Source organism: Monodelphis domestica, chromosome 6 (genome assembly GCF_027887165.1).
Source record: "Monodelphis domestica isolate mMonDom1 chromosome 6, mMonDom1.pri, whole genome shotgun sequence".
Taxonomy (NCBI): domain Eukaryota; kingdom Metazoa; phylum Chordata; class Mammalia; order Didelphimorphia; family Didelphidae; genus Monodelphis; species Monodelphis domestica.
In genome coordinates this window covers 256,361,485-256,433,573 of record NC_077232.1, presented here as the reverse complement: position 1 = coordinate 256,433,573, position 72,089 = coordinate 256,361,485, and the positions used below count along the sequence as shown (strand labels likewise).

The window sequence follows — 72,089 nt, the reverse complement described above, 5'->3', positions numbered from 1 at the left end:
ATTTCTACAATGACATAGAAATGGAAACTAAAGGCATACCCATCAATTGAAGAAAGACTGTACAAAATCTAGTAAATTAATATAATGGGATACTATTGTATAATTTAAAAAATGATAGAAATAGTTTCAGAGAAACTTTAAAAGACTTGTATAAATTGATGCAGTGTGAATTGAACAAAGCCAGGGAAAAAATTAAATTATAAAAACAACATTGTAATGAGAAACTATTTTGAGAAATTTAAGAACTCCAAAAGGACCCATGATGAAACATGCTACCCACATTCTGACACAATGGTAATGGGTCCAGGGTGCTGAATGAGATATTTTTTAGAGTATAGGCAATAAGGGAATGTTTTTAACATGCACAATTATTTCAAGGGTTTTTATTTCTTTTTTTTTTCAGTAAAGGCAAAAGGCATGAAGGAGAGAAATAAATTACAATTTAAAAATAAAATGTAATTAATCTATTAAAATAAATAAATCCTAAATGAAGGGCTTTACACTCACATCATGGTAATATTTCATTTGCTTAGGTTCAGTCTAGCTTTATGGTTTTTCACTATTTTTTAATCTTCACTGTCATCCTCCAAGAAACTCCTACTCCAATTGCCTCATCATGGTATAGAAATAACTCTGGTTTCTTTAAGGTTATATGTCCATGGAAAAAAGGTTATGGCAGATTCTACAAGGCTCCCAAAGCTTTAAGAATATATCCAGGAAAAAAAAACAATCAAACCACAGAATCAGAACCTATTCTTAAACCACAAACCAAACTACAACCGAGGTTATCATCAAAAATGTACCCTCTGAATGAGAAATCTTTTAACTTCAAGACCCACAACAGGTCAGAATGTCAAATAGCACTCAATGCAAGTGACTCTCTACTACTTCTGATATTATAGTGATTGAAAGGAAAAAAGAAGGTAAAGGATGCTATTTGACATTCTGATCAAGAAACTTTTTCAATACAAACGTCTATAAACTATTGTGAAATCTATATATTGTCAATAATTTGTGTTTACAAAAAGAGTGCCAGTGGTGACAACAGCATCAAAAGTTAAAAAAAAATTATCATCCCCTTAACAGACAGGAAACAACTAATTACTAATATAGGAGTCATTTCAATATTGTCTATATTGAATCATATCATTCAAGGTCAATATCCATGCAAAGGTTAAAAATGTCAAAGATAAAAATATCATATGTGAGAATGGCAGCTCCAACACAACCTGTTCAAAAAATTCTTTGATTCCAAATGATTTTTGAAATGGATAAACAGACATAAATTTTATTATTTCTTTGAGAACATTAACCAATACAAAACAGCTCCTACAATGAAGAGGCTACAAAAGCTGAGAAACTATCTCAGGCAGCATATATTCTAAGTGTATCAAAATTGAATGCTAGCTCTGCTATTTCATGCCTGTCTTACAGGGTAAATCCCCTTTTTTAGGCAGAAGGCTGGAGGAGGTTAGACTAGATAACTTCCGAGGCACTATCTCCTCAAAACCTATGAATCTGTGGATTTACGGTTCTAGACCAAGAAAGGTCAATTCCGATTAAGAGTATAAATTTATTAGCAAAACATCACTTAAAAGAAGAATGGGAGATTACAACCATTATTGCCTCACAAAATGATACAAAACCAGGAAAAAATGGGTAGGGTAAAGAGTCTGCAAAGAGTTTGATGACTTAAATAAGACAGATTATTATTAAAAATTATTAATACAATTGAAAAGAATATTTGTATTTCTATGATTCCTAGGAAAATAGACTTATCAGCAAAATCAGTAAGACCACTGTACTTGAGTTCTACTGCCTTAGTGCCCAATGTACCATGGAGGAAATGGAAATGGCACATGAGAAAATTGTGTCAGAAAGAAATCAGACCTAAGGAAATACATAAGGAGGAGACTTTTGCTAAAGGGAACATAATTTTAAAAACACTTAGGGATCAGTTTTCAAGATCGCTCAAATAGAAAAAAACCTAAGATAACAGAAACAAGCAATGACATTATTACCAAAAATGTCAAATCGAATAAAAGGTCATTGCTTCATCCTTATCATCCTTATTGGTAAATTGGGTCCAGTGATGATAGAATCTAAATGCAATGCTTCGTCTCTTAGGAAACCATTTAACATGAAATCTACCAGTACACTCAAACACACACACGCAGAAATATTCATATATGTGTGTAGGTGTGTTTGTGTATCTGTGAGCATACATATTATTAAAATGCAGAACCTCTATATGGATTTCAACATGCCAACTGCTTTCAAAACAATGAAAAGAATCCTGGAATACACTCTAAGAAAAAATTAAACTGGTAAGCAAAAAAAAAATAAATTTAACACCTCATAGTTTTGTTCTCTGTTTTACTTTGTTCTAATGGGATTCTATTCCTGGTGGATAAAATCCACAGTTTTATTTTAGGATGTTGATCATCTGGATTAGTATGAAGATAGGAGGACATTGATAAATGATATGGCACCAATGCACCTGAGAGGGTCAAAGAGTCATCCAATCATGGCTGACTCTTCATAACCCCATGGATGATATGCCCTTCTGTCCTTCACTATCTCTCAAAGTCTGTCCAAGCTCATGTTTGTTGTTTCCAGGACATGATCTATCCATCTCATTCTCTTTTCCTTTTTCTTTTGCCTTCAATATTTCCCAGCATCAAGATTTTTTCTTTTCTTTTTCAACTCTTACTTTCTGTCTCTGTAACAATTCTAAGACAGAAGGGCAAGGGCTAGGCAAATAGAGTGAAGTGACTTACCCAGGACCACAAAGCTAGGATGGGTCTGTAATAGATAGTGGAAATGAGGAACATTTATAATAAAGGGAAAGGGTAATGAAGAAATGATAATCTTCCCTTCTAAAACTGCCCTTACCTTTACTCTGCTGGGTTCTGAGAAGGATCTATTTGGAGAGATTATGATGATTATTTCTCTGTTTTGGGGAAGAGAAAGTCCCCTCTACCCCCCCCTACTTTCAAGTTTCCCCTCAAAATTACTTGAATCAGTTCTTGAATCCTTTCTTAACTACAATTTATTGAAGGGAAACAAAAAGGAACAGGTCATACAGATGATAAGGATTTTTGTATTCAGGAAAGGAAGGAGGGAGAAGGGGTCCCTATCTAGCTAATATCCTTTTCCCCAAAGTCAAATAAATCAAGTTTGGTTCCCCTGACGTACTGATGGTCAGCATGATGAGGAATATGATTCTTATCTGCACAATGTGTCCCAAATCAGATTTAAGGAGGTAGATAGAAACTCTTCTGGTTTGGACAGCTTATTTCCCCAAAGTCTTATCTAATAGATTTATCTTCTAATGGGTTCTGGGTCAGGAAATCCACAAGGAGAAGATCACTGGATCAAGAAACCCACCTGGAGCTACCTGTCTGGTCTATGGTACCAGACTGAAGTCCACTCCCAACTGTAACTGAGTCAGCTCAGCACCCTTCTCCAAAGTTCTGAATTCCTTTTTCTGCCCATTCCCTGCTGCTGTGGAATTCTGCAGCTCTCTCCTTTTTCATTTCTCTTCATGGTGTCAAACGTTCTCTCACAGGTCTCAAGCCAGATTTGAACCAAGCTCCTCCTGATTCCAGACCCATCACTTTATTGAAACACCTAGCTGCCTCATATCATAATCTTTTCCAACATGCTGGTCTAGTAATTTTTTAAACTATTTACAAAAATACTTTATGTATTTTTCCTTATACTAGCCACAGGAGAAAAATTAAGTAATGTTGTCATTTGGCAAAGGATTAAGAGCAATCAGATCCATGAGGCTCAAGTTCAAGCCCAGCACAGGCTCACAGTTCCCTGGTACAGAATACTAAATTCATAGTAGAGGTTTTCTTAACAGGAATCACAAAATAATGAGGCACATAAGAAAAATGAAACACAATTTTAATAGACTCTTGGCTATTGAGCTAACCCATAAGGCATTCTAGAAGTAATGGAAGTATTAAATCAGTGCATGGCCACAAGCATTTGCAAGATTTGATATGTCAAGCCTATTCTAAAGATGTTGCCATTTTAGATAACAAAAGCATATTCAAATCAATGGGTGCTGGAGATTTGCATCCCAGAGCATTAAAAAAAAAAATGGGTCACTCATTTAAGATCAACAACTGGCTACTCTTCTAAAGTAGTAAATGTAAATTTACTATACACATATTACCAAATGTAAAATGAAGTTTGAAAGAGGACTGAAAGACTGGGAAAGAATCAAGACAGCTCTTATATTTTACCAAAAAAAAAAAAAAACTAAGAAATTATCTTGGAAACGAAATTTCTGTTGATTTAATAATGGGAAATATGCTGGAAAGGTGATGAGGAAGAGAATCAGCTTGCGAGCTCTTTGCCAGTGGAATTGTGTGTTGGCTTTGGGAGAGGAGTGGGGGTAGGAGAGGAAAAGAACATGATTTTTTTGTAATTCTGGAAAAATACTCTAAATTAATCAATTAAATAAAATTTTAAAAGAACCAAAAATAGTTTTATAAAAAGTCCTACCTGGCTAACACCATAAATTATCAAATGAGAGATATGATAGGTCAAGGGACAAGGATGGAGAGAGGATAGTGTCTTTAAAAAATATTCACTCTCAAACAGTAAATAACCAAGAATGTTAGATTTAGAAATGGTCTTGGAAATCATCTAATATAGTCCCATCCTTTTATAGATGAATATAAAATGAGGCTCAGGCCATTTGTCTAAGGTCATACAAGTAGAAATAGTGAATAGCAACAACAAGATTACAAATTAGATTCTCCTGAGTCCATACACTTTCCCCTACATCTCCTGGTACCCAACCATGTCATTTCATCAGGGAGTAAAACTACAATTGTCTATCTCACGTTTAGTGTTAGTCTAAATTTAATTTCTGTTAGGTCACTTTACAGCTTTTCCAGAAGGTCTTGTCAAACTGGAAGTTATTACCTGAGTAGTTGGTGCCTTTGAGATCATCAGCTAATCAAATAGTATTTGATTATTTCTGGGATTTATTCATATTGGTAAATTCTTCTTATGTATACCATATACACAGTATACCTATTCTTCTTCCATGCCATTTGAATACTTATTGTTTTTGTTCAGACATTTAATCATGTCTGACTCTTCATGACCCTGTATAGGGTTTTCTGGGCAAGGATACTAGAGTGGTTGCCCTTTCTATCTCCAAAGAGAAGGAAATATATGTATGTTTATTATGTAGACAGATAATCATGTAGGATGTATTTATATGTTGCATATATTTTTTTATCCCTTCTAGAGCCTCCACCCTCTTACTGTCATTCCAGGAAATTGAATTACTTCCATTTGAATTGTCTTAGGAAGATTGGGAAAATCAATTGACAAGATTAGATACCAAACACTGAAGTCTTTTCTTGAGCTTTTCTTACAATGGATTCAAGTTCCATTGCAGAGAGCACAATTCTGATGGTCTGACCATTGTTCAAATGCCAAACACACATTTGCTAAAAGACCATTTTATGGAAAACTCATTCAAGGCAAATGCTCATACAGAGGTCAGAAGTGATACAAGGACTCTCTCAAGGTTTCTATGAAGAATTCTGTTATCATTTGTGAGGTATGGGAAACACTGGCTCAGGACCATCCATCAAGGTATGTCTGCATCAAGAAGGTACTGTGCTTTGTGAGCAAAGAATTTCAGTAGCTCAAAAGAAACATGAGATATGCAAATTTAGAGACATCTCTGTCCCAAATGTTCATTCATACTGGTTATTTGTGCCTGATAGGTGCTAGAACCTTCTGAGCTCATATTGGTCTGATAAGCCACAATCATACATCTACCCAACATGTTACTTTGGTCCTCTTCAAGTACACAGGGCAACAACCAATCAACTAAAAGCTACTGCTTCAGTCTAATCTGCCAAGATCTCACTTTATGATTCCCCATTTCCCTAAAAACTGATGGCTGGCTTTTTGATAAGTTACTTTTGCTGTAAGTTTCTGATCATATAATTGTGGAGTTTGTGGAGTAAAGAGCTTCAAGGAAAGAGTTCTTCAATAAAGGCTGCTAAGAGCCAGACCAGGCATCTTCCATCTGCTACTTCTTGCTGTTGCCTCCTTAGGTGAGAAAACCTCAAACCATCCTTAGTACTCTGAACTGTTCATCTCCTGGTGGATATGAGACATTCCCTGAAGAAAGCTCCCTTTGGGACCAGATCCTCAAAACAGCCACTTCCTTCTACAACAGTACAACCTGCTGTCAGACCAATCTCTCAACTATGATGCAAAAAAACATTGAATGCAAAGAACAAGGACTTCAGGTCTCCTATCTCCTTCTGTCTGTCCTTTGAGGGTAGAGAAATGGCTTTCTCCACTCAATGATAAACATTCTTACACCTGATAATACCCTTTACACCCCCACTGAACTCCAGTAGATAAGCAACCATCCCCCCTACTACCCAATTCTTCATTCTCATTCCCCTCAACCATTCCACTCTAAAATTTTATCCTAACTCCACCCAGCCCTTCCACTGTGCCTTCTTATTCATAGGCAATGAACTTCCCTTTATCTTAAATCTTTTCCTTTCCCATTGTTTTCATCTACTAACTCTTACTGAAACTGGCTTTCCTCTGATGTCACAGCCTCTCTAGTCACTCTTTTGAATATTGGCTACACCTTCATTCATTTTCCTCAGTTCACTAACTGAGACAGAAAAATTGTAATACTCTTTGCTCCCTACCCTGGGTTCTCCCCCTTCCCCTACCACTCAGTAACCTTCTTCCTTTGATATTCATATTATTTATATTTACAACTCAACCAAATTTCTGGTAGATATTGTCTGCAGATCTCCAGGCCATTCTCCTTCCTTCCTCAACAAGTTCAGTATGACCCACAATTTTTCTGTTCTCCCTAAATCCTACTCTCATATTATGGGACTTCAATACAAATACTGATTCTCCCTCAAATACTTTAACCACTCAATTTCTTATCTTACTCACCTCCACACCACCTCAATTATACACAAAGATAATCATACCCTTATATGTATTACCATGTACTACCACCATGTTCAAGAATTCTGAAATCCCTTTATTTGATCATAATCTATTGGCTTTTCACCTCTTCTCTGGCTTCTGTTATTTTTCTTTTATTCTCTAATTATAATTAATATTCTCTATTTTTTATCCATACCATGACTTCCAATCCCTTAATCCCTCAATTCTCTCCCAGGCCATCTCCTTCCTACTAGCCACTCTCTCCTCCTTCTCCTCATCTTAACTCCTTAGCAAACCAACTGAACTCCATCCACACTGTCCTCTTCTTTTTATTTCCTAGCTCCATTGTCCTATTGCCTATTATTCCCAGTCAAGTCTAAGCTTTGAATCATTTCTACTATTTATCACCTGCACATATGCTGGTGAAGTAAATGGAGAATATCATTGACTGGATACACTACAAATTTTTGTTTTAAAACCTTAACTGGGCTCTCACTGTTGGTAGGCAATCCTACTATACCTTCCTTATGAAATCATTATTCTATTTTTCAAAGCAGCTCTTCCAATCTTTTTCATCCCTATTTAAACAACCCATGGCTCCATCACTCTCCTCTCTCTGCTGAGAACTCTGCCTCATATTTTACAGAAAAAAAAAATGAGACCAGTCACCAGGAGCTCCCTCTTTCCCTCTCTTCCTTGCCTATCACTCCAGTGCCTTATGAGACACACTAACCCTGGCCTCTTGACTATCCCACAAACAAAATACTCCACCTTTCCACTCCAGGCATTCTCTCTGGCTGTCCCCATGCCAGGAATGCTCTCCTTCCTCTACTCTAATTACTTATCTCCCTGGCTTCCTTTAAGTCCCAATGGAAATCTCACTTTGTATAAGAAACCCTCCCTAACCTCTAGATATTCTATTACTTTCCCTCTTATAATTATTTCCTACTCATTCAGTACATAATTTGCTTTGTATGTGTTTGTTTACATGATGTCTTTCCCATAATGCTGTAAGCTCTTTAAGGACAGAGACTGTCTTTTTCCTCTTTTGTATCCCCATTGCAAAGCATGGTCCTGGCATGTTGTAGACACTGAAAAAAATGTTTATGTTTATGAAAGCTGGGAAGGAAAGAAGGAAGGAAGGAAGGAAGGAAGGAAGGAAGGAAGGAAGGAAGGAAGGAAGGAAGGAAGGAAGGAAGGAAGGAAGGAAGGAAGGAAGGAAGGAAGGAAAGAAGGAAGGAAGCAAGGAAGCAAGGAAGCAAGGAAGGAAGAAAGGAAGGAAGTTTGAGAGATGGGCTCCTAACCAAGAATAGTGGAAACTTTTTTGTAACAAGAAAAATATCCACCCAGAGCAAGGGGAGGAAGGATACCTTCTGCAGGAAAAGTATAGCACCTCTTTAAAGTTGTTAGAGGGGATTACAACTTCAACCTCTAGCTAGACAAAATGGCCCCATTGATCCAAGAGATCAACATCATAATGTTTCCTAATCCAATTCATTCATTAAAACCCAGACATCTAAAGCCTAGATTAGGACTTCAAAAGTGTTCATTTTCCCAAAATTTCTTTGTGGTGCTAGTAGTTGTTACTGTTTTCTTTCTTTTGTCTTTTTAATCAGTTTTGGCCCTAGAGCTTCCCTAATAGAGGTGGCAAGTTGAAGACACTTTGTAGCAATTTTAGACCTTAAATATGAATATAAATATTAGTTCAGTTAGACTATTGAGCTGACTAGATTACTGTAAATCATTCAAAAAAGACAAAGGGTTTTGTATGTTTTTAAAAAACCAAATATGACATATACTTGTAAGGATGAAGTCAGCCACCTGTGTGTTGTGCGCATTAATGTGTGTGTAACTATGAGGAAAATAAAGGAGGTGAGGGTAGGCATGAGAGTGAGAGGGTATAGTGCCTTGGGCATGTAGCAACAAAGGATTTATTCTCCTGATGTTTTCCTTCATTGTAATTTTATCTTTAGAGTGTTGAGGTTGGTAGAGGAGAAAAATCTTCATTTTGTTAGACAGGTGAACATTTCTTTTTAAAAAGGACCCATCATATTTTTAATTAATTTTTTAATTAAAAAGTGACCTATGTGGGTAAAGCACCTTGGGGGGAAAGATGGGTAGCTCTAAAGAACCCAAATCATGTATAGAATATGGGGGGAAGGAGGAGGAAGGACTAAATTTAAAAAATTCTCAAAAGAAGAAATGATAATACATCTCTTTGCTGGAGTAGCAATAAAGAAAGTTAATACAATATCAGTATCTCACAGTATAAATGTTTCTAACAGCTTTCTAAAGGAGTTGTTTTGGCCACCCAGAATACTTCTTTGAGCTCACTTAAATGAAGAGGGGGGAGGAAATAAAGGGAGAGGTGGGAGGGAAGGCAGAGATGGAAAAAAAAGAGGGAGGGAGGGAGAGAGAGAGATTGCCAGAAAAATACTGGTTATTTTGAAGTTTCTCCTAATTTCAGTTACTAATTGGAGTCAAGAAGACCTAGGTTCAAACTGTCACTTAGATACATACTAGTTTTGTGACCCTGGTCAAGTCACAACTTCAGTTTTTTCATTTTTAAATTGAGGGAGTTAAACTAGAAGGCTTCTAAAGTCTCTTCTTTTATGATCCAATACATTTAATTTAATTTAAAGGGCTCAGAAGATTAGCCTTTCTCTGGAGTATATACTCCACAATTCATTTGGCCAATTCTGTAACCAAACAGTTTGTAAGACTAATAAAGTAATACTTTTAAAAATTCTGTAATAATTAAAATGGGTTTTACAAAAATAAGAATTTTAAAAATTGTTGTGGTCATCATTTATAATAATGAAAAATTAAACTACGAGTCTCTTAGTAGCTTTAGTAGCTTTATTACAGCAAGGTAGAGATAATAAAGGGGGAAATGTAGGAAGGAGATAGGGAATATTGCCTAGCTAAATTCCCTAAATCCAGACCCAAGTGTCTCATCAAAAAGAGCGTCCCACCAAAGACAGAAGAAGAGCTGAAAGGCCAGTGTCTCTGGCTGAGGTCTCCTCAACCCAAGGGAGTCACTGAAGCCAAATTCCTCAAGCCACCAATGCAGAATCACCATGCAGAAGAATCCCTCTTTCAGCAAGAGCCACCAATGCAGTAGAATCCCCCCAACTTAGAAGTCCTCCCTCAGCAAGAGCCACCTTGGTTGGCTTTTATAAGCAGTTTTCTCCATGTCACTTCCTGGTTCTCTGATTTCAACTTCCTTTCTCTGTGGGTCTATCACATCTCAGGAACCAATCAGAGTTTCTTAATTTGCCTGGCACAGTGTGGGATCTACCTCCCATCCTCTAAGGGTGTGAACTTTTATCAAAATGATCCTCAATTCCTGATTTATTAAGTTAAAAGGGTGGAGCACTCCAAGTACTCGATTGATTAAGTTAAGATAAAATAAGTCCCTTTCACAATTCAGAATTCCCTCCCAGTTTAGTGTAATCAGCAAAATTGCTGAGCATGCCATCTATGCTTTTTTCAATTCATTGAAATTTTATGTATTGTTTTTCTCAGGAGCTGCTTTGTATAACAATTACTTTTACAGGTCTTCATTAGCTCTCCTTCCCACATCCTGGATAGAATAATTTTTTAAAACCCTCACAATAAATGTGCAATGTCTATTAGATTATTAGCTTCTTGAGTTCAGACACTGTTTTATTTTATTTTTTGATTTTCTTGTATCTCAAGGGCTTCGCACAGTGACTAGTGCATGATAAATATGAAATAAATGTTTATTGACTTGATTCCAGCAAAAAATTGTTCCTGTATTAGGCTTGTTCAAATATGCAAGTTACATTCTAGATTTTAAGTAGAACATCATTCTGGCAGGAGGTGGGTGGCATGTTCCTCTTCAGTCTTATGGATTTATGGCTTAGCATTGCTTTACATTGATACAATGTTAAGCACTACTGAGCTTTATAGATCCCCAAGGTACAACACTGGAGACTTACCACCATATTAGGATATAAGGAGTATTCAGGGAAGACAATCACTTCTAGTGTGAGGATTTGCTGAGCCATTTTTTTTTCAGTAATGATTTCTTCCTTTTTGTGTCCACTTGCCACCTAGCACTTATCTGTGGCTCCAAGAAGCTGTAGAATGTGCAACAACCAGACCTTGTTCTATTCTCTTAGCAATGGGATAAACCAAGTTGAAGGTAATCATCAGACTTTAAACTCATTAGTGAGTTGACACGTGAAGACTTATTTGTATGGAAGAGGTGGATGAGAACAATTTGTTCCATGGCCATGAAGATGAAAAAAAAAGGTACAATGGAGCTTTTAGAGCTTGGTTAGACATCAAAAAAGCCAAGGTCATCTACTACATCCCAAACCATAACCAGCTGCTTTGACTTTTGTCCTGCCACTAGGCGTTGATGACTCTGGAAGAGAGAGCAAGGGAGATAAATGTATGCAACTTTGCCTCCTTTAAATTCTATTCATCTGCAAATCAAAAAACATCATCCAGTGATATCATTTTGGTCTTCTTTGAGTAGGAAAGACAACAACCATCAACTATTACCACATTGACATTGAACCATTAATAATTAGTCTTTGAATCTGGCCATTCAAGCAGCTCAGATGTTCATCTAATTGTGTTGATAACTAGTCTTTATGTCTCCATCTTTCCCATAAGAAAAACATGAGACACTTTAGCACATGGAGAAGGAAATGGCAAACCATTCTAGTATCTTTGCCAAAAAAAAACACAAATGAGATCATGCAAAATCAGACATGACTGAAAAACGACTGAACAACAGGCAAAGAATAGCTAATATATCCCCTAAAGAATTGGTTGAGTAATCTAGACAAAAAGAAAATTAGGTTTGTCCAACATGATTTTGGTGTGACTTGACTGAGCCATGCTGGTTCTTTGTAATCACCACACCAATGTTCCTTTCTAGAATTTTCCAAGGAAAGTCAAATTCACTGACCTGTAGTTTTCAGACTCTGTGTTGTTCCCATTTTTGCTGATCAGGACCTTTGGTCTTCTCCAGTACTGGATTATCATCCATTCAAATATCACTGACAGTAATTCTGCATTCATCTCTGCCAATTATTTCCATACCTAAGTATGCAATTGATTTAATTGTAATTCCATTACAAGATGGAATAGGTCATCTTTAACTATCTGCTTATTCATCTCCCATATCCATTTTCTTTGATCTTTATTTTTCTTGTCTCTCTTTAAAGAGAACAGAAGCCAAATGAGCAGTTCTACCTTCTCTGCTGTCAGTTATCATCGTCCCATCTATCCCCAGCAAAGATGTTATGCCTTTTTTATTCACCCTTTCCCATCCTGAAATAGTTTTAAACATGGGGAGTTTTTTATTTCCTCCTGAGCTTTTGAACTACTGAAAGTATTCTTAGAGAAATGTGCCAGATTTTTAAAATCATCTGTTACCTTGCCTTCTTTCCATCGTCTGCACATTTTTCTTTTCAAATATAAATTAGTTGATGAGTTCCTTATGTATCCACATCAGTCTCTTCAAACAGCAATCATTATTTTCAAGCTTATTACCAAGTTAAACAGCATTTATTCATATTTTGTTGATTTTTATATTATTATTTTTATATTATATTATATGTAATATGATTACATTTTATATTAAGTGCATACCATGGGCCAGGCACTGTGCCAAGCCCTGGTAATACAACTACAAACAGAAAGATAGTCCCCACACTCAAGAAGTTTACATACAAATGAGAGAAGAATACATAAAAAAAGAACCTGACAAGTAAGGGGGAAGAAAAGAAGGGAAAATATGAGCACCAAGAACCAGAGGTATTATAGAGAAAGTCTGGGAGAGTCAACAGTGTAGCCTGGAAAGGAATGAAGGGTTGACTGGCCCAGAAGTCCTCCTTAAAAATGGAGGTTCTCAGAGGAAACAGACAATAAGTGAGAAATGAATCAGGTCTGCTGGTACTTATAATTGAACAGGAGTGAACCGTTTCCCTTTGTATCATCAAAGCTTGAATGTGGAGAGTCCCCCTTCCCTCCTGGGCTGAGTTTTGAGCATAGAATTTTAGTCAGTAAGATGCTACTTGTCCTTCTGAACTCTGTGAAAATGAATTTCACAAAATCTGGGGTGCATGTCAAATTACTTCAAGATTTTCATTCTTTTATCATAAACTCTTGGTCCCCTGACTGTCAGTTCTGGATATACCATATTCCCTTTTAAAATCCTAAACATTTTCCCCTGTGTTATCTTTTATACATAAATTGATGTTTTGATTTAATCTTTATTCCATCTTTTATAAATTGACAACTAAAAGATTGAAAGCTCTGGGTGACCTAATTTCAAGGGAGATTGCTGAGAAAGTTGCTAGAGGGAAATATTTTTATACTTGAAATATTGATTTCATACTAAGGTGGTTGAGTAGGGGAAGTGGGGGAGAAGAATCCCAGCAACACAATAATTTCTAATCCAGGACATAGGCAGGATCAGGCTATTAAAGGAAGCAGAAAAAACAAAGGTCCAGTTTCCTTGAATTGTCCCCTTGTCTTTTTTTAAACATCCAAGGGATAATAAAATTTTCCTCACCCCAATCCCCAATATAAATATCTAAAGATTTATTAAGATGCTTTAGCAATTTGATCATGGAAAAATAAACATCAGCACTCTAACTGAAATAAAATATTCCAAGATAAAAAGGACTTCTTCTTTCTGCTCTCCTTGACAAAAGAAGACAAAGAAAATATTCCTTATCCTAATATTGATTTTGACTCTTTGCACAAACTGAAATGCTCAACTTTTTTTTCACCCTCACCTGTTTTAGAATTGACACTAAATATCAGTTTCAAAGCAGAACAGCAATAAGGGCTAAGCAATTGGGGTTAAGTGACTTGCCCAAGGTCACATAGCTAGAAAGTGTCTGATACCAGATTTGAATGCAGATTTTCCCAACTCTTGACTCTCCATCCACTGTGCTATCTTGTTTCCCTTAACTCTTCCTATGGATCTCTTCTTGAATTTTCCCATAAATTAAAATCAAGGTAATTTTAGTTTGCAGACTCAGTATTCTTCCTATTTTTTTTAAAGTTGGGACATTTGCCCATTCTGTTCTTATAGTATGTCTGATTCTCCACCATCTCTCTCTCTCTCTCTCTCTCTCTCTCTCTCTCTCTTCTTCCTCATTCTCCTTTTCCTCCTTCTCCTCCCACCATCTTCTCCTCCTTTTTCTTTCTTTTTGTCCCTGCTTCAAATCCCTCCACTGATCATATGACCTTATGTAATTTAATTTCCCAATGCTCCTTTATCACCATGAATGAAAATTTATTAAGTGTTTACTATGTGACAGATTCTGCTAAGCAGTAAAGATCCAAAGGATAGCAAAAGCATAATTCCTGCCCTCAAGGAGTATACAAAGTCTAATGGGGAGACTTCAGGCAAATAACTACACACATATAAGATATATATGCAATAAGCAGGAGAAACCTTTAGGAAACTTAAGATTATAAAAATTGCAGAGAAGATGCCAACCTGCCTCTGTAAAAGGACTTTCCTTACTTGGGAGTTCCCTGTACCAATGAAATAAAAAGTCCAGACCCTAACTCTTTTCTCTCCTCAAGAAGCTGGCCTTTTCTCACAGCAAAGAAGCAAGCACAAAATGATCAAATATGGGCAAACATCTGGATAATATTAAAGTTCTAAGCAAATGTAAGTTATTGCCAATTTAATACTTTGCAAGAACAAAGATTTCTTCCATGTTGGAACTACCTTGTCCAAAACACATTACAATCCCTTAGGATATGTATGATATAAGTAAAAATAAATTAATAAATAAATCTTCCCCTTCTGGGTAGGTTTCTCTGAAACTAGGCTTTACTTCCTGAAAAGCAGTCATACAATTAGAGGGTTTGCTCTCTTCTTATACATTTTTTTATACATTTATATACATTTATACATTTATATATTCTTATACATTTTTTTAAAATCCAGGGCTATTTCTTCACGGATAAGACTATATATATATATATATATATATATATATATATATATATATATATATATATATATATATATATATATATATAGTGGGGTTTAGTTCAGGCTGATCCCTTGCTAATTTATATTTGACATTAAAATAAAATGAATCAGCTGTAGGTTAATCAATATTTCATAAAGGATGTTTAGTTAGCCTTAGCAAGGAAAAAATATTCAACAATGATGCTTTGCTGGTATAGAAGGAGATCTCCCTTGCCTCCATATGGAAATGTATCTGATCAGCAGAAAAGATGTTCTAACTTGTATATGTTGGGCTATCTGCTAAACCTGAAGGGTCACCACTCTACATGACTCTTTGGGGATCAGGAAGCTACTTCAAAAAGGTTAGAGGCTATCAGGAAATTGCATCAAAGGGGGAAATCAATTACTATGGACAGTTTGATCACCTTTCAGGGAAAAACAAAACAAAACAAACTAGTCTTAACTTAAGTAGAGGGGTACCCTAGCTGATAATAGTCCCTTGACAACAAGAAAGTAGAGGTGGAGTCTATGAAAGGATTAACATAATTCTGTGACTGCTGAAGGTTTCCCTGTAGTTCAAAATCATCTGAAACACAAATCCAATTAAAAGATAACTCCCAGGTGTGAAACCTTCTGCAGATTCTGCTTTATCTCTGTTGCTCATCTTGATGTTCCCCCTTGCATTCAGTTCCCAGTTTCTTGACTTTGAGCTCTTTTACAAACACACTTAGGGAACAAGTCTAAGGCAGACAAAACTAATCTCTGGTTTTTCTTCTCATGGCTCCCAGTTATTCACTGTTTGCCCTCAGCAACTAATTAAATTATTGTTTCATTCCAAGGCCACATACCACAAAAGTACCTGCCCTGTAAAATAAAAGATTAGCACTGTGCACAAACTCTTCTATTAGATTTGGGTTCTATATTTGAGTCTCATATAAAATGGGTGACCCTTCGAGTCATTTCAGCTAGTGCAAGGACCACTGGGAAGGAGGAAACTTGGTCCTATAACTGGTTTACTTAGTAAAGGAAGAAACAGTCAATATGGCCCTAAATGGTCAATTTAATACCTTAGTCTCTCCATGATTCAGTTATATATGATCTTATTTTTAAAAAAAATGTCAAGGGGGCAGCTGGATGGCTCAGTGGATTGAGAGCCAGGCCTAGAGACGGGAGGTCCTAGGTTCAAATATGGCCTCAGACACTTCCTAGCTGTGTGACCCTGGACAAGTCACTTGATCCCTATTGCCTAGCCCTTACCACTCTTCTGCCTTATTGATTCCAAGATGGAAGGTGAGGGTTTATTTAAAAAAAAAAAGTCATCATCTGAAGAAAACTCTCATGGCCCCCAAAGCTTTCTCTTTTTTGTCCCAGAAGGAATAAATGACTATGCAGAATGAGAGATGGCATGGTGCATATGAGAAATTGTCTTACTGTACTGTGCTTATTTGTTATAAGGGTTTTACTTTTCTTTCTTTTTTTCCCAGTGGGAATAGGGAGTGTGGGGAAGAGAGAGAGAGAAAGAGACATATCAGGACAAAATTAATGTTTGACAACTGAAAAAAAATTTTAACTTAAGATATAATTCTTGCTAAAATGCACAATAAGTATTATAGCCTTTGAATACAATACAATCCTCCAAACAGTTTTACAAGTTCACTCTATGTAAAATAATGCATTTAGGACTAGGAATAAAAAAGCAAAAACAAATAATCACCTACCTTCAAGAAGTTTTTATTGTACTAACATTTATATGATATTTCGTGATTTACAAAGCATTTTACATGCATTATTTCATGTGACTCTCAAAACAACCCAGTGAAATAAGTAATATTATTTCCATTTCATAGAAGAAGAAACTGAGGCAGACTTGCCCAGGGCCATGAAGTTAGTAAATGTCTGAGGTTGGACTGTAGAACATAGACTATCAACATTCTGAACATTTACATGAAGCACCTACAAGAAATATTCCAGTGACAACACAAATGGAATTTTTTAAAAGTACAAGATGTACTTGCTTTCTGAAGAGTGGATAAGCAGTCCTATCTTTATCCAACCCCACAACAGTAGTCTGCTAGATATATTAAGGATGAAAGAAATTGTCCCTCTGTGTGGAAACTATATTCCAGCAAGGCATTCCCAATACACAGAATACTTAATCCTAAAAGAAAGAGTGATTTTTGGACCACCAATATGGTGGAGATAATAACAACTCACAATGATATAACCTTCAGAAATTTAGAAAGCATTGATTTTTCTTAACACAACCCCAGGAAATAGGGATGATTCAATAACAACAATAATGCAACAAAGTTTTTATTTATTTATTTAGTATCTGTAGGTGCTAGGCACTATCCTAAATACTTTACAAGTATAATCTCAGTTGCTCCTTATAAAAACCTTTGGAAGTAAATGCTATTTTACATTTGAGGGAAACTGAAGTAAACAGAAGTTAAGGTCACAGAGTCAATAAGTGTCCATTAATCCTACAATTTGAGTTTGATGGTCAGTGCTCTATGCCTCACTCCATGGACATATGCTAGAATAAAGCCTTGGAGAGTGAAATATACTTAGTACAGCATCCAGCACATACGAGGATTGCTTATTCTGTATTTAATAAGCAATTCTATCTTTTTTTAACTTTGGAATCTCCAATGGGTTGTTTCTAGAGTGTTTCTTCTAGGTACCTCATATATCCTCCGTTTAAAATATGTACAGTCTACATTCTAAATTCTAGATGTTTGTTGACAATTCAGTCAAGTCAGTTATTCACTGACATCCACTTTGTGTTTTTCAAGTTCCTATGAAAGGGAAAATCTTTAACCATACTTTGGGTAAACATGAATAGTGACACCAGATGCCCCCTAACCAACAATAGTTCTGAGCATAAAGGAATAAAAGAGGGGGGGAAAGAGTAGAGAAGAGAAGAGGATGAACTCCCTTCTCTTTGAGATGCTCTGAAATGATATGCCCCCTTGGTCATAGATTTTCTTCCTCTTTTTGTCTTCCCTTGCTATTGCTTCTATGGCCACCCACTGGCTAGCCTTTCCACTGTTGCACTATTCTTTACACTCCAAAGGCACAGTTGGAATAAACTGGTGAGAAAGAAAGGGGTGGAAAGGGTGTGGGTCACAGGATGGGGAAGGGATAGAGAAAAGACACCATTGGTACAGGTGCTGTAAAAGAGTATAGTGGGGAAAGTTGCAAAACCTGGATAGATTAAACATTCAAGCACTTTCTCTCTGCCAAGCATTAAGCTTATCACTGATCATAATAATATTACCAAAAAGAAAGATAGTCCTTATCCTCAAGAAACTTCTATTCTAATGGAAAAGGAGAAATATAAAAATTGTAAAATTTTTATTACATAAAAAAATGTAAAATTTTGTAGAGTCAAGAGCAGCTGGTCTGGTCATTTCCTTAAATACAAGTAGGAGACAGGCTGTAGAAACTCAACTCTAACTCTTAATACCTCTTGTGTGAGTTATGGAAAAGCTGCTTTGCATCTCTGCTCCATCCCTATGTGTAAAATGAAGGTGAGTATAATTCTTGTACTACCTCCCTTATTAGGAAGATGGTATTTTGTAAATGTTGAAGTGCTATAGGGGCATATAAATTGTTGTTGTTGGTCCTCTTCCATATATAAACAAGTTCATAGAATTAAAGATCTTAAAGCTAGAAGAGACTTGTCCCCACATAGTCAGTACAACTCACATGTGAAAAGTATCCCCGCATTAACATACCTCTGCTTGGTGACTATGACAACCTGCCATCTCTCAAGGCTGCCCATTCTACTCTTGAGCAGTTGTAATGATTAGGAAGATATTCCTGACATCAAGTCTAAATTTATCTCTTTTCATCTTCCATCTTATTGCTCCTGGCTTTTCCCATTGAGGTCAATGAAAACAAGTCAGCTCCCTTACCCAAATGGCAGCTCTTTAAATACTAGAAGACAACTATGATGGCCCCCTAAGCCTTTTCTTTTTAAGCTAAACATCTTCACCCTTTATGAAAATACTGAAGGCTCTTCATCACCCTCTTTGCCCTCCCCCAGACATTGTTCTGCTTACCATTGTTTTCTTAAATGGTGACACCCAGGACTAAACATATTACTCTACATGAAGCCTTTTGAAGGCAGAGTCCAGTAATCACATCACCCTCCTATTCCTGGAAACCATGCAGATGTAATTGTAACTCATGACCAGATTAGTTTTCCTGCTGTCCTATCACACTGCTGACTCATACTGAACTTTCAGTTCACTGAAACCCTAAGATCTTTTTCAGAAAAAAAAAAAAAAATCTTGTGTGTGTTGAATTCATTTTGTACCCAAGAGTAAGACATTATGTTTTTCCTTCTTGAATTTTATCTTGTTAGACTGTTCAAAGTTCAAGTTTCTCAATATCTTTGTGAATCCTAAATCTGTCATCTAATAAACAGGCTAACCCTATCAGAATTGTATTTTCTGTGCCTTTGTAGAAGCCATTGATAAAAATGTGACACCATAAAAGACTAATGTACAAATTCCTAGAGGACATCACTGGAAGTCCTGCTCCACTGACACTGAAAGATTATCAGGTCTTCTTCAAGTCAAATTCTAAGGCAGAAGAGTGGTAAGGACCTGACACTTGGAGTTAAATGCCTTGGCTAGGGTTATTCAGCTAGAAAGTATCTGAGACCAGATTTGAATCCTGATCCTTCTGACTCCAGGTCCTACCTAGCTGCCCCTAACTATTTCTATTGATACATTCTGGAATTTTCCCAGAGATCAAAGTCAAGATTATTGGCCTATAATTTATTAATTCGATATTCTTGTCCATTCCGTACCTATAGTACCTCCATCCATCTCCACCATCTTTTGAACTTTAGTAACAGTGACTCTGCAATCATATCTGCAAAATGTCAGTATGGGGTAGTTCATTTGGACTATGTCATCAGATTTTTATCAAGGACAGATCTTTTACCATCTCTCTTATCATCTATTATCCTATATGCCTCAGGCAAAAGTCTTAACTTTTCTTCAAACTTCCTTTCCCCCCTGATATAGGTTTGAAAGAAAAACACCTTCTTTTTTGTGGCCCTTGATATCCATGTGAGCCTTAGCTCAGTTTTTGCAATACTGATATTTTACAGGACAGTGGCCATAGTTTTGTGTTTATCTTCTGTAAGTGGATTCTTCTTTCATTTTTTATACATATCTTTTTTGTTTGTTTGTTTAGTTTTTCCTCCTGTATTTCTATCAATTCTAAGACAGAAGAGCAGCAAGGCAATTCAGATTAAGTGACTTGCTCAGGGTCATACAACTAGGAATTATCTGAAGCCAGATTTAAGTCCAGGTTCTCCCAATTCCAGGTCTGGTTCTTTATCCACTGTGCTACCTAGCTGCTCCTGTAAATGTAGGTTGCTGAGTTTCCTTTGTATCTACAGCAGACGTTTTGGGCCTATCCTTCTTTTCCTCAATGGAATTGCTTCCCTTGATGTCTTTAAAAATTCATTCTTAAATATCTACCATCCCTTAAAGTTTGACTTCCTTAGTAGAATCTTCATCCATGAGATCCTATTTATATTTCCTCTGAACCCTTTCAAATCAGTTTCCCAAAATCTAAGGTTCATGCCTGTATAAGGATTTCTTCTCTTCGGTTACAGACTCAGAGGGAGGGAGTGGTTGCTTCTCCCCAGGGCTCCTATTCTTTCCACCCCAGCAACCAGTTAATGAGAATCAAGTTCATGGTAGAATTCTCCCCTGTTCATCCCTCTTCTTTTTAAAGAATGTAATACTGACAGAGCAAAGTCAAAAAAGAATTAGTCGCTTTACTTTTGAGAGAAGCTAGCTTAGGTAGATGTATGAATAACTGAATATGAATAACTTCATCACTGCCGTAACGTGACTCAGTGCCAACTTTCTGATTTTTTTCTCCAACTCCTCATCTATTTCTTCTTTCTATGTAGGTATTCTACATATGATAATCACTTCTGTTTCTTCCCCCCCAACTTGACTTTCACCAAAGATCTTTCTATCAGGCTCTTCTCTGATTTCTCAATTTTTTCCTGATTATATCTTAACATACAGTATTACCCCTACCCTTTAACTTAATCAGATTTATATACGTGACATTTAGATCTACATTCTATTCCTGTGTTTCAACCTACTAAGACACACAAGTAATTATGAAGTCAGAGAGGCAGAGTCAAGATGGCTATGCAGAGGCAGCGAAAGTTCAGGCCTCTGAAAACCCTTCCTAATCAATTAAAAATCAAATGATCCTAGGAGACTGAAAACTAAACCTAACAACAGGACAGACCCAAGGAACACTCCTGCTGGACTCAACTTTAAAGGTACACCCCCCAAAAAGCCTGAATTTGAAAACAATCAGTTTTAAGGGGAAGGAAGAAGAAAGGTCCAGGCACCCCTTCCCCACCCACAGTACTGAGTCTCCAGCAGTGACTGGAATCTCTGGGCAGGCAAGGGTGCTAACCTGGAGGGAGTACCTTGCAGGCAAAGCTGTGCCAGGCTCAGTACTCCGAATACAGATGGCTCGGAGGCAGTTCTAGTTAATTAATCTATTTATTATATTATTATATATATATACATATATATAATTATAATTAATCTAATTAGAAGTACAGAGGACACAGTCTAATTACAACAGCAGAGAAACTCCATATTTCCCCCCTCCCTATTTTCCCGAGGTTTTGGCCTCAAGACACATCCAGCTCTGCAAGTTCAACTAAGCTGGGCTTAATCTCATCAACCCTTCTGAGGGCCAGAAAGTTCAAGCTCCAAAACCCCTCCCCCACAGAATTCTGTGAGTGCCTTGCTAAGCTCCAAAGGTGGAGGCTGACAGAAAATCCCAAACCCACAGATCCAGCACACAATGAGAGGAGCAAGAGTGCAGGCAACTACAGAGGGGAAAGAAGGGGAAAATATGAGCAAACAAAAGAAAAAGAAAAAAGAAATTACAATAGAAACCTTCTATCCAGACAATGAACAAAGAGCAAATGTAACAGAAGAGGATCAAGAAACATCAAGAAAAAACATAGCAATTGCAGCAAATTGGACACAGGCTTTGGAAGAATTCAAAATACAATTCAAGACACAATTAAAGGAGGCTGAAGACAACAGGGGAAATAACTTAAAAAGAAAGATAAGTCATCTGGAAACAGAGGCACTTGAACTAAAATGAGAAAATATTGTCTTGAATACCAAAATTAATCAGCTTGAAAATGAGGCAAAGGAGATGAAAGATGAGGCAAAGAAGATGAAAGATGACCTCTGAAGAAAATCAGACCAGAAGGAGAAGGATGACCAAAAATCCAGGGATAAAATTCAGTCTTTAAAAACAAAAATACAACAATTAGAAGCAAGTGACTTCACAAGGCAGCAGGAAACTATAAAACAAGATCAAAAGAATAAAAAAATTGAGGAAATTATGAAACATCTCATTCACAAAACAGAAGATTTAGAAAATAATTCCAGGAGAGACAACTTAAGAATCATTGGTCTACCAAAATACCATAACAGAAGAAAAATCCTGGACATCATCCTATAGGAAATTATCCAAGAAAACTGCCCCAACATTCTATAACAAGAGGGAAAAGTGTAGATTGAAAGAATCCACAGAAACTTCCTCAGCTGCATTGGATGGCTGTGTTGTCTTTTGTGCTCCAACACGCCCTAAGCACTCCACAGTGCTTTGCTCCATTGCCCTCTCAGCCATTGAATCTTCTTATTGGTTTCTTCCATCTGTTCGGCTGAAGCAGTCTTCACATGCTGGGTGAGCAAGGCCCTAGTTCACCAGGGGTCTACAACCCGATGGCTACCCTCACAAGGTTTAGCTGGCCTGTCGAAGCCATTGCCTGGGGTGTGGCCGCTGCCGCATGCTAGCAGCTACTGGGAGCCACAAGTGAGAGCTGGGTGTCAGGTGATGGTCAGAGGTTGGAGAGCTGCCCTAGGAGGGCATGACAAGCCCTCCATCCCAGAGATACTACTCTTCCCTGAGCACCTCATACACCCCCAAAATAATAAACAGTATATATCTAAAACCATGATCAAACATCATCTGCAATGGGGATAAATGAGAAGCCTTCCCAATAAGATCAGGAGTGAAACAAGGATGCCCATTAACCCCTCTATTATTTAACATTGTACTAGAAACACTAGCAGTAGCAATTAGAGAAGAAAAAGAAATTGGAGGTATTAAAATAGGCAATGAGGAGACCAAGCTATCACTCTTTGCAGATGATATGATGGTCTACTTAAAGAATCTTAGAGAATCAACTAAAAAGCTAGTGGCAATAATCAACAACTTTAGCAAAGTTGGAGGATACAAAATAAATCCACATAAGTCATCAGCATTTCTATATATTTTCAACACATCTCAGCAGCAAGAATTTGAAAGAGAAATTCCATTTAAAATCTCCCTAGACAATATAAAATCCTTAAGAATCTATCTGCTGAGACAAACACAGGGACTATATGAACACAACTACAAAACACTCTACACAATTAAAAATACATCTAAAAATTGGAAAAACATTGATTCCTCATGGGTAGAATGAGCTAACATAGTATAAATGGCACTCCTACCAAAATTAATTTAGTTATTTAGTGCCATACCCATTGAACTAACAAAAAACTTTTACTGAATTAGAAAAAAAAACATAACAAAGTTCATTTAGAAGAACAAAAGATTAAGGATATCCAGGGAAATCATGAAAAAAAAAATATGAGGAAAGGGGACCTTGCAGTTCCAGATTTCAAATTATACTATAAAGCAGTAGTCATCAAAACAATTTGGTACAGGCTAAGAGACAGAAAGGAGAATCAGTGGAATGGACTAGGTAGGGGTAAGTGACCTCAGCAAGACAGTCTCTGATAAGCCCAAAGATCCCAGCTTTTGGGGATCAAAATCCACTATTTGATAAAAACTGCTGGGAAAATTGGAAGACAGTATGGGAAAGATTGGGTTTAGATCAACATCTCACACCCTACACCAAGATAAACTCAGAATGGGTATATGACTTGAATATAAAGAAGGAAACTATAAGTAAATTAGGTGAACACAGAATAGTAAACATGTCAGATCTTTGGGAAAGGAAATATTTTAAGACCAAGCAAGAGAAAAAAATCACAAAATGTAAAATCAATAATTTTGATTACATCAATTTGAAAAGGTTTTGTATAAACAAAACCAATGCAACCAAAAGTAGAAAGGAAGCAACAAATTGGGAAACAATCTTCAAAACAAAAACCTCTGACAAAGGTCCAATTACTCAAATTTATAAAGAGCTAAATCAATTGTACAAAAAATCAAGCCATTCTCCAATTGGTAAATGGGCAAGAGACATGAACAGGCAATTTTCAATTAAAAAATAAAGCTATTAATAAGAATATGAAAAAGTGTTCTAAATCTCTTATAATCAGAGAGATGAAAATCGAGATGACTCTGAGGTATCACCTCACACCTAGAAGATTGGTCAACATGACAGCAAAGGAAAGTAATGAATGCTGGAGGGGATATGGCAAAGTAGGGACATTAATGCATTGCTGGTGGAGTTGTGAATTGATCCAATCATTCTGGAGGGCAATTTCGAACTATGCCCAAAGGGCGATAAAAGACTATCTGCCCTTTGATCCAGCCATAGTACTTCTGGATTTGTACCAAAAGAGATCAAAAGGAAAAAGACTTGTACAAGAATATTCATAGCTGCTCTCTTTGTGGTGGCAAAAACATTGGAAAATGAAGGGATGCCCTTCAATTGGGGAATGGCTGAACAAATTGTGGTATATGTTGGTGATGGAATACTATTGTGCTCAAAGGAATAACAAACTCGAGGAATTCAATGGGAAAAGGAATGACCTCCAGGAATTGATGCAGAGTTAAAGGAGCAGAATCAGGATAGCATTGTATACAGAGACTGATACACTGTGGTACAGTCAAATGTAATGGACTTCTCCATTAGTGACAATGCAGTGATCCCGAACAACCTGGAGAGATCTATGAGGAAGAACACTATCCACAAGCAGAGGAAAACTGTGGGAGTAGAAACAAAGAAGAAAAACAACTTCTCGGTTACATGGGTCAAGGGAGATATGATTGGGGATATAGACTCTTTGTGAACTTCCTAGTGCAAACATCAACAACATAAAAATAGGTTCTGATCAAGGACACATGTAATACCCAGTGAAATTGCATGTTGGCTATGGATAGGTTGGGGGAGGGGAGGGAGGTAAAGAATATGTTTCTTGTAACCAAGGAATAATGTTCTAAATTGACTAAACAATTAAATTTTTTTTAAATAAAAGGTAAAAAAAAATACAATAATATAAATTTTGAAGTCATATAGGACATTGAACCAGGGCAGAGAAATTTAAAGCATTCAAACACTAAACACAAAACTGCTTTATCTTCTGATGGACCCCAGGTGAGTTCCACTTACCTTAATACAATCAGCAAATTTTTACACTTCGGTGTCTCCATCCAGGAGACATTGGGTCCCCATATTCTTCTGCTCCATTCCTCATGGATTTTGTCTTTAAAAGCTAAGGTGATAGGGAAGCTAGGTACCTCAGTGAATAGAGCACCAAGCCTGGAGACATATGGTCCTACATTCAAATGTGGTCTCAGACACTTCCTAGCTTTGTGACTCTGGGAAAGTCATTTAGCCAAATTTGCCTAAAGCCATATGGATTTTCTTCCTTGGAAATGATACTAATTGATAATGATACATGGATTCTAAGAAAGACTGTAAAAGTTTTTTGTGCATTTTTTTTTTTAATATTATTTTATTTGGTCGTTTTCATACATTATTCACTGGAAACAAAGATCGTTTTCTTTTCCTCCCCTCCCCCCCCCCCCCCCCCCCGCCTTTCCCTCTCCCATAGCCGACGCATGATTCCACTGGTTATCACATGTGTTCTTGACTCGAACCCATTTCCCTGTTGTTGGAGTTTGCATTATAGTGTTCATTTAGAGTCTCTCCTCAGTCTTATCTCCTCCAACCCTGTGGTCGAGCAGTTGCTTTTCAGCGGTGTTTTTACTCCCACAGTTTATCCTCTGCTTGTGGGTAGTATTTTTTTTTTTAGATCCCTGCAGATTGTTCAGGGAAATTGCATTGATACTTATGGAGAAGTCCATCACCTTCGATTGTACCACAATGTATCAGTCTCTGTGTATAATGTTTTCCTGGTTCTGCTCCTTTCGCTCTGCATCACTTCCTGGAGGTTGTTCCAGTTCACATGGAATTCCTCCACTTTATTATTCCTTTTAGCACAATAATATTCCATCACCAACATATACCACAATTTGTTTAGCCATTCCCCAATTGAGGGGCATCCCCTCATTTTCCAATTTTTGGCCACCACAAAGAGCGCAGCTATGAATATTTTTGTACAAGTCTTTTTGTCCATTATCTCTTTGGGGTATAAGCCCAGCAGTGCTATGGCTGGATCAAAGGGCAGACAGTCTTTTATCGCCCTTTGGGCATAGTTCCAAATTGCCCTCCAGAATGGTTGGATCAATTCACAACTCCACCAGCAATGAATTAATGTCCCCACTTTGCCACATCCCCTCCAGCATTCATTACTTTGCATAGCTGTCATGTTAGCCAATCTGCTAGGTGTGAGATGATACCTCAGAGTTGTTTTGATTTGCATCTCTCTGATTATAAGAGATGTAGAGCACTTTTTCATGTGCTTATTAATAGTTTTGATTTCTTTGGCTGAGAATTGCCTGTTCATGTCCCTTGCCCATTTGTCAATTGGAGAATGGCTTGATTTTTTGTACAATTGATTTAGTTCTTTATAAATTTTAGTAATTAAACCCTTGTCAGAGGTTTTTATGAAGATTGTTTCCCAATTTGTTGCTACCCTTCTGATTTTGGTTACATTGGTTTTGTTTGTACAAAAACTTTTTAATTTGATGTAATCCAGATTATTTATTTTGCATTTTGTAATTCTTTCTAATTCTTGCTTGGTTTTGAAGTATTTCCCTTCCCAAAGGTCTGACATGTATACTATTCTGTGTTCGCCTAATTTTCTTATAGTTTCTTTCTTTATGTTCAAGTCATTCATCCATTTTGAATTTATCTTGGTGTAGGGTGTGAGGTGTTGATCTAAGCCTAATCTTTCCCACACTGTCCTCCAATTTTCCCAACAGTTTTTATGAAATAGTGGATTTTTGTCCCAAAAGCTGGGATCTTTGGGTTTGTCATATACTGTCTTGCTGAGGTTGCTTGCCCCCAGTCTATTCCACTGATCCTCCTTTCTGTCTCTTAGCCAGTACCAAATTGTTTTGATGACCGCTGCTTTATAATATAGTCTGAGATCTGGGACTGCAAGACCCCCTTCCTTTGTATTTTTTTTCATTAATTCCCTGGGTATCCTTGATCTTTTGTTTTTCCAAATGAACTTTGTTATGTTTTTTTCTAAATCAGTAAAAAAAATTTTTGGGAGTTCCATGGGTATGGCACTAAATAGATAGATGAGTTTGGGTAGGATGGTCATTTTTATTATATTGGCTCGTCCTACCCATGAGCAGTTAATGTTCTTCCAATTGTTCAAGTCTAGTTTTAGTTGTGTGGAAAGTGTTTTGTAGTTGTGTTCATATAGATCCTGTGTTTGTCTCGGGAGATAGATTCCTAAGTATTTTATTTTGTCTTGGGTAATTTTGAATGGGATTTCTCTTTCTAGTTCTTGCTGCTGAGCTGTGTTGGAATTATATAGAAATGCTGATGACTTATGTGGGTTTATTTTGTATCCTGCAACTTTGCTAAAGTTGTTGATTATTTCAATTAACTTTTTGGTTGAATCTCTAGGATTCTTTAAGTAGACCATCATGTCATCTGCAAAGAGTGATAATTTGGTCTCCTCCTTGCCTATTTTGATGCCTTCAATTTCTTTTTCTTCTCTAATTGCTACTGCTAGTGTTTCTAATACAATGTCAAATAATAGAGGTGATAATGGGCATCCTTGTTTCACTCCTGATCTTAATGGGAATGGATTTAGTTTATCCCCATTGCAGATGATATTAGCTGATGGTTTTAGATATATACTGTTTATTATTTTTAGGAATGACCCTTCTATTCCTATGCTTTCTAGTGTTTTTAGTAGGAATGGGTGTTGTATTTTATCAAAGGCTTTTTCTGCATCTATTGAGATAATCATGTGATTCTTGTTGGTTTGCTTGTTGATGTGGTCAATTATGTGGATAGTTTTCCTAATGTTGAACCAGCCCTGCATCCCTGGTATGAATCCTACTTGATCATGGTGGATGACCCTTCTAATCACTTGCTGGAGTCTTTTTGCTAGTATCCTATTTAAGATTTTTGCATCTATATTCATTAGGGAGATTGGCCTATAGTTTTCTTTCTCTGTTTTTGGCCTGCCTGGCTTTGGAATTAGTACCATGCTTGTGTCATAAAAGGAGTTTGGTAGGACTCCCTCTTTGCTTATTATGTCGAATAGTTTGTGTAATATTGGGGTTAACTGTTCTCTGAATGTTTGATAGAATTCACTGGTGAATCCATCAGGCCCTGGGGATTTTTTCTTAGGCAGTTCTTTGATGGCTTGATGGATTTCAATTTCTGATATGGGATTATTTAAGAAAACTATTTCTTCTTCTGTTAGTCTAGGCAATTTATATTTTTGTAAATATTCATCCATATCACCTAGATTGGTAAATTTATTGCCATATAGTTGGGCAAAGTAGTTTTTAATGATTGCCTTAATTTCCTCTTCATTTGAGGTGAGATCCCCCTTTTCATCCTTGATGCTATTAATTTGCCTTTCTTCTTTCCTTTTTTTAATTAAATTAACCAGTACTTTGTCTATTTTGTCTGTTTTTTCAAAGTACCAGCTTCTAGTCTTGTTTATTAGCTCAATAGTTCTGTCACTTTCTATTTTATTAATTTCTCCCTTAATTTTTAGGATCTCTAGTATGGTTTTCTTCTGGGGGTTTTTAATTTGTTCATTCTCAAGTTTTTTGATTTGCATTTCCAATTCCTTGGTCTCTGTCCTCCCTAATTTGTTAATATATGCACTCAGGGATATGAATTTTCCTCTAAGTACTGCCTTGGCTGCATCCCATAAGGTTTGAAAGGATGTTTCGCCGTTGTCATTTTCTTCAACGAAATTGTTAATTGTTTCTATGATTTCTTCTCTAACTAAATGGTTTTGGAGTATCATGTTATTTAATTTCCAATTAATTTTTGATTTGGGTCTCCATGTACCCTTGCCGATCAATATTTTAATTGCCTTGTGATCTGAAAAGGCTGCAGTTAATATTTCTGCTTTTCTGCATTTAAGTGCCATGTTTCTATGACCTAGTGTATGATCTATTTTTGTGAATGTGCCATGTGGTGCTGAAAAGAAGGTGTATTCTTTTTTGTCCCTATTTATTTTTCTCCATATGTCTATTAATTCTAATTTTTCTAAGATTTCATTCACCTCTTTTACCTCTTTCTTATTTATTTTTTGATTTGATTTATCTAAATTTGATAGTGGTTGGTTCAAGTCTCCCACTAATATGGTTTTACTGTCTAATTCCTCCTTCAATTCTCCTAGTTTCTCTATTAAAAATTTGGATGCTATACCATTTGGTGCATACATGTTGATTAGTGATATTTCCTCATTGTCTATACTTCCTTTTAGCAGAATATATTTACCTTCCCTGCCCCTTTTGATCAGGTCTATTTGTACTTTGGCTTTGTCAGATATCATGATTGCAACTCCTGCCTTCTTTCTATCGGTTGAGGCCCAAAAGGTCTTACTCCAACCTTTAATTCTAACCTTGTGAGTGTCAACCCGTCTCATATGTGTTTCTTGAAGACAACATATGGTAGGGTTTTGTGTTCTAATCCAATCTGCTATTTGTCTGCGTTTTATGGGTGAGTTCATCCCATTCACGTTCAAAGTTATGATTGTTATTTGTGGATTCGCTGGCATTTTGATGTCTTCCCCTAGTTCTGACCTTTCTTCTTTAGCTTTCTCCTTTTGAACTAGTGATTTACTTTTGGTCAGTCCCCCTAGTCCCCTCCCTTGAGATGCTTCCCTTTCTAGCCCCTCCCTTTTTATGCTCCCTTCCCCTCCCCCCTCTCCTTCCCTCCCTTTTTGTGCTCCCTCCCCCCTCCCCCTCCTTAATTTTCCTTTCTTTCTTGCCCTAATGGATAAGATAGAATTCAGGATCCCACTGGATCTAGATGTTCTTCCCTCTCAGATTTGATTTCACTGAGAGTAAGGTTTAAGTACTTCCACTTCACGCTCTCTTCCTCTCCTTCTCATATGAGAGTTCTTCCCCTCCCCTTCCCATGTGTATCTTTATATGGGAAAGTTTATTCTATTGATTCCCCCCCTATTTCTTGAAGTTAATCTTAGTATTATCACGGTTCCCCCCTCCCTTTTCCTTTTTTTTCCCCAACTTTCCCCAAATCTTCTTGATTCCCCAATCTTTCCCTATGCATGTTTCTTCTAACTACTCTTATGATGATACAATTTATGAGAGTTACACAAAACATTTTCCCCACATATTAATATATATAATTAGATGTAAATGTAGTCCTTATAGAAGAGAGTTTGACTTAAAGAGAAAGATAAGATTTATCTCCTTTTCCCTTTCTTTCATATTTACCTTTTCATGTTTCTCTTGCTTTCTGTGCTTGGATATCGAACTTTCCACAGAGCTCTGGTCTTTTCTTAGCAAATGCTTGGAAATCTTCTATTTTGTTGAATGCCCATACTTTCCCCTGGAAGTATATAGTCAGTTTTGCTGGGTAGTTGATTCTTGGTTGGAGACCCAGCTCTCTTGCCTTTCTAAATATCGTGTTCCATGCTTTGCGGTCTCTTAGTGTGTTAGCCGCTAAGTCATGTGTGATCCTTATGGGAGCCCCCTTGTATCTGAAGCTCTTCTTCTTGGCTTCTTGTAGGATTTTCTCCTTTACTTGGAAGCTCTTGAATTTGGCAATTACATTCCTAGGCGTTGTCTTTTGGGGATTTAGTATAGAAGGTGTTCTGTGAATCCTTTCTATTTCTATTTTGCCCCCTTGCTCCAGAACGTGGGGGCAATTTTCTTTTATAATCTCCTCTAGAATAAAATCCAATTTGTTGTTTACCTCTGGTTTTTCTGGGAGACCGATGATACGGAGATTTTCTCGTCTTCCTCTGTTCTCCAGGTCCGTGACCTTCTCAGTGAGATATTTTCTGTTTTCTTCCAATTCATTAATTGTTTGGGTTTGCTTTATTGATTCTTGCTGTTTTATCATCTCACTTTCTTCGAGGTCCTTAATTCTGGTCATTAGGGACTGGATTTGCTTTTCAGCCTTGTCTGCCCTTGTATTGGCTGCTTCGAGTTCTTTTTCCAATTGAGCAGTCTTATCTGTCAGACAGCTGATCTCTTTCTCCCATTTTTCTTTCCAGAAGGTTTCCATCTTTTGGATAAGTTCCAGTTTGAGATCTTCCAGAGCTTGTTGATAGTTTCCATTTTGGGAGGCGTGTTCTGAATTTTTTTGGATTTCCTCTTCATTCTCCTCTTTCCCTTGGGTACTTCCACCATAAAAGTTTTCAATAGTCACTTTTTTCCCTTTCTTCCTGGAGGCTTGATTTTGGGCCATGTGAGCCATCCCTTTGGTGGTTTTATTTCCCTTTCCTTTTTGGTCTGGGGTCTGGGTTATAAGAGTGGTTTTTCTGTGAATTTAGGTTGCTTCAGACTAGTTCTTCCCAGCCTCCGAGCCCAGGTATTCAGCTCCGCCCAGATAATCCGTGCGCCTTGTTCAGCGCAGCCCGCCCGAAGTCCGCTGGCTTCTCCGGTGAAAGCGCCCTGAGACGTTTTTTCCCTGGCAGTCCCCAGATCCCAAGGACCCTGGAGTGCCCCCCCAGACAGAGACGCTCCCCACTCACTCGCTGTCCCGGTGAGCGCTCAGGTAGCTCACTCTGGTTTAGTGGGGGAGGTGGGGTGGGGGGGGGCGGCTCAGTTCACTTTTCTGTGCAAGCTTTTCCTTCTTATTTTAGTGTGGAAATGTTCAAGCCCCACGTACCTTTGCCTCTGTGGGGTACTGGGGAGTCCTTCTGTTCCTCCAAAGGTGATTTTATGCTCCTTTGATGTAGTCTATTTCGTTCGGTGTTGGGGAGAGGAAACGTGCCGCGTCTAGATTGCAGCCATGATTACCCGGAAGTCCTGTGCATTTTTTTTTTTTTTTAAAAGAGGATAAGATGGGTATTCCAACTTGTGCAAAAAGGCAAAATTGCTGGTTGGTGTATTGGTCATGATTTAATATCATTTCATTTTAACAAATATTTATTGAGTACTTTTTAGATCTGAGGTCCTATTTTAAGTATTGGCTATAAAAATACCACAATAGAATGATTCCCACGCTTAAGAATCTTACTTTCTACTGGGAGGGGTGGGGGAAGTGTATACAAAATTTACATAGATAAGTAAAGATAAAATAATTTAAAATGAGAGAAAATGCTAACAATGGAGCAGCCATGGCAAATAGAAATAAGGGAAAGTTTCATGGAATATGTTGTATCAAAGTTGATCCTTGAAGAATGATTGAGGATGATATGGCTTGGGTAAACACACAGAACTGGGAGGAAATGTCAAGTTCAGGAATTATAACTAGTAGGTCATTTGGACTAGATCAAGATTACAGGAAGGACAGTTTTTTAGTTATGTCCAAGTTGTTATGAACCCTTTTGAGGTTTTCTTGGCAAAGAAACTGAAGTGGATTTCCATTTCCTTCTCCAGCCCATTTTATAAATAAGAATCTGAGACAAACAGAGTTACATGACTTGCCCAAGATCACACAACTTCTAAGTATCTGAGGTCAGATTTGCACTTCGGTCTTTCTAACTCCAGGCTCAGTGCTCTATGCACTGTGATACATAGCTGTCCCATGAAGAACAGTAGCATAAAATAAATCTGGGAAGGCAGATTAGAGCTAGACTGTAAAGGACACTTAATTTCAAGAGTAGTTTCCATTTTATTTTAGAGACAACAATGGGCCATCAAATATTTCTGAACAAGAGTTTGATCTGCTGAGTCCCACTCCTTATGAATAATATTGTGATAGCTGTGAAGAGAATAAATTGGAAATAGGAGATACTGGGAGAAAGGGCACCAATTACAACAGTATTAAATTAATCCAGGAGAGATTATAAGGTCTTGACATTGTGTTAAAAAAGGTATAAACTCAGAGGCATAGTATCTGATGTTAAATCCTGATTCTGATACTTTCTGTTCTAGAAAGATATTGTGGAAGGAAGAAAAGAGGAATACTAAAGTGGGAAAAGTAACTGGATCAGGAATCCCAAGATCTAGGTTCAAATCCCAATTCTAACTTTTTTTGTTTGTGATTTGGGACATGCCACAACTTCCTTGGACCTCAGTTTCCTCATCTTCAAAATTAGGGGACTGGACTAGCCCACTGAGGTTATTTCTAGTCTATGATTCTATATCAGGACTGGAATATGTATTGAAAACTGAAATTAATATATCAGCTGTCAAAGTAGAAGTGGAGCCTAACAATGAGAAATTTCAGTAAGAGTCTTTGGTGAATGACTCATCCAGATGATGAGGAAAAGAAAGAAGACAATGAATCTTATTTTTGGAGATTTGGTTCATCATTGATGTGTAAATGCTAGGACTCTATGTTGCATTATTATTATCTAATGTAAATTTACATATTTGAAAAAATGATTTTTTTGCAAAATTTGATTAAAGTGGGCCTCAGTTTCTTCATTTGTAAAATAAGAGAATTGAATTAGGCCTTTAAGGTCCTTAAACGCTCAGAATTCATGACTCTTCATTTCTGTGAACTGAGCTATATGAGTGGAGAGGAGATGGATGCAAATGATGTTTTGGGGTAATTGGTAATATGTCATGGGTAAAACTATTCCAATCTGTAATAAACTACATGAGACATTAGTTATTCTTTCTTTTTAGTCATCAGACTATAGTCATGTCTCCTATATTTCTCTGTTTTAGACCTGGGAATGTTAATTTTTCACATTCTTATTTCATTGACCTGGCATAGTGAACTAGAGGGGAGCTCACAGAAAAATTTCAAGGGTCATGTTTAAGGCAAGTTAGTGATTAGGAAATAGAGCTTTAAAGTAGTGCATCAGTGAATGAATCCACACATATTTATTAAGTTCTTCCTATGTGCCAGGCTCTGTACTGACACCAAGGGAACAAGTACAAAGAATAAAACTCCCTCCTCAAATAGAACCTACATTCTAAAGGGGGAGGTAAGTATATATAAAAATATTTATGTCATAAGGATAACAAATATACATAAAGCAGTGAAATATAAGACAGCTTTGGAGAAAGCATTAAAAACTGGGGTGATCTTGGGTACTAAGCTTCATTTTAGAAAAGAAAAGACTGACGCAGACAGGAAGAGGGGGTCCATGGGGAAAAGGCACAATAATTAAAGTGTCCTGAATGAGCAATAAAGAGAAGACTTGTTTGGATGGAAAAGTATGGGAGAGAGAGTAATATCCAATAAAGCTTGAAAGATAGGCTAACTCTAGCTTTAAAAGATAAACAAAGAAGATGGTATTTTATCTTAGAAGCTGTAGGAAACCACTGGTGCTGAATGAGGAGGGGCCTCATATGATCAGATCTGTGCTTGAGGAAAATTACTTTAATAGCAGCATGAGGATGGATTAGGGAAGAGAGAATCTTGAGACAAGGAGACACATTAAGAGGTTTTTGCAATAATCTAGGTGAGAGATGACAAAAGCCTGAATTAAGGTAGTAACTGTGTGAGTAGAAAGAAGTTGTTATGAAGGATCATCTGACCTTGGGAATTTTTTCCTTCAAATGAAGCATAATTTTGCTCCTGTCATTTATCTTTATTCTGTGTATATCTCTGCTTCATATACTCTTTGTAGACATCAAAAACAAGTTGTTGTTTTTGATCCATTCTTCCATCCACTTATGGGTGAGATCATTCCATTCACATTTGTGGTTATGATAATTGCATATTACTCTCCATTTTGCTTTTACCTTCTTTTCCCCTCTTCCTCTCTCCCTTCACTTCCTTTTCATATTAAGTAGTTAATTTTTGAGCACTGACTCCCAGAACTTTTCTTCATTTTTGTCAACTCCCACACCTTTCTCTTATCCTTGTCCCTTCTTATTTTCATATAGAATAAAATAGGTTTTTATATCCAAGTGAGTGTGTATATTATGCCCTTCTTGTACCAAATCTGATGAGAGAGGTTCAAGCATTGCCAGTCACCCAATCCTCTTCTCAATGTTAATAGTTTTTGCACCGCTTTTATTTGAGACACTTTATTTCTTCCTTCCTTCTTCTTCCAGTTGAAGTGTTTTTGCTCATCTCTTAATTTTGTTTTTAAATAACATCCCAATGTATTAATTCATCCCCACATCTTCTTTATGTATATATACATATATATACATATATTCCTTCTAATTGCCTAATATTGAGAAAGTTCCAAAAAGTTATATTATCTTCTCATGTAATAATATAAACAGTTCAATCTTATTGTATTCTTTACAATTTCTCTTTCATATTCATTTTTTTATGTTTCTCAAGACCTTCTTGAATATAAAATTTTCAATACAGTTTCTGGTCTTTTCATTAGAAATGTCTGAAAGTTTTCAATTTCATTAAATATCCATTTTTTTCTTTGAAGGATTATACTTATTTTCACTGGGTAGGTAATTCTTGGTTATAATTCTATGTCCTTTGCTATCTGGAATACCATATCTATGCCATATGGAATATCAAAGGTCTTCCGATCCTTTAAGGTAGAAGTGGCTATATATTGAATTATTCTGATTATAGTTTCATAATGTTTGAATTTTCTTTCTGGCTGTTTGTAATATTTTCTCCTTATACTTGGAGTTCTGGAATTTGGTTTTAATATTCCAAGAATTTTTTTTGGAGGTGTCAGGTGGATTCATTCAAGGGCTATTTTATTCTCTAATTCTAGTATGTAAGGAGTTTCCTTTGATAATTTCTTGAAATATAGTTCCAGATTTTTTTTGTTTATAATGACTTTCAAATACTCCAATAATTCTTAAACAATAGCTCTTTGGTCTATTTTCCAGGTCATTTGTTTTTTCAAAGAGAAATTTCACATTTTCTTCTATTTTTTTCATTCTTTTGATTTTGTTTGATTATTCCCTGTCTTATTGAGTCATTAGCTTCCATTTGACCCATTCTAATTTTTATGAAGTTTCTTTATTCAAAGAGTATCTGTATATCCTTCTTCATTTAGCCAGTTCTACATTTTTAAAAATAAATTTATTTTTTTCCAGATAATGTATCAATATAATTTCTTAATATTTGATTTCTCATATTTTTGAGTCCATGTTCTTTCTATTCTTCCCACCTGTCCCTCTTTCCCAAGAAGGCAAGTAATATCATATAGGATATATATAATCAGATAAGACACATTTCCATGTTAATCATGTAATAAAAGAAGACACATATTACCTATACTAGGCAAAAATGCATCGAGGAAAAAATGAGTAGTATTTTTCAATTTGCATTTGGACTCCATCTGTTCCTTCAATAGTGGTGGACATTTTTTTTTATGAGTCTCTTGAAGTTGTCCTGTATGCTTGCCTTTTTGATAAGAGTTGTCATTCACAGTTGATCATCATACATTATTATTGTTACCATGTTTTCTTTATTCTTCAATTTGAATCACTTCATATGTCTTTCCTTTTTTTTTTTTGGTGATCATCTTGTTTGTCATTTCATATGGCACAATAGTATCCCATGACAAGCATATACCATACCTTGTTCAACTGATTAATGAAAGTGGTGAAAATTGATGAATTGGGGGGGGGGGGGAAGTCCTTTCAGTTTCAAGTTCCTTGCAACCACAAAAAAGGGCTTCTATTAATATTTTTGTACAGGTACGTTCTTTCCCCCTGTCTTTTATCTCTTTTGTATACAGACCCAGTCAAAAAGATCCATTTTACTGGGTCAAAGGGTATGCATAGTTTGATGGACCTTTGGGCATGGGTTCAAATTATTCTCCAGAAGAGTTGTATCAGAGTTCACAGTTCCACCAGCAGAGTAATAGTGTGATGATTTTTCCACATCCCCTCCAACATTTATTATTTTCATCTTTTGTCAAGTTTGCCAGGCTGATGAGTGTGAGGTAGTACCTCAGAATAGTTTTAATTTGCATTTCTCCAATCAATAGTGATTTTGGAGTATTTTTTCATATGACTTCTTTATTTTAGGATTGCCTTTTCATATCCCTTGACCATTTGTCAAGTGGAAAATATTTTGTATTTTTATAAAGTTGACTTAGTTCTCTATGTAATTGAGAAATGAAGTCTTTGTCAGAGAGACTTGTTATCTTTTCCCCCAGTTTGTTGTTTGATTCTTAATCTTGGTTCCATTGTTTTTGTTTCTTTAGAAACTATTAAATTTAGTGTAATCTAAATATCCTTTTTACATCTCATAATGTCCTCTTTGTCTTGTTTTGACTTAAATTCTTCCCTTATCCATAGGTCTGACAGGCATACTATTTTGTGCTCCCCACATTTTTTATATCACCCTTTATTTCTAAATCATATATCCATTTTTAAAATTATGTATCCATTGAACTTTACCTTGTTGTATGGTGTGAAGTGTTGGCCTATACCTAATTTCTGCCATACTGTTTTATAGTTTTCCCAGCAGTTTCTGTTGAATAATGAGTTCTTCTTCCAGGAGCATGGATCTTTGAGTTTATCAAACTCTAGGTTACTGTGGTCATTTACTATTTATTGTGTGTTGAGTGCTTGATCTATTCCACTGGTTCTTAACCCTATTCCTTAGCCATTACCAAATTGTTTTGATGGTTTTTACTTTATGATATAGTTTGAAATTCGGTAAAGCTAAACTACCTTGGTTTTTTTCATTAATTTAATTCCCTTGATATTTTAGATCTTTTGTTCTTCCAGATGAATTGTATCATCTTTTCTAGCTTTGTGATACAATTTTTACTCATTTTGATTGGTGTGGTACTGAATAAGTAAATTAACTTGGGAAGAATTGTCATTTTCATTGTAAACTCAACTTATCCATGAGCTATTAGTCTTTTTCCAACTGTTTAGATCTGACTTTGTGCAAAAACTGTCTTACAGTTGTAATCATATAGTTCCTGGATTTCCAGGTATTTTATATTGTCTACAGTTATTTTAAAGGGAATTTCTCTTGCTATTTGGCTTCATTTGTAGCATAAAGAAATGCTGATGAATTTTTGTATTATTCTGCAACTTTGCTAAAGGTGTTAATTATTTCCATGAGTTTTTTGGTTGATCCTATAGTATTTTCTAGATATTCCATCATATTGTTGAATTGTAAAAGGAGGTTAATTTCTAACTGAGGGGTTAAGCCTTTCAGTATAGAGAGGGGGAAAGAGAGGAAAACCTCCCTTCTCAAAGAAGGGTTCAGGGGAAACAGCTGATGTTTAGGGTTGGCTCAGAGAGAGGAGAGGGGGTTTGAAGATTTTCTCCCTTCTGCCTTCCCTCCTTAGCTAAAGCTGCTCTCCCCAATTCACTCTTGTCCCTCTTGTCCCCCCTCCACTACTCAAGACCAAAGAGTCTCACCTTGATCTGTTCACTCATACTTAGCTTGAGGAACAGATAACTTTTATTGTCAATTCAATCAAGGTAAGACAAAGGAATAACTAGCATGGAAAGAATGGGAAAGGGAAGTGGGGGGAAAGGGGTCCCTGTCTATCTAAAACACTTTTTTCCTCCCTCCTCAAGTTTGGGGGGAACTTAGGCCTTGGCAGCCTAAGCCCCCTGAGAGAAAGTCAGGTTGACTCACCCCTGGGCAAGAGGAGCTGAGGTAAAGTCTGCTCAGGTTTCTCTTCAGAAAGTCCCTTCAATTGGGAAGTGTTGGGGGGAAAGATTTCCAGTTACCCTTGGGAGAAAGTCTTTTTTTACCCTCTCCCTTCAGCTTCTCAAGACTGAGCACCCAACTCCTCTACCAGCCAGAATCCTCTTCTCCTCCAGATTCCAAACTCCTGGGGCCCCTCCCCCATTGAGGTGATTATTTCCACATACTCTTCAGCCTGGTACTTTTCTTATGTGCCAGCCTCTGTCACAAATCCTCCATTTCCTGTTGTCCACGTGGTGCTACCCTGGCCCACATCAGTTACTTACCTTCTTTGTCTATTCTAATCTACCTATGTTACTTATTATTCCCATCTAACCTCCCCCCTCCCAAAATAATAAATCTTTTCCTAATCTGTCTATTTGCTAATGTAAATTCTTATCTCATGCTAAGACTGAGTTGTGGGAAGAGGGTTAGGATTATGTGCCAACAAAAATGTTTACAATATAAAATTTTCTTAATACAAATGCCATTACTATTGCAATCACTCTTAAGTAAAATTAAACTATCGTATGCTTTATGTAATGCTAATTCCAATCTAACAATTCATAACAATTATATGCATGTTTATATACATATATATGTGTGTATATATATATATATATATATGTATTAACTTGTATCTAATAAAATCTGGTTTATTCTGTCCCTGTTACCTCTCTAGTTACAACATTCCCTTTTCTACCCTAAACTATTCTTTTATCTATATTCATTGATCGTTAGTATGCTACATACATATATGTCTGAGTTATCTACACATTTACATATGTTACATGTTATTTATATACATATATGTACATCCTCTGGTACTAAAGATCTATTTACAGATATACAATTCATGGGTTGTCCTTATTTATGGCACAGCCCCTAATGTCAGTGTGAAATTTGTTCGTGTTCTAGATATGTTGTAGTGGATGCATATTTATTCCAACGTGCAAGTGAATGTACTTCCCTATATGTGAAGTTAATGTGTTTGGCGATTAATCTTACGTGACCCCATTTCCTGAAGTTCATTCCCCATAATGTCTTTGATTCAAAGTTCTTTCCAGTTGTCCATGTATCTTCCATCCTTTGGTGTTGCTTGAAGCTTGTCACCATTCCTGTACCTTCTCCTTTAGGATACATACTTGCCAGTCATCTCACCTTGAAAGCTGATCTCAGGTATCCGGAACTACAGGATCATGCCTGTGTGTGAGATTAACGTGTGTGTGTGTGTGTGTGTGTGTGTGTGAGTGTGTGTGTGTGTGTGTAAGAGTGAATATGTTGATGCACATGAGTGAGTTTGTGCCATCTTCATGTGTGCAAGTGAGATTTTTTTTTAATGAATGGAGGTATTTTTCTTAATGTGTGATAGTAAGCAATTATAATATTCCTTTGTGGTTGATTGTAGAGGTTAATGATATTTTAGTCTAGATTTGAGATTGATATTCCTATATATGTTTACTAATTGTAAGGGATTCTAATTCTACCCAAATAAACCTAGGTTCCACAAGAAACCGCTTCTCCTGTGTTTCACAGGCTACACTAATCCTCCCTGATCTAACTAACCCAAATTTATACTATCCGTCTTGGACATTATCCTATTTCGGTTTTGCTGTCTCTATTTAGTATCTCTATTTCTTCTTGTGTGATTTTGTTGGATTCATGGCCTCTATGTTTATTTATCAAGGGTTGTTCTTGGGGCATCTGTGTTTAAACGGATTCTTGAGCTTCCATTAAGTTGTCTTTTGGAGTGTTATCATAGGCATAGTGATGTTTAACTTGAGATGTATGAAACTGAGAATCTTTTCCTATTATTTTGATCAACATAGGAGTGGTGAGAGCTATACCATATGGGTCAATCCACCTGGGCTCTGTGGCTTTGTCTTTGGTAACATTTTTTACATATACTTTGTCCCCTGGTCCTATGGTATGTAATGAGAAATCTAGTGGGACCCTAGAGGAGGTTCTCCTATGCTATCCTTTTTCTAGATATTGTGACAAATCCCCTATTTTTCCAAGTTTGTCCCATGGCAAATAAAATGCCAAAGGTATAAGCTGAATCCATAAATATATTCACCCTTTTGCCTTTGGATTGCACCAGCACTTCCATGAGGGCTCTGAGCTTGGCTCCTGGAGCACTGACATGACTTGGTAATGATGCATGCCAGAGGGTCCCATCCCCTGTCACAACTGCAGCCCCTGTGATTCTTTTGCCTTTGAAAACATATGAAGAACCATCCAAATATATCTGAAGGTCGAGATCATTGAGTGGAGTGTCCTTCAGATCTTCTCTGGTTCTATGTACTGTTTCTACCATCTGTGTGCAATCATGTATGAAATTTTCTCCCAATGGTAGGTCGGGGATTAATGTGGCTGGATTCAATGGTGCACATCTATGTAAAATTAGATTGTCATTTGCCAGCAAAATGATTTTGTACTGGGATAGCCTTGCAGATGTAAATGCATGCCTACTCTATGATTTTAGCAATTTTTCTAGCTGGTGTGCAGATTAAACATGAAGCTTGCATCCCAGCACTAATTTATTAGCTTTTTTTTTTTTAACTATGAGGGCAGCAGCTATACAATGCTGTGCAGAGAGTGCACCAAGCCTTTTGCCACCGGGTCCAAAATTGCACTGTAATATGCGATAGGTCTTAAACTCAATCAGCTAGCACTCCAGGAGCTCTACCTCATCGACATATAGATGAAAATCTTTGTTATAATTTGGAATGCCAAGGGCTGGAGCTGTTAGGATAGCTTGTTTTAAAGTGGACAGAGCATGTAGATGTTCTTTTGTGAGCTTCAATGGCTACTCACCCTCATTTTTGGTTAGATCTATGAGACACTTGGAAATATGTGAATATCCCCCTGAGATATAATGACATGAGAATCCAGTAGTGGTTTCTTTATATGTGGTATACCTAGCTTCTGTATATCTGCTATTTTCTTACTGGATATTATCTGGTGCCCTTTTCTAGGATAAAGCCTATGTACTCGAGTTTTGGGAGAACCCATTGCAACTTTCTTTTTGAGACCTTATGTCCTCTTTTGTACAATTCGATTAGCAGCCTCTCTGAGTCTTCTAGGCATGTTTTTGTATCAGGGGATGCCAGAAGTAGATCATCTACATAATGCACTAGCTTGCTGTGTTTTAATTTTTTATTTTCTAGGCCTCTTTTTGTTGTGTAGTAAAAATTAACTGACCCTCATTCTGCTCCTTATCCTGTCTGGGACAGCAAAGTATTCATTAACAGAATGTTCTGGGCAAGACCCTAGACATTATGGGACTTCTGCAATGTCCCAGACATGACCAGACCTTTGAAGTACACCAATAGTCATGTCTTGTCTTTCATGTCCCTACCTGTCGCCTGTTATGTTAATTTGATTAACTTGATTAACTTTATTAACAGAATGCTCTCATGTAATTCAACTATGATCATACCCTATATAAATACTGTTCAGACTCTGCTTCAGGGGAACTCACCTGGCTGAGTTACCCCTAGCACGCTAGGAATAAACTTCCCTTTGCCTGAATTGCATTGTCTCTGTGTGCTCCTTTGGGTGATCTATTCTCGGACCCTAACTTTTTCAGCAGCTGGAAGAAAATCGATGCACTCTCACAACAGCCCTGCACTAAACGAGTCCAGCAGAGCTTATTTTTTCTTCCACGAGAATGCAAATATATTTTGGCTATCAGGATGGAGCGGAATCATAAAATATGCATTGCTTAAGTCAATTACAGTGTACCATAATGTGTTGCTAGGAATCTCACAAATAATGTCATTGGGAGATGGTGTGATGCTATGGATTTTCTTGATTATATTATTGATGGCCCTGAGATCCTGTACCATGATAACTTTTTAAAATAAGTACCTTTTTTTCTCATTTTTCCAGTTTATTATCTAACTTTACTTTTCTCTTTATGCTAAAGTCAGGCTTTAATCCTGGGTTGGAGAAGCCACTTCTCCCAAACTTCTTTTTTTGTGAGGTTTAAGATTTTGCTTAGCTTGCACAAATCTTGAGCCTACTTGCTGGCTTACTGACTGATGGAAGTGGCCTCAGTGCTGACTTGCATACTGAGGGACCTTACTATTTACTAACACATTTGGGGTGCATATTATACCAGTGGGGATCTTTGATGTTGGCTTGTTCAGGAAGGAGCTTCAGCTGCTGCTTTACACCATGGGTAACTCACCATTTGCTTACATAGTGTAGGGGGAGGTCTTTCTTCTGCTTGCCCAAGTGGTGGGATCTCACCACTGGCTTGAGCTGGGGATGGTATCTCAATGACAGCTTGTTCAGGGTTGAAGCCCTGCTTCTGTGGGGGTGGAGCCCCAGCTATCCGCTCTCATATTGGGTGGGCCTTGATGGCAGCCTACACTGGGAGCAAGGCTCAGAGTAGGCTAAGGTAAGGCTGGGGCTTCCCTACCATCTTTACTGGGGTGGCCTGCTGTCCTAGCTTAGAATACCTGCTCTGGATCATACACCCCTCCGACTTCGGGGAGACATTTCCCTGATGATTCTCACCATCCCTCCTTCATCCATCATAAATCCATGCTTTGGGACTTACTACTCCAAACTGAATGCTAAAAAGGGGAAGGGGTGTTTGGAGTAGGTTGGAAGTCTCTCATATGCAAAGGAGAGAGTATTTATTAAGCACTTATTATATTCATCACTTTATGAATATTATTTCAGTAAGTATTGATACCCACAACAGCCCTATTGTGAGACATAGAAAATTTCAGAAAAGATGAGAGAATGCCAGGCAAAAAGGATGATGTCTAGAATAGAGATACCCTGTTGAAAGCGGGTGGGGGGGAGACTAAGTATGGAAAATTAAAACTTTCTCCCAGCTATAAATCAATTAATCTCTGATACTAGGTCTAAAGCTCTTTCCATCATTCCTCATTGATTCTCAAGGTCCAACCCAGAAGGCATTTCTAGATTACATAAGGGAAACCACCCTGGGAAATTTCAGATATATTGGTCATGTACAGGCCATACTAAAAAGGTTCTCTTTCACCTTCTGAACTTCATCAGAATACTCTTAATGTACCACTTTACAATTCGTTTCTCTCTTCTTAAAGAGAAAATAATTGTCAGACTTGGAACTAACTTTCTACTTCCTTAATAAAAAAGATTATAATATGGACTTCCATGGATCACACTTTGTATAGTACCATTTAATAGAGGTAGACTTGGCCTATGGGGGTTATTAAAAGAAGTGTTCGCCTGAAAAATGCCTAGAAACTTCCAGGGTCACCAGGAATATAGTGAAAGCTTTGGGGCATGTTAGAGATGGCAAACACTAGTGGCCCAGCACTGAAGAATAAAAAAAAATAAAAAAATAATAAATATAAATAAAAATAAATAAATAAAATTAAAAAGTAGCACTTTTTAAATTATGAATCAATTCCCTTATTAATTATTAAGTTAGAGGAGCCAGTGACTCAATAGAACTGTTTTTTTGAAAATTTTATTTTAGAATATTTTTGTATGGTTACAAGATTCATGTTCTTTCCCTCCCCTCCCCCCCAACTCCCTCCAATAGCTGATGTGCAATTCCACTGGGTTTTACATGTGTCCTCAATGGAACTTTTAAAAGAAAATACAGCTTGTGGCTCCTTCTCTTCTTTCAGTTCTCCAGGTGGCATCATGTAACTCTGAGACTGAGGGATAAGGAAGGGTTGGCCTTTCTCTAGTCCAGTAGTATGGTAATCTAACCTACATAACAATCAGTTTAAAGACTGAATTAGCATTTAATATTCCTTTTCTGAATAGGAAATAAATATTTGTCTTATACCTATTCACATTATAAATGGAGTACCTTTTTTTAAACTTCTTCTTTCAGGTAAGCCTGAAGTGTGAGTGGGTTTTCTCCTTCAGGGTAAACCCTGGGTGAATTTTTTGCCCCCAGAGAGTGAGGGTAGAAGTTTAAAGAGTAAAAGAGTATGAGAAAAAGAATCTTAACTCCCTTCTCATTAGAGACAAGGAATGAAACCAGAATGAACCATGTTCCTGAGTGTGAAGTAGAGTGACCCAAAGGAAGAGGGTAAGGTAGATGCAGTCCCAGATTGTTGTCAGCCACCAGTGGATTCTTGGAAACACAAAGTAAATAGCATGCTAAGGGGATACAGATGAAAAAGATGAATACCCTTATAGGAGAGCTCAACTCAGTCTCATTAAATAACCATCTGCTAAAAAATAAAAAAGATAAGAGGCATTAACTATCACCATTTCCTAGAGAAATGTAACCAACGCAAAACATTCATAAGAAAAAAGCCAAGAGCCCTGAAACCACCCTACCCAGAAACAAAATAGTTAATTTAGCTAGTAGCTCTCAAGAAAAATAGTGTAGTTTAGCATGCAATCTCATTTGCAAAACATTATGAAAGAATATGAAAAAGTAAGAAAGTTCATGCATTAAAAAAAAAACTTGAAAAATAGTTAAGGGGGAAAAATGATGAGAACTTGACATTAAGAACAAACTATGCCAGATGAACCCAAGAGCACTTGGAGATGAAACCAGAAGGTAGATAATAAAGGGATGCAAAATGAAAGTTAGTGTGGTCGATTTTCATCAACAATAGTAGGAGAATCCCCATATCTGGATGCCACCACCTCAGTCCATTTATTCACTGTGTGATGAATTAGAGAGGCCAGATATAGACAGGAATTGGACCTATCATGTCATGGATACAGGGAACTCCCAGGAAGGAAATTTGACACATACGGAAAGGCACTTTCTGTGAAACTTATAGTCTTAGTGAGGTGCTTAGAGTCCTAAGAGATTAATTGACTTACTCTGGGTAGTATGTCCAAAATATGTGGGACTTGAACCCAGGTGTTTCTGACTTTGAGATAAACTATCTCCTATTCTAACTTGCTTCTTGAAGCCTGTCTGAGAGAAATCTAGAAGTTTTCTAAAGTAGGACTACTAATTAATAATGACCATACTAAAAGAAAAAAAAAACCTACTCCAAAACACTAATAAGAGAAATACATGTCAAAAGATTCCAGTTATGATTGCATTACCAAATTGTCAAAGAAGATAAAAGGTAAAGAGTTAATAAGAAAAATCAGACATAATAAAACACATTTGGTTGAGTTTCAAATTGGTACGATTCTCTAAAAAATTGGAACTATGTGAAAAAATTATTAAATTATTCTTACCTTGGGACCTAGTAATCCTTTTACGGAATTTACTCTAAAAAGATCAATAAGAGAAAGAAACAGTCCCATAAATACCTATATTCATGGAAACCCTTTTTGTACTCACAAAAACCTGGAAACAAAGGATGTGCCCATCTATTAGGAAATAATTGATCAAATTGTATTATTACACCATAAGAATTGCTAGATATTAAAATTTTAGAAAAATGTGGGAAGAACTAGTAAAAGTAAAGAAAGAAGAACCAGAGAAACTTTGCTGAATTGTTAGTTATTTAGATCAGTTTGGGGTTGATTCTTTAGGATTCTATAAGTATACTGTCATATCTGCAAAATAACTTTATTTCCTCATTTCCTATTGTAATTCCTCTAATTCCTTCTTCTCTTGTTGCTATAGCTAGCTACAGCACTTACTTGTACAAAAATATTTATAGCAGCTCTTTTTGTGGTGACAAAAACTGAAAATTAAAGGGATGTCCATCAATTGGGAAATGGCTGAACAAGTTGTGGTATATGATTATAATGGAACACAATTGTACCATAAAATATGGTGAGCAAGATGATCACAAAAAATGCTGAGCTTATATGATGCAAAGCGTAGTGAGCAGAATCAGTAGAACATTGTATAGAGTAAAAGCAATAAAGTATGATGATTAGCTGTAAACGGCTTAACTATTATCAGCAATGCAAGGATCCAGGACAATTGCCAAGGAATTCATGATGAAAAAGGCTATCCTTGGCCATAGAAGGAACAGAAAGAATCTAAATGAAGATCAAAGTCTATTATTCTTCAGTGAAAGTGGGAACCAAAATTTAGGGTTGTTTTTTTGTTTTGTTTTTCATGGCTTTAGTTCTTTACTGTTCTCAGCTTCAGGAGCCACATTGATCATCTGTTTTTTTTTTTTTCCAAGATGTTCATTGCTTGGGAAATCCATTTTTCTCTTCTGAAGGTAAGGTTCTTTGACTTCTCAGACTTGGGGTTTCTCTTGAGGCAAGTCCCAAGGTTATTACTGTCCAAGAAGTCTTTCTTTGCTAGGAAGCTATGTTCCTAGATCACATCATCTAGAAAATTTCCCTCAAACTAGTGGGTAGGAATTCAGGATCACTCTCCATGAATTCATCTTTTGGGCTACATGTACAAGAAAATCATGGAAAATCACATGTAATTTTCAAGTAAATCTATCCCAAATCCTCCATTTATAGTTACTGAGACCCAGAAATTCTTTTTTGGGAGCATCTCTTAGGCTCAAGCAACTGCATGAAGAAAAAGATAGATGAAAGAGCCAAGAAGATGTCAGCTACCTTTTATAGACTATCCCACTGGGGTGGCTCTTCAGACAATAACGCATCTGTCTATTAGTATCAGGCAACCAAATAATTATGGAAACTTAGTCAAACTTAGTCTTCACTAGAGAATTCACATTCTCCAGGTTTCTCAAAAATTCCAAAGACTTACTACTCTCTACAACCTCATCAAGTTTTATTGATCGAAACAAATCCCTGGATCAATCCCCCCAGCTTTAGTGAGGGTGGAATTCCTGGAGGGTAACCCCAAGTTTGAGAGATCAGATATTTCTAATTTCTTAAAGAGAAGAGAGGTCCTGAATAGCATGCCACCTAAACAAAAAAAAAAATGGTTGTTTGACTTTTGGGTAGAGAGAGTATATTTGGACTCATAATAGAAAACTTTGGATTATAAGAATATAGGAGGAACTGTGCAAAACTTGTGGCATAGGGAGAATTAGGTATCCCAGTGGATAGAGTCAGGTCTGGAGATAGGTGGTCCTGGGTTCAAATCTGACCTTAGATACCTCCTAGGTATGTGATCCTGGACAAGTCATTTGACTGACCCCTACTGTTTAACTTTCATTGGTCTTCTGTCTTAGAACCAGTATTCAATACTGGTTCTAAGACAGTTTAAAAAAAAATTCTCTGTGCATAAAGAGCATTTGCCAAACTATCAAATAATTGTTCACATTGCAATTCCACTGGATTTTACATGTGTCATTGATGAATACCTTTTTCCATATTAATATTTGCCCTAGGGTGTTCATTTAGAGTCTACTTCCCCAAACATATCCCCATCGAACCATGTGATCAAGCAGTTGTTTTTCTTCTGTGTTTCTATTCCCACAGTTCTTCTTCTGAATGTGGATAGAGTTCTTTCCCATAAGTCCCTCAGAATTGTCCTGGGTCATTGCATTGCTGCTAGTAGAGAATTGCATTACATTCAATTGTACCAGAGTGTATCAATCTCTGTGTACAACATTCTCCTAGTTCTGCTCCTTTCACTTTGCATCACTTCCTGGAGTTTGTTCCAGTCTCCATGGGATTCCTCCAGTTTATTATTCCTTTTAGCACAATAGTATTCCATCACCAACATATACCACAATTTATTCAGCCATTCCCCAATTGAAGGGCATCCCCTCATTTTCCAATTTTTGGCCACCACAAAGAGCGCAGCTATGAATATTTTTACACAACTCTTTTCCCTTATTATCTCTTTGGGGTATAAACCTAGCAATGCTATGGCTGCATCAAAGGGCAGGCAGTATTTTAGCACCCTTTGGGCATAGTTCCAAATTACCTTCTAGAATTGTTGAATCAATTCACAACTCCACCAGCAATGCATTAATGTCCCAATTTTGCCACATCCTCTCCAACATTCATTACTTTCATTTGCTGTCAATGTTAGCAAATCTGCTAGGTGTGAGGTTATACCTCAAAGTTGTTTTGATTTGCATTTCTCTGATCAAAAGAGATTTTCATATGCTTATTAATAGTTTTGATTTCTTTTGCCAGTGCATCAGTTGGGGAATATTGCTTGATTTTTTGTACAATTGATTTAGCTTCTTATAAATTTGAGTAATTAGACTTTTTGTCAGAGGTTTTTGTTTAAAGAATTTTTTTCCCCAATGTGTTGCTTCCCTTCTAATTTTGGTTTTATTGATCTTGTTTGTACAAAATCTTTTAAATTTAATGCAATCAGAATTTTTCATTTGACATTTTGTAATATTCTCTATCTCTTGCTTGGTCTTAAAAGCAATTGCTTTCTTAATGTGGTCCAAATCTGATTAACTTTTTGTTTTGGCTACTCCTTTGTACTGCTGATTCAGATTGAATTTACAGATCATTTAAATTCTCTGATCTTTTTCAGGAAATCTTCTGTCTAAACTACCCCATTCCATCCTCTAGTTGAAGAATTACCTTTTTTTTTTTCATACCCAAGTATAAGGTGTTACATTTAACCCTATAAATTTAATTCAATTAGATTTTGTTCAATCCTCTAAGTTGGTGGTGTTGGGCTTGAAAAGAAATGGATCCCTGCAGGCCAAATATTCACTTAGAAAACCACAAAACAACATTATCTATATTGAATTGTATTTTTCTTCTTTTTTTAAAAAACATTTCTCAAATACATTTTAATTTGATTCAGGCTTCACTTGGGATTTTTATGGGCTGCTTAAAAGTTTAACACTAACTATCAAGATCTTTTCATATCTGGTCTTCATCTTTACTAGCTATCTCTCCCAGTTGTGACATCTGCAGTGTCCTATATGTATCTTTATCTAAACATTTTTTTGTTTCTTTGTTTTGTTAAGACTGAGTCTCCATATTTTACCCAAATTGGAAGTACAATGGCTACTCATGGGTCCATGAGAGTTGTCTGTAAACCAAATCCAGGGTTCACCCCAGTTTTGTATGGCCTGTGAACTGAATATTTTTTTTACATTTTCAAATCCAATAAAACTTTATGTCTGTACATAGAGACTACTCAATTTGGCCCCATGGGCAGTAGTTTACTGAGTCCTGACACCTCTCTCTAACTCTATCTTTTCCACAAAAATAATATGAAAATAGTAAGAGAAAGACCCAATAAAAATAAACAAGCAAGAAATAGTTATATATATATATATATATATATATATATATATATATATATATATATATATACAGGGAAGGGAGGCAAGAAGGGAACTTTAATGTAATGAACAAATAATGAATAAACATAATTCCTGCCAGAAAAAAAGACAAGTATGACATAACTATTAAATGATTTGCTGAAATCTGGGTAAAACATATCTATAGCATTAGTTTAGTAATCCTCCCCCCACCAAAAGGAAATGAGCTTCTTCTGGTATTATGTCTTCTCCATCCATAAAGCACATTGCTCCCACTTCTAGAAAGGCAGCTCGATGTTACAATATACAGAGCACTGTACTTAAGACAGGAAGATCTGAATTTAAATATGTTCTCCAACACTTAGTTGCCATATGACCCTGAGCAAATGCACGGGTTGTTATCAACTCAATTCAACTTCCTCAACTGTAAAATGGGGATTGTAACAGAGGAAAGAGAATAAGCATGTATATGGTGACTATCATGAGGAAAGTATTCTATTGGGTGCTTTTATAAATATTATCAGGCACATCTGATCCCATTGATCACATTGTGATCCCATTTGGATTTTTTTTTTGCAAAGATACTGGAGTGGTTTGCAATTTCCTTCTCCATCTCATTTTTACAGATGAAGAAACTGAAGCAAACAGGGTTCAATGACTTGTCCAGGGTCACAAAGCTAATAAGTGCCTGAGGCCAAATTTGAACTCAGGAAGATAAGTCTTACTGACTCTAGACCAAGTCCTTTATCCATGGAGCCATCTAGATGTCCCCACACCTCTGTGAAAGAGGTACTATCATCATCCCAATTTTGCAGGTGAGGAAACTGAGATAAACAGGGGGTGAATGACTCACCCAGTGTCTCAGATCTAGAAAGTGGCTGAAATTGGATTTGAAATTGAGTCTTCCTAATTCTTGGTCTGGTACTCTAACCAATGAGCCATTGGCTTTCTTCTAGGGTTGTTGTCAAGTATTAAATGTGATAATATTTTTTAAGTGCTTAGCAGAGTAACTGACACATAACAATGCTGAATAAGACTATGTTTTCTTTCTTCTTCCTTCAGGCAAATGAAATATTTGTAAAATGCTTCATAAACCTTAAAGTATTATTTAAATACTAGCCATTACATTATTATTAGATATTCATCAACTACATATTTAATGACATCTTCTAAAATCTCTCAGGGCAAAAAGAGAAGTGAAATTCTTGGGGTCAGTCCCTTACATCCATGTAAGCTTAGAGACTAGGGGACCCCAAACCACAGGTTATAACATTTGCCCACTTGTCATGGCTTTTTATAGAGTCAGGGACATTTTTTTTAGCCTCTCACTAGGAAATGATTCTGCTCTGAAGTGAGAATTTTAAAAATGATCACATTCTGTTTTCCGTTGAAAACTTAACTCATTAGTGAGTCATTACTAGAGTTGGGAGGAGGAGAAACTAGTGGGTTCTAACTTTTTTGGAAGGTTTAAAAGTATCTTTTCTCCCTCACCACACTCTCTTGTGCCTTTTTCATCAAAGTTTCACATTGAATCTTTCATGATGCTGCATGATGAACTCAGATCATGTGATAAGTTTCAGGCTGGGATGCAGCCCTTTGATTTCAGTGTAAATGATGGCCCATTGAGGAAGACATGCAAATTTTAGGAAATACACTATTTTGGCATAGCTCAGGTCCAACTGCACCAACTCTTGAAGCTGTTTTCTACTACTATCATCAGTTTATGAAAAATGAAGAAAAAAACACTGATTTAAAATATGGAAAGGAAATGATTGGTTGCTGGGAGAAAGTCTGACATTCAGAGAAAAATAAGATGCTTTGCATGCAAATATTCCTACTGAAAATGTAATTTCTCAAGGAAATTATACCTTTGCTGCCACATCGCTGAAGATCTAGAATTCACATTTGATTTTTTTTTTGCAACTAGCTAAATTTAAATATTTTAAGATTTTTCATTTGCAATTCTAAAACATGAAGATGAGGTAAAACTTGAGTTTAGAATGTTTATTTCAAAATGAGACTGAAACAACCTTGGAATTTTATTTTTTCCCCCTACCAAAAGATAGGTGTTTTTATTTCCTTTCACATTCCAACCAAATTCCTTCCTTGGAGGACTTTGAAAGAATCCTACTGTGAAACAAAGAAGAGCATGCATGAGGCAAAAATTCATGCTATGTCTATTTAGCACAAAATCAAGAGATGTGAATGAATGAAAAACAGTTCTGACCACGTGATTCACCTACTTAATCAAATCTAGTGACTTCCCTCTGTTCTCCATGCTTCTGCCTTAAGTGTCCCTCTTTCCTTTAAAATTCAGCTCAGACACTATTTTCTATTTGAAACCTTTCTTGATCCCTAACTTCTAATACTCTTCTCTTTCAGATTAATTTGAATCTATTTTTTTTCACTCATTTTAAGTCATGTTCAACACTTCACAACATTATCTGGGGTTTCTTGGCAGAGGTAAACAAGGTTAAGTGACTTGTCCAGGGTCATATAGCTAGTAAGTGTCTGATGACAGATTTGAATTCAATAAGATGAGTCTTTCTGACTACAGACCTAGTGCCCTATCCATGGTGCCATCTAGGTGCCTTATTTATGACTGTATCTACTATATCTGTATATATACATATAAGTAAATAAACATTTTATCTATCTACATATATACAGATATAAATATTTTTAAGATACATATTTATATAGATTGATAGATATAAGATCTATCTTATATCCTTATACATATAGCTTCATCTGTCTTTTCATGTATGCATATAATATATATACAAACATATAAATATAGATATATAAATATAAATATGTATACACACCCAGAGGTTGCCCTTCCTTTGTTTAGTTTAGGGGTATGCCACCCTGGCAATCTGAAAAATCCACATAAAATTTTTGGCCCTCCCTTTGTATCAGAGAAGGAATCTGATTATTTTCTTTTTTTCTTTATGGAATGAGTTCAGTACCATTTTGTAAAATCTGGGTTAAGTATTTGGCCATAGGCTATATGTAGGTTAATATAAAATAAAATACTGTGTCAAAAATAAATTTTAAAATATGAAACAAATATGAAAATTTTTAAAAATGAAAAGTTTGGGGAGAATAACACTGAACATATTATATAGGTGATATGCATTTTATGCATTTATGAGTTGCTAAACTTAAAGATATCTCTATAATTCTAGGCTTTGTGTGTTGTCTGCTGGCTATCATGTTCTTTTTACAAATAAAACTTTTTATTTATTTTAACTTTAAAAAAGAAATTTTGTACATTTTAAAAGATAAAATTTATTGATGTTATACATTATAGACATATTTTATCTTATGACTTTCTATACTTTTTCCATGCCATCTGCTGGCCTTTGCATGTTATCTGCAGCTTCCTCAACACTCCCTGAAAATACCCATTTAATTCCTTAAATTGAGTGGCATGACAATGGGGAAAGTAGCATTGTGGAAAGAAGACCCCTATATTCATGAATATGTGGCATATACTTAGCATATTAAGATTTTACTCTGTTTATTTTATATGCGTTATATGCATTAAAATGTAGAGTATGGTTAATAGGGATCATTTCATTCTTTGTACTGGTATCCCCAGTACTTGCACACTATCTGAAGAATGGTATGCATTTAATACTTATTGTTTACCGTGCATTTTGATAATCTCTTATTAATGCTGGAATAAAAGCTAAGACAGTCCCTCTCTTCAAGGTGTTTGTATCCTAATTGGGGGAGGCAAAGCAAACATAAGGGATGGACAACCAAACAGACTAATTCTGGTACATGTGTTACTTTTTACTTTTGTTATCTAAATCTGTGAACTCATTTCACTACATATTCTTTTTCTATATCAACAGAGTAAGAGTCTGTACTTCACATCATGTTAAGCTGGCAGGAAATATTAAAAGATATTGTCAAAGGATATCAGTACAATCTATTCTTCATAGATCTTTAACAAAATGGCAGACCCTGAATTACTATGATTACTTATCATTATTATTATTATTATTATTATTATTATTATTATTATTATTATTATTATTATGGACCAACATTTAATCCAGGACATTCTTTTTCTCACTATTCCCTGAAAACTCTATCAAATAACAATTAATTAGCCAGGATTTATTTAGGGGCTCCCACCAGGTTTGCAAGAATACAAATATTAAAGTGAGATAATCCATTAGCTAAAAAAAAAATCTCACCTTCTTTTTGGGAGATTCAACATGTTCTCTGTTAAGTCAAAGTTGAATATATATCAGTTAAGCTTAAATGCCAAGTTTATGCATAAATAGTGCCACAAATCTTGAAAAACACCTCTGCTATTTATCTAAATCCTAGAAATCCTTCAAGGACCAGTTGAATTCTCTGCCCTTCCATGCAATCTTCTTGACTCTGTGATACACTTCTTATATAGATTATTATAGTTATAAATTTGGCCTTAAGTACTGGATATCATAACACCAGGCCTCTCCCTCTGGATAGCCTGACACCCTGACAGCACCTCAAACTAAAACTCCTCAATCATCACCCTCACTCCTCTTTAAAATAAAAGTTGCCTCTTTCCTTGAAAGATGTCTCTCAGGTTCTTAAACTTAGTCTCTCAGGTTCTTAAAATTAGAGTACTATGCCATCTTATCATCCATAATCACTTGCCAAGTCCTGTTACGTATGCCTCCACAACTTGTATTGAATTCATCTCTTTTTCTTTACTCACACTCCCACAATCTCCTCCCCAAATCAGAACCACATCATCTCTCACCTAGACTGTGATAACAACCTCTAGTTTATTCCCCACCCTAATCCACCCTTCACAATTTTGCCAAAATAAATCTCCCTAGTGTTTGGTCTGGCCAAGTTACAACTACTCAGAAATATTCAGACATTCCCTATTGCCTACAGGATAAAATAAAATATAAAAATTCTTTAATCTTGTACTTCTCCAGTAAAAGCCTCTTCTAATGGCTGATCATAGTATGATCATAGATGACTCAGTTCTGGAAATCTATGCCAGTAAAACAAAATGCACAGTAATAATAACCTAGCTAGAAAGGCTTTGTGTAAAGGTCCCATAATAGACTCTCTAGCTTAAAGATAAGCTTAACTAAACTTAAACTCATCAACAGATCATTTATAAGGGGTTGACTTTTTTTTCTAAAATAACATTTAAAAAATAAATTTTCATTGATATCTTTTGTCTGTAATCATTTACATTTTCTGTTTCTATCTCCCTCTCACCCTCCAGAGAGCCATCCTTTATTCCAAAGTTTTAAAAAGAGGATTAAAAGCAATATTAGCAAAAATAATAAATATATATTTTTAAAATATGATGTTATAAATAATATTTCACCAGTACAGACCCACACACATACTCAAACGTAACTCTTGAAAGGACTGGGGGAAAGTATCTTTTTATTTCTTTCCATTGAGGCTAAATTGGCTATAATAACTTTTAAATACTATTTAAGTTAATAAAAGCTTACAATATGAGTTGAGGAGAGGAGGCGAGAAAATTAAGTGTTGCAAGTAATTATGTGTGGTCCTGTCATAGCTAACATTTTTGTCGATGATTTGTATCAAAGCTTAGATTACATACTCTCTCTCTATATGTATATATATATATATATATTTTAATTTTCAAGCATTTCTTTCTTTCTGCCCTAATCTCTCTCAAGGAAGGAAAGAAGAGAGGGAAGGAGGAAGGGAAAAGGAAGAAACCTAATATATTAGTTGAGCAAAACAAATTTTCATGTTAGTTGTTTCCCAAAATGTGATACTCATTCTACATACATATGGGTGTCCATTATCTCTCCTTCAAGAGCTAAGCAATGTCTTTCATCAATAATCATCCAGAATCATGGTTAATTATTTCATTAATGGGAGTCATGTATTTCAAAATTGCTCTTTTTTGGTAGTATTGAATGTATGGTTTAAATTGCTCTCATGGTCTTCTCACATCACTCTCTATTAGTTCATATAGGTGTTTCTGAGTAACTCTGAAACTCTTCATTTTTTTATAGCCCAAAAGGCTTCCATTACATTCATATACCATCATTTATTCAAACATTCCCCGATTGGTGAGCACCCTCTTAGTTTCCAATTCTTTGCCACCACACATCAACAACAAAAAAAGCTATAAATATTTTTGTAAAAACAGAATCTTTCCCTTTAGGTCTTTTTGGGATGTAGAGTTCTAATGGTATTTCTAAGACAAAGGTTAAATCAACAGTGGATAGACTCTTGGACTGGAGACAGGAAGACTCATCCACTCATTCAACTCAAACACTATCTGATGGTGACTCTAGGCAAGTCACTTAACCCTCTTTACTTCAGTTTCCCTATCAATAAAATAGTCTGGAGAAGGAAATGGCAAACTATTCCATTTATCTTTACGAAGAAAACCCCAAATGGAGTCATAAACAGTCAAATTTTACTGAAATGACTAAACTAAACAAGGAGGCTTATAACACTGGAACCAAATCTAATAAAATTCAATTTAATCAGGATTAATATGGTATGTAAATCTTGAATTCACAAATCAACTTCACAAACACTACATGAAAGCAGAATGGCTACTTAGTAATACTACTGAAAACTAATGGCTATATGAAGAGACTTGAAAGATCTTTATGGGTCTGCAATGCTTCTGGTGAAAGGAAAGCTTCCAGAAGTAAAGAGGTAATACTCTATTCTATTCTGATCATTCCATGGATGGACTGTTATTTTAAGTTCTGGGCCCCACATTAAAAAGAAAAGATAAAAAACTGATAACCTGGAGAATATGTAAAAGATAAAAAGGAAATTGGAATCATAAAGGGCCTAAAATTCATACTCTATGAATCAGTCTTATTCCTGGTGATATTTAGACTAGAGAAACCTTAGGTGAAACACTAGTATCTGAAGAGCTATCAGATAAAAGGGAGAATAAAAATGTGTTTCAGGCTAGAAGTCCAAATGAGGAATCGTAATGGAACACATTGGAAAGAGGCAACTTTAGGCTTGATGAAAGAAGAAAAATTTCTTCAAAACTGGAGCCATCTCAGAGTCCAAAGGTCTACTTTGGAAAGTTTCTGGATATTTTCAAACACCTACCATGATGTTGCAGAAGGGATTATTACTCTTTTAGGACTCAACTAGATGACTTTAGAATTCATCTGACTAGGATTCAATGAGTCTGTGAATTCCCACCTCCAAGAAATCACAGAATCATGGGGAAAACTAATGTGTTAGTATTTGATATTTAAGATAAATTTAGAGCAATTAAAAAGCACTTATTAAAAACTGAATGGAAGATTTCCATTCTTATTTCATGTTACCGTTCCTCTGTCCTTCACACATTCTGCATTTAAATTCTGTCCTCATCTCAACCTTCTATGATCCTTTTCTTACTTTAAAACTCAGTTTTCAGGGACAACTAGGTGACTCAGTGGATAGGGAGCCAGGCCTGGAGATGAGAGGTCCTGGGTTCAAACCTGGCCTCAGATACTTTCCTAGCTGTGCAATCCAGAGCAAGTCACTTAGCCCTTGCTGCTCTTCTGTCTTAAAATTGAGACCAAGAGAGAAAATAAGTATTTAAAAAAACAAAAAACCTCAATCATCATCTCTTGCATGGATTGTGTCTTGATAACTTCAATTTTTCCTGGAGCTCTGTTCAGATGTTTTCATTGTCTCTATCTCATATTATGTTTGTGTGCATGTTATATCCCTCATCCTTCTGGAGATGTAGTCCTCAGCCAAATATATGCTCCATAAGGCCAGGAAGTTGAGAGAGGAAATTGTGACATAGTGGAAAACGTACTGTCTTTAGTGTCCCAGTACCCGAGTACTGGGCTTTTGTGGAACAAAGGTCTCCAAGCTCTCTTCCTCCTATGAAAAGCCATGTGGTTTCATGGAAAGAATGCTGGACTTAAAGACAGAAGAAATTCAGTTCCAACTTTGCCTCAAATGCTTTCTGAGCTTTATGAGCCTAAGTCATCTGACTTCCCTCAGCCTCGATTTCCTCATCTATAAAATGGAGATAACAATAATAGCACCCTCACTGATAGTCTTTGTACACCTTTAAATGCTCTATTTAAAAAGCCAGCTGTGATCAAAATTTATAGTATCTACTACAGTACTCACAAGAAATTATCTTCTAGATATTTGTAATTGAATGCATTCTTTAAAAAATATCAAATATTCTTTTTTTCATCTTATTGTAATTTACTACTCATATTCCTTACAGTTGTCCTTCCTCAGCACTCCCTAGCCACTGTATCTCATGTTGAGATTTAACATGGCTGCTTCTGCCACATGAAAAGTAACAGAATTTTCCAGAAAGAATTTCTGTCTCATTTCTCCTAATTTATACAGTGCTTCACTGCCAGCTTTTCTTTAGCTCTACCCAGAAGTCATTGCTTCTTCATTCAGGCTCCTTTAAAAGTCAAGAGATCTGGGCACCTGTCTATCAAACTAGGACTTACTCTGTATTGATTCTGGTACAAAGGATATATACTACTAAGGGTGCTAATCAGGGATCCATGAACTTTTCTTTAAAAAAAAACAAAACAAAACTTTCATAACCTTATTTCAGTTTGACTTCCTTTGTCATACTATGCAATTTATTTTATGCTTTTAAAAGCAGTGTTCTGAAAAACATGGGAAGACATAAGAACTCATGCAAAGTAAAATGAGCAGAACATTATACTCAGTAACAGCAATATTGTAAGGATCACCTATGAAAGGCTCAGTGACTCTAATCAAAACAATGATTCAAGACAATTCCAAAAGACCCATAATAAAAACTGTGATCTACCTCTGGAGAGAGAGTTGATAAACTCTGAATGCAGATTGAAGCATGCTTTTATTGACTTTATTTTTATTATTTTGTGTTTTCTTTTATAACATAGCTAATATGGAAATATCTGTTACATGATATCACATGTATCATATATACTAAATCACTTGCCTTCTCAAGGAGAGGTTAGGGGTAGCAGGAAGGGATAAAATTTTGAAATCAAAATTTTAAAAATTGTATTAAAATTATATATAATTAGGAAATATTTAATGAAAAATAAAATAAAAATTATAAAATAATTTTTAAAAAAATAAAACATTTGTCAAAAGTGTTTTGAGAGGAGATCCACAAATGAAGGTTAAAAACCCTTGAATAAACAGAGGAAGCTGGAACTGAACTTGGCAGATTAGAGGAAATAAAAACATCTATAAAAACATGTCCATAAATTATGCCCAAAGGACTATAAAACAATGCATACCCTTTGATCCAGTAATACTACTAGTAGATCTGTATCCCAAAGATTTAAAAAAATGAGAAAGGACCTGATTGTACAAAAGTATTTATAGCTGCTCTTTTTGTGATCGCAAAGAATTGGAAATTAAGGGATGTCAATCAGTGGGGGAATGACTGAATGGTGATGGAATACTATTGAGCTATAAGGAATATAAGCTGCTTGATTTCTATAAGAACTAGAAAGACTTTCTCGAACTGATACAGGGTTAAATGAGCAGAACAAGGAGAACATTGTGCACAGTAACAGTAACATTGTACACAATAATGTGATAGGCTTGGTTACTAGCAGCAATGCAATGTCCCAGGACAGTTCTGAGAGACTTGTGATAAAGAGCACTATCTACATCCAGAGAAAGAACTGTGGGAGTAGAAATGCAGATGAAAACATATGATTGATCACTTCTGGGTATATGTTTGGGGTTTTAGTTTTACAAGATTATTCACTTACAAAAAAGAATAATACAGAAGTTGGTTTTACGTGGAAACATATGTATAACCCAGATTGAATTGCCTGCCAGCTCTGGAAGGGAGAGTTAAGAAGGGAGGGAGACAATATGGATCATATAACTTCAAAAAACTTATGTGGAAATTTGTTACTACATATAGTTTGTAAAAAATAAATGTCCATATTGACCCAGGAGGTGGCTCATCTCTATTCTGACCAGTATAATTTCTTCCCATTTATAGGAAAAGTTAGGTAGGTGTAATATCCATTCCATTAAGTGGTGTTGGGGGTAGAGTCAGGTGGAAAATTGACAGTCCTATTTGCACTTGGAAATAACTGCATCTTCAAAGAATATAAGGAACCAGAGGGCAGTTAAATGGCTCAGTGGATTAAAAGTCAGTCCCAGAAATGGGAGAACCTGTTTTCGGATCTGACCTCAAACATTTCTTAGTTGTGTGACGCTGGGCAAGTTACTTAGCCACCATTGTCTAGCCCTTACTGTTCTTCTGCTTTAGAAACAAACTAAGACAGAAGGTAAGGGTTTTAAAAATATATATGGCACCAATTCAAGTTGAATCCCTTAAAAGAGAAGCTTTGTGCTCAACATTCTCTCAGCCAATCAGGAGTCATATCTTCATTCACATATGTAGCACAAGGCTATATCTCCTATGTGGGAGTGTTACATATATTTTAATAATTTAATTTTTAGTTCTAAATTCTCTCCCTCCTCCACCCAGTAAGAAGGCAAGAAAGATAATAGCTATTATACAGATGAAATCATATAAAATATATTTCTACATTAGTCATGTTAAAGAAAGAAGGAAGGGAAGGAGAAAAATGCTTCATTTCTCTCTCAGAGTCTACTAGTTCTCTATCTGGAGGTTGTATAAATGGAGATACTTCATTCCACAGAAGTCCTTAGTATTTCCCAAAATTCCCTATAATCTCTTCTGCATCTCCACATTGGTGAGATCATGTTCTTGGCTATAACTCCTCTGATGCTCTTTTTAGCATGCAGCCAGCAATGATGGTGGTAAGGTGGGAATTTTAAAATGGCTAATCAGCCATGGGCATGTGGTTTTAATTTTGTATCCTCTTTATTCCTTGATTTCTAATGATCATTTAAATAAATCTCCTTAAAATATCATATTTTTATTATTTGAGATTAAATTTTAATTTTTATAGTTGGCAACCAGAAGGGATGATCATGATATTTGTCAAAGTTGCTAATTTTTCACAGTTGATTATCATCACAATATTGCTGTTACTGCTTTTACATGTATTTTTTAAAAATAAAAGTTTATGAAGTCATAGTGCTTTTATTTTGTATTCAAGGAGAAGACAAAGCTTTAAGGAAGCCTAAAATTCTAATCTAACCTGTTTCACCCATGAGGTGCCTAAAGTCATAGTATGGACATCAGGGGCAGGGTTAGAAACAAGATCTCTTGTCCAATGTTCTTTTTTTCTTATAATATGCAATTTCTTATTATGGGACTATGTTCCTGTTGGGTAATAAGGTAAATGAGATAAAAATCTGCCAAATGGGGTTCAAATCACTAAACCTAGGTCTAAAGAAACAAGTAAAATCAGAGTAGAGGTCAGTGTTTCTTCCCTCTATATAATCAAGAACCTAACTAATCCCTGGACAGCAACGCAGAGTTTTTCGGTCCATCACCTCTTCCTGTTCCCCAAAGCTATAGCAGCCCTGGGAAAACCTTGTCACTATTACTTAATCCAAATTGATCCCACCATTCTGTGTACCATGGGATTCCCTTGCATAAATATGTAATTTTATCCAGATAAGGCAGGAAGAAACCTTTTTTAAAAATCCCTAACACTTTTTAGTAGTCATTCCTATTCTTCTCAGGCACTCCAGAAAATTAAGGTAAATTATTTATTGCACCTATCCTACTATATGTCTTTTTCAAGGATTATGTTTTCACAACAGAAAAATAGAATCTCACATTTCTTTATTGAGACACACGGTGGTTAAAATTTCCTTTAGATTCCCACCCAAAAAACAAAAAGTTTATTAAATAAAGACATTGTCCATCTTCACATCCACTTTTGCATGAACAGAATTGATTACTGGAGAAAGTCATCCAAAAAATGGTCTAGAATGTGAAATTTATGTCCATCATTCCTGTAAAAGATCCCAGTGGAGTCTGGGGAAGAATTCACCCTTCTTTTGCTACCAATCCACTGTATTATAACCACCCCCATACACATAAAACAGCCAGCAGCCTTCCAAGCTATTCTTCATCCTTACCTACCAACTGGATGCTTCTTAAGGAGTCTATATGCTGGGGGGTCCTGGAAACCTTCTTTGCCAGGAGGGTTTCTGTCCAACTTTTTGCTGCTCATAGAAAGGGGGGTAATCCCGGGACTCTTAGGACATAGCTCCTGCTCTGGGGCTTGTTGGGTAAAGGGGGGCAGAGCAGAAATGAAAGGATGTCTGTCAGATAAGGGGATGGGAGAGGAACAGACACAAAAGTCTAAACCTTAAAAATTATCCATATCCACAGTAGGCAAGGGGAGGCATCTTTGGATACTCACTTTGAGGCAATGACAAATCTGGACAGAATTGTGGACTTCCTAGGGAAAGACTTGACTCTTGTTGAAGCAGGCGTTCCTTCAGGAACATAGCCCGTTCCTGCTCAAAGCACCGACGCTAAGGAACATAAGCATCATAGTGAGTTAGGTGGGAAGTCCTTCCCCTTCTGCCCTTATCGTCTGCTATGAGCTTCATACCTCTGACCCCAACCTAACTCAGGCAGATTCCTTCATCCCTTTCATAAACCAGACAAACAGAACCTCAATATACCTACTTCATGACCCAGACGAATGGCAGCTTCAGTAAAACGATGCCGTTCCAGCTCAAAGTTAGCCTGCTGCTGAGTGAACAGTGTCTTGGCTTCCTGGAGCTGGAACTGTTCCTCCAAGAGATATGAGCCCTGGATGTCCTGAGGAAGTTCCTCTGCCTGGTTTAGCTGTTCCTGCAGATAGAGAAGGGGAAAAAAAGGTAGCAACCCATCACTCCTCACATACACAGGCTCTGGCTGCCCCGGCCAGCCACTTTCAACTCACCTGAAAGCATTGCTGTTGCCAGACAATGAGGTCTCGGCTCTGCTGGATCTCCTCGCGCAGCTGAGCTAGCTCTTTATCCTGATCAGTGATGATACTCATTCGGTCCCTGCAGAGGCATTCTTCTGGGGCTGAGGAAAGGAGTCACCCTCAGGCATTACAGAAGCTCAGAGGAAGACACCAGAAGCAATAGGAGAACCTCTGAGCAGCACCACTGATGCTATCTATTGGGCTATGAGGGGGTTAGGCTATTTAATCTTATAAATGTCAAATAAATGAGCCCTATCACACCCCCTATCCCATAACTATCTCGACTTTCAAGTCACAAAGAGCCTACCATGTTCCTTCAACCTTTCCACCTCCTTCTTGAGGGAATTCCAGTGCTCCAATATTATGTCGCCATTGTCAACTGAAACTACTTCTTCTCCATCATCATCCTAGGACAGTAGAAAAGGGAAGAGGGAGGGAAATTAAAGCTAGAAGGGAAACAGGTTGCATCCTAAAGGATGCCAAAACTGGTATATCTTTGACCTGCCTAGGCAGAAATCCTTTAAAAGCATAACCAATAGTTGCCTTGTAATCTATAGGAGTGTTTGGGTCTTTAAAAGGACTCAACAAATGAATGCCCAAGGGAGAGAATGATCTGAACAGTCTAGGAAAGTCCTGGCCCTTCACCCTCATCTTCCCTTCCTCAAGGATGCTCACAGAAGGGTTATTCTGGGGTAAGCTCAGAAGCTTGACCATATCCTTATCCAGCTGGCCCAAGAAACGTTTCAGTTCTTTGTTCTCCTGAGTAATGTCTGCCACTTGATGTTCTAGGTTGGCTACCATGGTCCGGAACAGCTCTCCTTCCTTCCTACAAGATGGAATGAAAGAAGAGTAAGCCATAAAATGTAGGGGGTGAGAAGGGAGGGACAAGTACGTTTTTCTTACAGGATTGTTATGATTATCAAATGAGATGATTAATGTGAGTGCTTTGCAAAGCTTAAAGTGTTATATGAATGCTGGTGATTATAACAGAAAGGGCCACCCACTCTGTCATTTTACCATGTCAAAACTGCTCAGAGCCCTTATTTCTGGATTGCTTACTTGTTGTCAGGCTTGCCTGCCCTGGTCCATGTGGCCCGTTTCCCATCCATCCGGTTCAAGGTATTGAGAATGTCAATAGCTAAAGTAACAAGTACCAGGAGAACATGAGAATGGTAAATGATATCCTTCTCCGAAAATTTTTTTCTTCCAGATATAGGGTCAGCAATTGCTCAGACAGTTTGGCAGGTAGACCCCCAAGTCTAATGGCATATTGACAGTTTAACCCTAGGTAAGTCACAGAACCTCTAAGTCCCCTAAGCGACTCTACCATCATGAGTTGCAGAGAAGGTAGAGAGAATTCCCTATGCTGTTTCTGCCATTCTCTGAAGGTAGATAGAAGGCCAAGATCCTCTCTAAAGAAACAAAAAAGGTCTCTGCTTTATCTCCAGCCATGCCCATGGGACCTGTGTTAGTGCCCTTTCTCTGCATCCCACCCCCATCCCAGCACCTCTGTCTTCTTCCCCAACTTACAGGCCCTTTTTTCTCTCCGCTCTGCAAGCAGTTGGTGAACTTTCTCCTTGAGCTTCCCCAGCTCCTGCTCCTTCTTCTTCAGGTCATGGCCATACTGTGTTCCCTGACTGGTCAGCAACAGCTGTAACCTCTTTACCTGGAGAGCAGAGGTCATGACAAGCCACAGCTTGGAGGCGAAGAAAAAGCTATTTCCTCCCTCCAGGTCCAGATGAAGGGGGAGGTCAGACCTCAGGCACAAGAGCTGAAGTCTTCTCCTCTCTCCATTTCCCTCAATCTCAGATCAAGTCCTGACCTCCTACCTCTTCCTGTTCCATGCCCAGGTCATTCTGCAGTCTTTGATTCTGCTCCAGGAGTTCTTGCTCTCTGGCTTCCACAGCTGTGATCTTCTCCTTACACATCTCCACCTGGGCCTGGAGCCAGGCATACAAGGGACTGCTCTTTTTCCTCCACCCCAGGTGAACAGGATCTGTCTCCTATTCTCCATCACAGGCAGCACCCAGCAATTTGGTGTAACCAGAGATCAGAGGAACTCCACCACCCCAATTACCCACTACACTTAAATGACAAGAAGTTCTTGCTTGGGGGGGGGGGGAGTAGAGGTTCACTTCAGTCCTTCCTTAAGCCCAATCAACTTTTGTCTAACCTCCATAGAATAGAGAACGTCTAAAACTTTCCACACCTGGAATGTTCTCTTGCCCAGAAGAAAAAAAAATCTTTTTCCTTTCCTTGTAATAATAGTTTTGAGATTGTCCTCATTTCCTGGATTCTTTTGTATAAATTCTTGAAGTTTGGAAGCTCTTTAGCCATCCTATAAAAACCTAGATAAAGTCACATAGCATGGGAGAACGGCAGATAGAGGAGTAGGAGTAGTATTTATAGAGTGCTTTTAAGGACTGCAAAACACTTTACAAATGTATCTTGTTTTATCCTCAGCTGTCCTGAAAGATTTGATTATCACTATTTTACAGATGAGGAAACTGAGATGACTTATCATCAAAAGAGGTCACTTGGCTAAAAGTCGGACACCAGATTTGAAACCTGATCATTGGCCTCAGGTCCAGCATTTTATATACTGCTTACCCAATTGATTTCGGGGCCCCTAATTCAGTTTGTAAACAAGAACTTAGTATTTCCCAGGCATTATCTCTTCTTCCAGGGTAAAGAGTTTCACTTATATTGGAGAAAGCTGACTAAACTTGACCCACAGCCAATCCTAAAACATTCCTTCATTCCTCTATTTCCTTCTCCCTGACCCTCAGCATGGTACTTTACACAATTATCAGGTGCATTCCTTTTTTTTTACTAAGTATTGATTTTTTGTCTAATTCCTGTTAAAATTTAGAGTTAAAAATAGCACTTTTTTTTTACATTGGTCTAGTTACTTGACCTTTCAAAAATGCTACCATTATCTACCTATCTATCCCTCCAGCAAACTAGGATTCTAGATATAGGACTGAAGGTGACTTCAAAGACTATCTAGTCCACACCCCTCGTTTTATGAATAAAGGAGGAAAATGATGTACCCAAAATCACAGTGTCAGAGACAAAATTTGAACCACAGTCTTCTGACTCCAGAGACAGTGTCCCCCGCAAAGCAAGCCTAGAGCATCTTCCTCTGGATCTCTCTTTGGGGCCCCCAAATCTCCCTGTCATGAGCTCATTATCCCAGGGGCAGTCTGATCAAGGGGCCTCACTTTCCCCCTCTCTTTCTTACCTGGAGTTGGTTTTGTCTCCCTCGAAGGGAATCCAATTCTCCAGCCCTCTTCAGCTTCTCTTTCTCCATATAGAGATTCAACTGGTCCTTATGGAGCTTTGAAATAGTCTGGGAAAGAAGGGGGAGTCCCAGGAGGTTCCCTTTTGGCCAGCAAGGGGAGGGTCCAAGAGTGAGTAATAGAGGAATCTTCTGAGGCAAGAAACCTCATGGCTAGAATGAGCAGACCCCCACAATACGAGCCTTAAGAGGGTGAGTGGGTAACCAAGCAACAGAAAAAACACTGGGAAGTCCCTCACAATCAGTCCCCTTACCTCATAAAAAGAAAGGTCATACCATTCCAGTTCTGGCTTCCAGGACAAAGCATTCCAAAGATATGCATTAGGTGCCACAGAACCCCTGGCACAATCAGTGAAGGAAGCCCAGGTATCTTTGGAAACAAGATGAGAATCATAAACAAGGATAGGCAGAGAAGGGCTACCTATGTGGCTCAGTGGCTCAAGAGCCTGACCCACAGTTGGGAAGACCTGGGTTCAAATCAGCCTTCACACACTTCCTAACTGTGTAAGCCTGGACAAGTACTTTAACCCCATTGCCTAGCTCTTAGCACTCATGCCTTGGAACCAATTCTTAGTATTGATTCTAAGACAAAGGGTAAGGATCCTTGTTGTTTATTTAAGTTAGGCAGAGGAGGTTGGGTACAATGCTGAGGGGATAAAGGAGCACTTTCAGTTCCCACATTAGGGGAAAAAGGGAGATGACCCAGGATATGGAGAGGGGAAAGCAAAGTTATAGAGAAGAAGGAACAGAAGCTCCCCAGGAGCTACAATTTCCCTAGCCATTGCTTGAAGACAAAGTTTTACCTTTCTGGGGATCCATGATGTTGGTGCAGGTGGAAAGAAACGGGCTGGGTAAGAATACCAAAGTATGAGTCAAATCTCTGTAAGTCAACCACAAGTCACAGAAACTAGACACTGCTAAGGAATTATTATCTCCACTTAAATTGTATCCCATTCCTTCCCCCTCTATGTATTCAGGTCTCCTCCTTGATCCATCCTCTGACTTCTCCCTCACCTCCACTCCTTCAAATGTTGTTTGACCCAGTAGCAAAACTTTGACTCTCTCCCCAAAATTCAGCCAACAACTGAAAGCATTTTTGCCCAGACCTAGCTCATTTAAGCTACTCAACTCTTCCATTGGCTACTTCAGTTTGGCCAACGAACTCCCAGGATGTAAGGTATAGAAGGAAGTTCAAGAAGAAGGCAATTAAGAGTAGAAGGATGAGTCAGTGGATAAAGCATCAGACCTAGAGTTAAAAGGACCAGGGTTCAAATCTGGCTTTAGATACTTCCTAGATGTGTGACTCTGGGCAAGTCACTTAATCCTTTTTCACTAGCCCTGGCCCTTCTGCCTTAGGGTTGTTACTAAGAGAGAAAGTATTTGAATTTTAAAAGAGAGAAGCAATTAGTGGAGTAATGAGGGAGGGAGTTTACTTACCTCTCAAAATGGAGCAAGATCTCAGGATCCAGAAAGTTATAAAATGGCTTGAAGCAACCCAAGAGGTAATTCATCCTAATTCTTTCATTTAGTAGTCATTCATTCACAATCAATTTATTAAGCACCTACTATATACAGGGCACACTAATTCTCTCATTTGGTAGTCATTCATTCACACTATACACAGGGCAGTTATCTACGTGCTGGAGAAGATGGAAGGAGGGATCTATTACTTCAAAGAATATGGGCTAGCCTAGGAGGAAATTAGCTTCACCTAAGGCTTGCCTACTTCCTTCCAGCCCACTGACTCTTTTTAATCTCTTACATTCTGGCTACAGGGGTCAGGAATGACTTCATTAACAAATCAAGAAATTCTTAGTTCTCTACTCCCTCAATCTCACTAGAAGCAGTTTTTGCCATTATTTTTCCTTTGCTTCCAGAATACCATGTGCTTCCTTTTTTTCTTTTCTTACTTCTCTAGCCACTGTTCTTTAAGTCCTTCTCTGATTCTCTCTAACTTTCCAAACATTTAATGAAGGTTGATAGATAAATAGATAGGGTAGAGATGGATACAAAACATAGTTAAATTAATTGATAGATAGACAGATAAAGCTTTCATTAAGTGATTACTATAGTCCAATCAATGTACTAACAACTGAGGATACAAATACAAGTAAGCAAAAGAAATTCTACCCTAAAGAAGCTTACCTTCCAAAGGAGGAATATACCACATAAAGGAGAGCTAATAGCGGGAAGTTAGAGAACAAGGTGTGTTGTTCTGAAGAAGGGCTAATTTTAAAAAAGAAAATGTAAAAACTCAACTATTAAAATCCAATGTGTTTCCAAGGGTATAATCTAAAATGAAGGGGTGGGGGAGATGAAGACGATGGTAGTACAGTAAGAATGATGTGGAGGTGCCAAGATGTTCTGTCCCTAACCCTTTCTCTCTACATACTTTCTCCTTTGGCAGTTGAATGGCTTTAATGATTAAACCCAGATAATACAAAAATCACTTTTTTAAGCCTTGACTTCCTCTCCTGAGATTTCCTACTATTCAAAACTAAACAAATTTTTCCCTTTTCCTCTCAGAAAAAAAAAAAAAACAGTTATTGCTTCTTTATTTCCCTGATTCCATTTATGGCTCTACAATTTGCACCCAGGAATTTAAGTCTAACACCTCAGTGTCACAAAACTTTAATTTTTCCCTCACTTTCATCATATATCCAGTCAGTTACCAAATTCTGTAGATTGTGCCCCATCCCTATTGCTCTACATCCTCTCCTCTCCAGTACCATGGCATTGGTAAAAAAAACAAAAACAAAAACAAAAAAAAAACATTCATCCAGATCTGTTGCTTCCCTACTCCAAACCCCTTAGTGGCTCCCCAACACCTGCTGAATAAAGTTAAGCTCCTCTGTTTGGCTTTCAAGGCCCTCCACAATTTTGGTTAACCCCACAGTTCTATTTTGCCTCACTCTTAACACTTTCTACATGTGCTGAGTTTGTCCTGAAGTAGTCCAGTCACCATCTCCTCTCACTTGCTACCTGCCCCACTTCTACACCTTCCGCTCCTGTTGTTCCCTATGCTGCGGGATAGCCCTTCTTCATCTCCACCTATTAGATGTCAGAAGATCATTGAAATCAAAACTCAAATGCCATCTAATCCTTCAAAAGCTTTCCACTATCTCCTAGTGAATAATGATCTTTCCCTAATTAGACCACATTTAAGATCTAGTTTATGGCTCCCTTATATTTTTATTGTGTCATGGCTATTTGTGTATCCACCATACTCTGAATGACGAGATCGTGAGCTCCATCTGCGCAGATACTGTATCTCATTGAGTCTTTAGTCTTAGCCTGGTGCCTAATACATTGTGTTGTGTATGCGTATGATAGGTACTGGACTGGGACTCAGGAAGACCTGCGTTTGAATCTTGCTTCAGAGACACTAATTTATGACCCTGGAAAAGTTGTTTAACTTCTCACCTTTATGTTTTGTCCTCTGCAAAACTAGGTTAATAATAGCACCTGCCTCAGCCTGTTAAGCACCAACTGAGATTTGCCCCCCTTTAGTTTGATGATTAGATGTGAGAGAGTTTTACTTTCCTGGAAGCTACAGCAAAAACCTCTTAATTTGGAGTTTGAGAATTTTTAAAATATTTTAATAGTTGTATTTCCATAAAATTGATTTCCTTTGTAATCCTATTTATTTTATTGTATACATTTTAAAAAATAGTATTGAGTGGAAGTCTATGGACTTTAAGAATCCCTCCTCTGGGCACTGTGCTAAAAGTGCTGTGATCTAAGACTTCACTTTTCATCAATTTGAGAAAGATGGTAGCACCTCAGCTGAGGACTCCAGAGCTTAGAATAGTAGAGAAACAATTCAAAAAACCTTATAGCCAGTAGAGTCACAATAGGTAGCAACCAATAGCAATCACAGGCCAAGCTGGGCAACATTCCATAGAAACAGCATCCCACAGGAAAGCAGCATTAGGATCCAAGTCTAGGGGGAACGATGCAATGACTTCACCAGAACAAAACATTTGTGACTGGCTCAGCAACACTGGAAATGGATTTCCTTTCTGCATGTGCAGTCCAGTCATATGTTTCATGCTTATCTTTTCATGTATGTTTCCTACATGTACCAACTGTTTTCAGTGATCAATGGAAGCTAGACAAAGACAGACAGACAGATAGATAGATAGATAGATAGATAGATAGATAGATAGTCAGATGGATAGACAGATAGATAGACAGATAAATAGACAAACAAATAGATAGACAGACAGGCATATATATATATATATATGTAGAGAGAGAGAGACAGACAGACAGAAAAAGATAGACAAATAGATATCTAGAGAGATAGAGAGAGATGGATGGATGGGATGAATGGATAGATGACTAGAAAGATGGATGAATATATACATACATACATATACATATGTAGACAGATGCATTCATACATAGATACTTAGATACATAGATGGATAATGAATATGTGGATGGATAGATATATGCTAACATACATAGATGAATAGATAGATGGATAGATAGATAGGTTCCTTTAAGAAGCAAAAGAATCATATTCAACCTGTTGAATGGTTGAAAGTTGCTTTCAGACAATATTATCTAGCCTTTCAATCAGAGCTCAGGTCCGGTAAATGATCTTTTGCATTGAAAGGGCTTACAAAATGGCATGTCTATAATAGGATTAAGTAGGCAGTTTAGGAGAAAAGAAACAAGATGGGGACAAGCTAGAGAATCAGAAATACTTCCTTTCTGTCCATGTAAGAAAATAAGAGCCAATACATTTTGCAGCAGGGAATTCAAAAGACAGGAAATAATCTAACCTTGCAAAGCCAGCTTATGTGAAAACCTCCTCCTACCTGTTTGTGCATTCATCAGGCAAATTACTGGCAAATGCATGAATTATTTTATAGATCAAACAAAGGCAGTTCACTCTAATTACCCACAAAGCTACTTCTCTGGGGCAGAGAGGCACCAACACCAACACTGCATCCTTTGCAATAAACTAGGGATAGATGAGATCTTGCTATTTCTTCCCACTCCTTTCAGTTCACATGTTCCCATCTAGCTTTTTATTTGCAAGAGAAAATCTTTTTCTTACCCTTTTGTCAAATAAAGGGGAAACATTCTCAGAAACAAGGGACGGTTATATGTGGTTGGGGAAATATTTGTTGGATAGCAGTGGCCAGGCATATAGGAGAACATACTTTTCTTTTTGACAACAGCTATTTAATGCCTTTACTAAGATATTGAGACACCTGCCTCCTGAGGCTATGACACTGATGGGTGAGTCAAATAAGGTCTGGTATGTGAAGGGCAGCTAGGTGGCACAGTTGACAGAGTGCCATACCTAAAATCAGGAAGTTGTTATTTAGTCATTTTTCAGTTGTGTTTGATTTTTGTCCCTGGAGTGGTTCACCATTTCCTTCTCCAGCTCATTTTACAGATGAGGAAACTGAGGCAACCCAGAGTTAAGTAAGTGTCTTGTTCAGGGTCATAGAGCTAGTAAATGTCTGACGCCAGATTTGTACTCAGGAAGATAAGTCTTCCTCACTTCAGGTCTGGCATTCTATCCATCATACCACTTAGCTGTCAGGAACCAGAAAGTCCCTGGTTTAAATCTGACCTCAGACACTTACTAGATATGTGACGCTGAGCGAGTCACTTAACCTGTTTACCTCATTTAGAAGGAAATGGCAAACCACTCTAATATTTTTGCCAAGAAAACCCTGAACGGTGTCCCAAAGAATCAGACAGGACTGAAAAATAACTCACCAATATCACACGAAGGAAGCAGCTTCCTTCAATGGGGAAAGCACTGGTTCTAGAGTCCTGGGTTCATGTCGGATCTTGTCACCACCAAGGTGAAAATGGGGAAGTCATTTCGCATGCCCATAGGGATATAACCTGGAACTCAGTTTTCTCATTTGTAAAGTAAGAATGCGGAATCACATGGTTTCCAGTTCCACATTTCTGAGCACCTTTGTCCTCTCACAATTCTCACAAAAGTTTTGTGTTATTGCACTCAGGAGGACCGCTCATTTCTATCAGTATTCTTGTAGAGAATGACTTATGTAGG

The 72,089-nt window shown here is 37.0% G+C and overlaps 1 protein-coding gene across 9 annotated transcripts; it reads right to left on the bottom strand.

Moving 5' to 3' along the window:
• Positions 1 to 44,330: 44,330 nt before the first annotated feature.
• On the bottom strand, positions 44,331 to 67,566 carry LOC103103531 (afadin- and alpha-actinin-binding protein-like). 9 transcript variants are annotated; one of them, XM_007495850.3, is made up of 14 exons: positions 67,478 to 67,566; positions 66,844 to 66,887; positions 66,295 to 66,410; positions 65,984 to 66,091; positions 64,569 to 64,679; positions 64,270 to 64,405; positions 63,799 to 63,877; positions 63,415 to 63,565; positions 63,047 to 63,146; positions 62,713 to 62,840; positions 62,454 to 62,621; positions 62,182 to 62,296; positions 61,899 to 62,039; positions 61,579 to 61,790 (listed from the first exon to the last, which is right to left on the bottom strand). In XM_007495850.3, exons 1-14 carry the CDS (start codon positions 67,549 to 67,551, stop codon positions 61,711 to 61,713), a joined length of 1,551 nt encoding a protein of 516 aa, XP_007495912.3. In that variant the 5' UTR covers positions 67,552 to 67,566; the 3' UTR covers positions 61,579 to 61,710. The 9 variants fall into 9 exon arrangements, with proteins under 9 accessions (XP_056659095.1, XP_056659096.1, XP_007495912.3 ...); XM_056803112.1 differs by lacking the exon at positions 67,478 to 67,566 and having other exon boundaries at positions 61,895 to 62,039; positions 66,844 to 66,874; XM_056803111.1 differs by lacking the exon at positions 67,478 to 67,566 and having other exon boundaries at positions 61,579 to 61,768; positions 61,895 to 62,039; positions 66,844 to 66,874.
• Positions 67,567 to 72,089: the final 4,523 nt, after the last annotated feature.

Excerpts from the sequence above, each read along its gene's own strand:
- LOC103103531 (XM_007495850.3), bottom strand. The coding sequence starts at position 67,551 with ATGAATTACCTCTTGGGTTGCTTCAAGCCATTTTATAACTTTCTGGAT. Across the intron at positions 66,411-66,843 it reads CATCATGGATCCCCAGAAAG|ATACCTGGGCTTCCTTCACT; the intron begins GTAAAACTTTGT and ends TTGTTTCCAAAG. Across the intron at positions 62,841-63,046 it reads GGAAAGGTTGAAGGAACATG|CCCCAGAAGAATGCCTCTGC; the intron begins GTAGGCTCTTTG and ends TCCTTTCCTCAG.